The sequence below is a fragment of the Oncorhynchus nerka genome, unplaced genomic scaffold (assembly GCF_034236695.1).
Source record: "Oncorhynchus nerka isolate Pitt River unplaced genomic scaffold, Oner_Uvic_2.0 unplaced_scaffold_1649, whole genome shotgun sequence".
NCBI lineage: Eukaryota > Metazoa > Chordata > Actinopteri > Salmoniformes > Salmonidae > Oncorhynchus > Oncorhynchus nerka.
The window spans coordinates 11,181-83,269 of record NW_027039669.1 but is presented as its reverse complement, the minus strand read 5'-3'; the positions used below and the strand labels follow the sequence as shown (position 1 = coordinate 83,269).

Sequence of the window (72,089 nt, the reverse complement as noted above, 5' to 3'; positions counted from 1 at the left end):
TATTATATTATGACAGACCAGCTAGATCTACTGTCTCTATTATATTATGACAGACCAGCTAGATCTACTGTCTCTATTATATTATGACAGACCAGCTAGATCTACTGTCTCTATTATATTATGACAGACCAGCTAGATCTACAGCTATTATATCTGACAGACCAGCTAGTTCCACTGTCTCTATTATATTATGACAGACCAGCTAGATCTACTGTCTCTATTATATTATGACAGACCAGCTAGATCTACTGTCTCTATTATATTATGACAGACCAGCTAAATCTACTGTCTCTATTATATTATGACAGACCAGCTAGATCTACTGTCTCTATTATATTATGACAGACCAGCTAGATCTACTGTCTCTATTATATTATGACAGACCAGCTAGATCTACTTTCTCTATTATATTATGACAGACCAGCTAGATCTACTGTCTCTATTATATTATGACAGACCAGCTAGATCTACTGTCTCTATTATATTATGACAGACCAGCTAGATCTACTGTCTCTATTATATTATGACAGACCAGCTAGATCTACTGTCTCTATTGTATTATGACAGACCAGCTAGATCTACTGTCTCTATTATATTATGACAGACCAGCTAGATCTACTGGCTCTATTATATTATGACAGACCAGCTAAATCCACTGTCTCTATTATATTATGACAGACCAGCTAGATACACTGTCTCTTTATATTACGACAGACCAGCTAGATCTTCTGTCCCTACTATATTATGACATACCTGCAACATCTACTGTCTCTACTATATTATGACAGACCAGCTAGATCTACTTTCTCTATTATACTATGACAGACCAGCTAGATCCACTGTCTCTATTATATTATGACAGACCAGCTAGATCTACTGTCTCTATTATATTATGACAGACCAGATATATCTACTGTCTCTATTATATTATGACAGACCAGCTAGATCTACTGTCTCTATTGTATTATGACAGACCAGCTAGATCTACTGTCTCTATTATATTATGACAGACCAGCTAGATCTACTGTCTCTATTATATTATGACAGACCAGCTAGATCTACTGTCTCTATTATATTATGACAGACCAGCTAGATCTACTGTCTCTATTGTATTATGACAGACCAGCTAGTTCCACTGTCTCTATTATATTAAAACAGACCAGCTAAATCAACTGTCTCTATTATATTATGACAGACCAGCTAAATCTACTGTCTCTATTATATTATGACAGACCAGCTAGATCTACTGTCTCTATTATATTATGACAGACCAGCTAGATCTACTGTCTCTATTATATTATGACAGACCAGCTAGACCTACTACCTCTATTAAATTATGACAGACCAGCTAGACCTACTGCCTCTATTAAATTATGACAGACCAGCTAGATCTACTTTCTCTATTATATTATGACAGACCAGCTAGATCTACTGTCTCTATTATATTATGACAGACCAGCTGGATATACAGTCTCTATTATATTATGACAGAGAAGCTAGATCTACTTTCTCTATTATATTATGACTGACCACCTAGATCTACTGTTTCTATTATAATATGACAGACCAGCTAAATCTACTGTCTCTATTATATTATGACAGACCAGCTAGATCTACTGTCTCTATTGTATTATGACAGACCAGCTAGTTCTACTGCCTCTATTATATTATGACTGACCAGCTAGATCTACTGTCTATATTATAATTTGACAGACCACCTAGATCTACTGTTTCTATTATAATATGACAGACCAGCTAAATCTACTGTCTCTATTATATTATGACAGACCAGCTAGTTCTACTGCCTCTATTATATTATGACAGACCAGCTAGATCTACTATCTCTATTGTATTATGACAGATCAGCTAGTTCTACTGCCTCTATTATATTATTACAGACAAGCTAGATCTACTGTCTCTATTGTATTATGACAGACCAGCTAGACCTACTGTCTCTATTATATTATGACAGACCAGCTAGTTCTACTGTCTCTACTATATTATGACAGACCAGCTAGATCTACTGTCTCTATTATATTATGACAGACCAGCTAGATCTACTGTCTCTATTGTATTATGACAGACCAGCTAGTTCCACTGTCTCTATTATATTAAAACAGACCAGCTAAATCAACTGTCTCTATTATATTATGACAGACCAGCTAAATCTACTGTCTCTATTATATTATGACAGACCAGCTAGATCTACTGTCTCTATTATATTATGACAGACCAGCTAGATCTACTGTCTCTATTATATTATGACAGACCAGCTAGACCTACTACCTCTATTAAATTATGACAGACCAGCTAGACCTACTGCCTCTATTAAATTATGACAGACCAGCTAGATCTACTTTCTCTATTATATTATGACAGACCAGCTAGATCTACTGTCTCTATTATATTATGACAGACCAGCTGGATATACAGTCTCTATTATATTATGACAGACCAGCTAGATCTACTGTCTATATTATAATTTGACAGACCACCTAGATCTACTGTTTCTATTATAATATGACAGACCAGCTAAATCTACTGTCTCTATTATATTATGACAGACCAGCTAGATCTACTGTCTCTATTGTATTATGACAGACCAGCTAGTTCTACTGCCTCTATTATATTATGACTGACCAGCTAGATCTACTGTCTATATTATAATTTGACAGACCACCTAGATCTACTGTTTCTATTATAATATGACAGACCAGCTAAATCTACTGTCTCTATTATATTATGACAGACCAGCTAGATCGACTGTCTCTATTGTATTATGACAGACCAGCTAGTTCTACTGCCTCTATTATATTATGACAGACCAGCTAGATCTACTATCTCTATTGTATTATGACAGATCAGCTAGTTCTACTGCCTCTATTATATTATTACAGACAAGCTAGATCTACTGTCTCTATTATATTTTGACAGACCAGCTAGATCTACTGTCTCTATTATATTATGACAGACCAGCTAGATCAACTGGCTCTACTATACTATAACTGACCAGCTAAATCTGCTTTCTCTATTATACTATGACAGACCAGCAACATCTACTGACTCTATTATATTATGACAGACCAGCTAGATCTGCTGTCTCTATGGTTCTATCATATTATGACAGACCAGCTAGATCTACTGTCTCTATTATATTATGACAGAACAGCTGGATATACTGTCTCTATTATATTATGACAGAGAAGTTAGATCTACTTTCTCTATTATATTATGACTGACCAGCTAGATCTACTGTCTCTATTATATTATGACAGACTAGCTAGATCTACTTTCTCTATTATATTATGACAGACCAGCTAGATCTACTGTCTCTATGATTCTATCATATTATGACAGACCAGCTAGATCGACTGTCTCTAATATAATATGACAGACCAGCTACAACTATTGTCTCTATTATATTATGACAGACCAGCTAGATCTGCTGTCTCTATGGTTCTATCATATTATGACAGACCAGCTAGATCGACTGTCTCTAATATAATATGACAGACCAGCTACATCTATTGTCTGTATTATATTATGACAGAGAAGCTAGATCTACTTTCTCTATTATATTATGACTGACCAGCTAGATCTACTGTCTATGTTATAATATGAAAGACCAGCTAGATCTACTGTTTCTGTGTCTCTATTATAATATGAGATACCAGCTAGATCTACTGTCTCTAATATAATATGACAGACCAGCTACATCTACTGTCTCTATTATATTATGACAGACCAGCTAGATCTGCTGTCTCTACTATATTATGACAGACCAGATATATCTACTGACTCTACTATATTATGACAGACCAGCTAGATCTACTGTCTCTATTGTATTATGACAGACCAGCTAGATCTACTGTCTCTATGATATTATGACAGAGCAGCTAGATCTAGTGTCTCTATTATAATATGACAGACCAGCTAGAAAGAGAGGTTGAACAGACTAGTAATAGGGGTTGCAACAATGGCAGTGGATAATTTCGCGCAGCTGATTTGTAGGGATCCAGATTTTTTCAGCTCTTTCAGAACATCAGCTGACTTGATTTGGGTGAAGGAGAAGCGGGTGTGGGGGCTTGGGCCAGTTGCTGCGGGGGGTGCTGAGCTGTTGGCCGGGGTTGGGGTAGAAGGTCTGTAGGTCTGTTGGGGTGGAAAGCATCGCCAGCCGTAGAGAAATGTTTATTGAAATTCTCGATTATCGTGGATTTATCAGTGGTGACAGTGTTTCCTAGCCCCAGTGCAGTGGTCAGCTGGGAGGAGGTGCTCTTTTTCTCAATGGTCTTTAGTGTCCCAAAACTTTTGGGAATTATTGCTGCAGGATGCAAATTTCTGTTTGAAAAGCTATCCTTTGCTTTCCTAACTGACTAAATAAATAACACATATGGAATCATGTAGTAACCAAAAAAGTGATAAACAAATCAAAATATTTTGAGATTCTTCAAAGTAGCCACCTTGATGACAGCTTTGCACACTCTTGGCACACTCTTGGCATTCTCTCAACCAGCCTCATTCACAAGACAGCAGGGGTGCAGGGGTGGCAGGAAGGTGGTTAGAGCGTGGACTTGTAACTGGAAGGGTGCAAGATCAAATCCCCATGCTGACAAGGTAAAAATCTGTCATTCTACCTCTGAACAAGGAGGTTAACCCACTGTTCCTAGGCCATCATTGAACATAATAATTTGTTCTTAACTGACCTGCCTAGTAAAATAAAGGTTCCTGTCTCCTCGGAATAGTTGATGTTGAAAATACTCTTTGAATTTTTTGGGCTGCAATTTCTGAAGCAGTTAACTGTAAAGAACTGTAAAGAACTGTGGCCGCCCTCATCCAGTTTCACCATAGTGTTTAACCGTCAAAGTTCTTGAAATGTTCCGCATTGACTGACCTTCATGGCTTAAAGTAATGATGGACTGTCCTTTATCTTTGCTTATTTGAGCTGTTCTTGCCATAATATGGATTTTACTAAATATATTCTGTATACGACCCCTACCTTGTCACAACACAACTGATTGCCTCATTAAAAAGGAATGAACATTTTTACAAGACACTCCTGTTAATTGAAATCCATTACAGGTGACTACCTCAGGGTTGAGAGAATCCCAAAAGTGTTCAAAGCTGTCAAGGTAAAGGGTGGCTACTTTGAAGAATTTAAAATATAAAATACATTTTGATTTGATTTGTTATTTCATAGTTTTGATGTTTAAAATAGTATTAAAGTTAGTAGTAATAAATTAATTAAATTAATAATAAATTAAAACCCTTGAATGAGTTGGTGTGTCCAAACTTTTGACTGAAACAAAATTTTTAAAATCTGGTAGATCAGATAAATAAAAATAGATCTTAAGAGCAGTTTATTTTCAGAAGTGACCTGCCTGCCGTGCCATGCTATCAGAGAATTAGATCTGTAAATAATGTAAAGTGAAGTTATTGCTAGTTGAAACCAAATATTTCACAATGTGTATATTTAGATTTTTTTTCAGGTCGGACACTATTTTAGAATCTCCGCTTTGTAATCCAACCCTACTTCCGGGTTGGAGCGAGCGGTCGCATCCGCACTCGGTCCGCAGGTAGTATTATATTATATTTCATTACATTTCATTATAGTACAACGATCTCTGACCCCTGAACCTAACCCTAACTCTACACCTGGGGTTCCCCTGACACCTGGGGTTCTGACCCCTAACCCTAACTCTGACCCTACACCTGGGGTTCTGACCCTAACTAACCTGGGGTTCTAACCCTCTACACCTGGGGTTCTGACCCCTGACCCTAATCTCTACACCTGGGGTTCTGACCCCTAACCCTAATAACTCTACACCTGGGGTTCTGACCTACACCTGGGGTTCTGACCCTGACCCTAACCCTAACTCTACACCTCTGGGGTTCTGACCCTAACTGACCCTAACTCTACACCTGGGGTTCTGACCCCTGACCCTAACTCTACACCTGGGGTTCTGACCCCTGACCCTAACCCTAACTCTACACCTGGGGTCTGACCCCTGACCCCTAACCCTAACTCTACACCTGGGGTTCCGACCCCTGACCCCTGACCCTAACTCTACACCTGGGGTTCTGACCCCTGACCCTAACCCTAACCCTAACTACACCTGGGGTTCTGACCCCTGACCCTAACTCTACACCTGGGGTTCTGACCCTGACCCTAACTAACTCTACACCTGGGGTTCTGACCCCTGACCCCTAACCCACCTGGGGTTCCAAACCTCTACACCTGGGGTCTGACCCCTGACCCCTAACTAACCCTAACTCTACACCTGGGGTTCCCCTGACCCTAACCCCTGACCCCTGACCCTAACCCTAACTCTACACCTGGGGTTCCGACCCCTAACCCTAACTCTACACCTGGGGTTCTGACCCCTGACCCTAACCCTAACTCTACACCTGGGGTTCTGACCCCTGACCCTAACCCTAACTCTACACCTGGGGTTCCGACCCCTAACCCTAACTCAACGGTTTGATTTGTCTAATCTTAGCAATTTCTTCTTAGCTAGCTACATAGCCGTCTTTGTATCATAGATAATTGCGTAATTATCGTATTTCGTCGTCCTAACGCAGTCTACACTGCTATCTGCCCTGCAGCTAGCCAGCTAGCTAACGTCCACCGTCTACCGATTAGCAGCACAACTATTACACTCAACTGAACGACTTGATTAGTGTAGTGCTAGCTAGCTACATAGTTGTCTTTGCTGTCTTCGTATCCAAGATAATTGTGTAGTTTAGAGTGTGTAGTTTTAGAGTGATTATCTTAATTTACCGAGGTTAGCTAGCCAGCTATTTGTCGTCCTTAACGTAGGGGACACTGCTAGCTAGCCAACAGCTAGCCAACGTCTACCGAACTGAACTTCTGCACTCAACAACCCGGTCGCATTTCGCTTCGCTCCACAGGTAGTATCACATTTTTCATTTCATTTCATTACAGTACAACGGCTTGATTTGTTTGATCGTAGCTAGCTACATAGCTAGCTACATAGCCGTCTTTGTATCAAAGATAATTGTGTAGTCTAGAGCGATTTCCTAGGTTAGCTAGCCAGCTATTGTCGTTCTTTTAACGCAACGTAACGTAATCAACACTGCTAGCTAGCCAGCTAGCCCCGAATAGCAGCACAGTAGAAACTATTACACTCAACGGAACGACTTGATTAGTGTAGTGTCAACAACGCAGCCACTGCCAGCTAGCCTACATAGTCAACAACGCAGCCTCTGCCAGCTAGCCTACTTCAGCAGTACTGTATCATTTTAATCATTTTAGTCAATAAGATTCTTGCTACGTAAGCTTAACTTTCTGAACACTCGAGACGTGTAGTCCACTTGTCATTCCAATCTCCTTTGCATTAGCGTAGCCTCTTCTGTAGCCTGTCAACTATGTGTCTGTCTATCCCTGTTCTCTCCTCTCTGCACAGACCATACAAACGCTCCACACCGCGTGGCAGCGGCCACCCTAATCTGGTGGTCCCAGCGCGCACGACCCACATGGAGTTCCAGGTCTCCGGTAGCCTCTGGAACTGCCGATCTGCGGCCAACAAGGCAGAGTTCATCTCAGCCTATGCCTCCCTCCAGTCCCTCGACTTCTTGGCACTGACGGAAACATGGATCACCACAGACAACACTGCTACTCCTACTGCTCTCTCTTCGTCTGCCCACGTGTTCTCGCACACCCCGAGAGCTTCTGGTCAGCGGGGTGGTGGCACCAGGATCCTCATCTCTCCCAAGTGGTCATTCTCTTTTCTCCCTTACCCATCTGTCTATCGCCTCCTTTGAATTCCATGCTGTCACAGTTACCAGCCCTTTCAAGCTTAACATCCTTATCATTTATCGCCCTCCAGGTTCCCTCGGAGAGTTCATCAATGAGCTTGATGCCTTGATAAGCTCCTTTCCTGAGGACGGCTCACCTCTCACAGTTCTGGGCGACTTTAACCTCCCCACGTCTACCTTTGACTCATTCCTCTCTGCCTCCTTCTTTCCACTCCTCTCCTCTTTTGACCTCACCCTCTCACCTTCCCCCTACTCACAAGGCAGGCAATACGCTCGACCTCATCTTTACTAGATGCTGTTCTTCCACTAACCTCATTGCAACTCCCCTCCAAGTCTCCGACCACTACCTTGTATCCTTTGTCCCTCTCGCTCTCATCCAACACTTCCCACACTGCCCCTACTGGATGGTATCGCGCCGTCCCAACCTTCGCTCTCTCCCCCGCTACTCTCTCCTCTTCCATCCTATCATCTCTTCCCTCTGCTCAAACCTTCTCCAACCTATCTCCTGATTCTGCCTCCTCAACCCTCCTCTCCTCCCTTTCTGCATCCTTTGACTCTCTATGTCCCCTATCCTCCAGGCCGGCTCGGTCCTCCCTCCCGCTCCGTGGCTCGACGACTCATTGCGAGCTCACAGAACAGGGCTCCGGGCAGCCGAGCGGAAATGGAGGAAAACTCGCCTCCCTGCGGACCCATCCTTTCACTCCCTCCTCTCTACATTTTCCTCTTCTGTCTCTGCTGCTAAAGCCACTTTCTACCACTCTAAATTCCAAGGATCTGCCTCTAACCCTAGGAAGCTCTTTGCAACCTTCTCCTCCCTCCTGAATCCTCCTCCCCCTCCTCCTCCCTCTCTGCAGATGACTTCGTCAACCATTTTGAAAAGAAGGTCGATGACATCCGATCCTCGTTTGCTAAGTCAAACGACACCGCTGGTTCTGCTCACACTGCCCTACCCTGTGCTCTGACCTCTTTCTCCCCTCTCTCCCAGATGAAATCTCGCGTCTTGTGACGGCCGGCCGCCCAACAACCTGCCCGCTTGACCCTATCCCCTCCTCTCTCCTCCAGACCATTTCCGGAGACCTTCTCCCTTACCTCACCTCGCTCATCAACTCATCCCTGACCGCTGGCTACGTCCCTTCCGTCTTCAAGAGAGCGAGAGTTGCACCCCTTCTGAAAAAACCTACACTCGATCCCTCCGATGTCAACAACTACAGACCAGTATCCCTTCTTTCTTTTCTCTCCAAAACTCTTGAACGTGCCGTCCTTGGCCAGCTCTCCCGCTATCTCTCTCAGAATGACCTTCTTGATCCAAATCAGTCAGGTTTCAAGACTAGTCATTCAACTGAGACTGCTCTTCTCTGTATCACGGAGGCGCTCCGCACTGCTAAAGCTAACTCTCTCTCCTCTGCTCTCATCCTTCTAGACCTATCGGCTGCCTTCGATACTGTGAACCATCAGATCCTCCTCTCCACCCTCTCCGAGTTGGGCATCTCCGGCGCGGCCCACGCTTGGATTGCGTCCTACCTGACAGGTCGCTCCTACCAGGTGGCGTGGCGAGAATCCGTCTCCACACCACGTGTTCTCACCACTGGTGTCCCCAGGGCTCTGTTCTAGGCCCTCTCCTATTCTCGCTATACACCAAGTCACTTGGCTCTGTCATAACCTCACATGGTCTCTCCTATCATTGCTATGCAGACGACACACAATTAATCTTCTCCTTTCCCCCTTCTGATGACCAGGTGGCGAATCGCATCTCTGCATGTCTGGCAGACATATCAGTGTGGATGACGGATCACCACCTCAAGCTGAACCTCGGCAAGACGGAGCTGCTCTTCCTCCCGGGAAGGACTGCCCGTTCCATGATCTCGCCATCACGGTTGACAACTCCATTGTGTCCTCCTCCCAGAGCGCTAAGAACCTTGGCGTGATCCTGGACAACACCCTGTCGTTCTCAACTAACATCAAGGCGGTGGCCCGTTCCTGTAGGTTCATGCTCTACAACATCCGCAGAGTACGACCCTGCCTCACACAGGAAGCGGCGCAGGTCCTAATCCAGGCACTTGTCATCTCCCGTCTGGATTACTGCAACTCGCTGTTGGCTGGGCTCCCTGCCTGTGCCATTAAACCCCTTCAACTCATCCAGAACGCCGCAGCCCGTCTGGTGTTCAACCTTCCCATGTTCTCTCACGTCACCCCGCTCCTCCGCTCTCTCCACTGGCTTCCAGTTGAAGCTCGCATCCGCTACAAGACCATGGTGCTTGCCTACGGAGCTGTGAGGGGAACGGCACCTCAGTACCTCCAGGCTCTGATCAGGCCCTACACCCAAACAAGGGCACTGCGTTCATCCACCTCTGGCCTGCTCGCCTCCCTACCACTGAGGAAGTACAGTTCCCGCGCAGCCCAGTCAAAACTGTTCGCTGCTCTGGCCCCCCAATGGTGGAACAAACTCCCTCACGACGCCAGGACAGCGGAGTCAATCACCACCTTCCGGAGACACCTGAAACCCCACCTCTTTCAGGAATACCTAGGATAGGATAAAGTAATCCTTCTCACCCCCTCCCCTTAAAAGATTTAGATGCACTATTGTAAAGTGGCTGTTCCACTGGATGTCTTAAGGTGAACGCACCAATTTGTAAGTCGCTCTGGATAAGACCGTCTGCTAAATGACTTAAATGTAAAATGTAAATGAATAAATCTATTTTTCTCCCCCTGATTTCTGTGTTATTGAAGAATAACATCAACTCCTAACACAGACTTCTTCCATTTAAGAATGATGGAGGCCACTGTGTTCTTGGGGACCTTCAATGCTGCAGATATTTTGTGGTACCCTTCCCCAGATCTGTGCCTCGACACAATCCTGTCTCGGAGCTCAATGGACAATTCCTTCCACCTCATGGCTTGGTTTTTGCTCTGACATGCACTGTCAACTTTGGGACCTTTACATAGACAGGAGTTGTGACTTTCCAAATCATGTCCGATCAATTGAATTTACCACAGGGGGACTCCAATCAAGTTGTAGAAACATGTCAAGGATGATCAATGGAAACAGAATGCATGTGAGCTCGAGTCTCATAGCAAATAGTCTGAATACTTATGTAAATTAGGTATTTCTGTTTTATTTTTAATACGTTAGCAAACTTTTCTAAACCTATTTTCGCTTTGTCATTATGGGGTGTTGTGTCTAGATTGAGGATTATATATTTTTTTATCCGTTTCAGAATTAGGCTGTAAAATAGCAAAATGTGGAAAAGGGAAGGGGTCTGAATACTTTCCGAATGTACTGTATATAATATTTGTCTGATTGTTCCACAACAAAATGTGTTAACAGTTACGCCCCATATTACCAGATCTACCCTGTTCCCTGTCAAGAGTTACTCCCCATATTACCAGATCTACCTTGTTCCCTTTCTACTGCGAACTGGCGTACATTTGTATATTTTATAGACCATTTTACGAGCTGTTTTTAAACTACTCGCATGCAGTTAGTTTTTGGTTTAAATACAAACGACCCTGTTAGGTGATGGTACGTGGCTAGCTAGCTAACAATATGGTACCTTGGCTATGCACACATTTGGATGGCACAGGGAAAAGGGATAGATGGCCTAGAGATGCTTTAAACCTAAGATCAATGTAATTCTAAGTTAAATCTGAATGTTTTTAAATCCCCATTTTTCTGATATTCCTTATTCTGCCTAACTTTTGGCAGCAGTGTGCCTGTGAGCGAGAGAATGAGAGAATGTGTCGTCTTTTTCTCAATTGGATTTGCTCAAATTCTGCGTCTTCTTTGGCCTCCTTTTGAAAAAGGTCAAAGGTAATAGAGGCGATGGGAAAATGCACCTGTATGAAAACTCTCCAATCGCACGGCATCATGCAAATTACTTTTACATTGTGTAATCCCAGAATGAACATTTAAAGTGCTAAAACATTTAGCTAATTGTGCCAGACATTTATAGATAAAAGGAGCATAGCATTTTTTTTAACATTTCATGCTTTTCTCCTTTGAGAAAAAAATAGCTGATTGTAAAGGGGGTGTGGCAGAACTCTTCTGCAAAAGACTTCAGTATGACACACTGGTGCTTCCTTGCCAAGAGGAAGCTAATCGAGAGGAGGTCAGTCTTTCATTTACCTTCTAACAAATTGACACTCCTTAAGCACTGATCTGTTTCACACGGGACAGAGGACAGAGAGGACTTTTTCCCAAATTAGAAAAGGCCTACAGATGGTTCCATATAGGCCAGGTGGTGTTTTCTCCTTTACTGCCACAATGACAATGCAGACCGTTATGGATTTCATTCCTCCTGCTCAATCACAGGCATATGAGTAAATGAGCTGTTTTCTGCAGTAGCCTGTTCTATTGATTGGAGGTGTGACTTGGGGACAGGTTTTAGTGCAGCAATATGACTGGTGGCGGGACCAACCCTGTGGTGTCACCATACTGCCCCCTATCGTGGTGGTTGGCCTGGTATCACATTGTTAGTCAAATGTTCTGAAAATGGCCACGTTTTCTCGCAGTTTAAATAGATTGTTCATGTGTTCCTGTGAAAATAATTGCCACTTTTTTGGTCCCTCGCCAGTTTGCATCCCTGCTTCTAATGTTCTAAGGTGCAGACCAGCAGGGTTGATTAACCCATGACCATCTTGGTCTTCTGTAATGACTGTGGAAACAGATGGATGGTATGTTGCCCAATGTACACTCTAAACACACACACACTCTACACACACACACACACTCTATACACACAAACACACACACACTCTTCTGTAACACACTCTACACACACACACTCTATACAACAGATACACACACACACACTATACACACACACACTCTATGTATACACACAAACACATGTACACACACTCTATACACACACACACACACACACACACACACACTCTATACACACACACACTCTATACACACACACACTCTATACACACACACACACACACACACACACACACTCTATACACACACACACTCTATACACACACACACTCTATACACACACACACACACACACACACACACACACACTCTATACACACACACACTCTATACACACACAAACACTATACACCCACTCTAGAAAACACATTAAGTTACTGTTTCACTACAATCGTTTATCTGCATGCTTTACTTCTGTTTACAAGTAAATAAACACGAGTGTTGTTCCCACGGTAACCCATTGTTCAGTGTCTCAATGTAATGTTCTGTTCCCACAGTAACCCATTGTTCAGTGTCTCAATGTAATGTTCTGTTCCCACAGTAACCCATTGTTCAGTGTCTCAATGTAATATCCTGTTCCCACTGTAACCCATTGTTCAGTGTCTCAATGTAATATCCTGTTCCCACAGTAACCCATTGTTCAGTGTCTCAATGTAATATCCTGTTCCCACGGTAACCCATTGTTCAGTGTCTCAATGTAATGTTCTGTTCCCACAGTAACCCATTGTTCAGTGTCTCAATGTAATGTTCTGTTCCCACAGTAACCCATTGTTCAGTGTCTCAATGTAATATCCTGTTCCCACAGTAACCCATTGTTCAGTGTCTCAATGTAATGTAAACCCATTGTTCTGTCTCAATGTAATGTTCTGGTAACCCATTGTTCAGTGTCTCAATGTAATGTTCTGTTCCCACAGTAACCCATTGTTCAGTGTCTCAATGTAACCTGTTCCAACCCATTGTTCAGTGTCTCAATGTAATGTTCTGTTCAGTGTCTCAATGTAATATCCTGTTCCCACGGTAACCCATTGTAACCCATTTGTTCAGTGTCTCAATGTAATATCCTGTTCTGTAACCCATTGTTCAGTGTCTCAATGTAATATCCTGTTCCCACAGTAACCCATTGTTCAGTGTCTCAATGTAATATCCTGTTCCCACAGTAACCCATTGTTCAGTGTCTCAATGTAATATCCTGTTCTGTAACCCATTGTTCAGTGTCTCAATGTAATATCCTGTTCCCACAGTAACCCATTGTTCAGTGTCTCAATGTAATATCCTGTTCTGTAACCCATTGTTCAGTGTCTCAATGTAATATCCTGTTCCCACAGTAACCCATTGTTCAGTGTCTCAATGTAATGTTCTGTTCCCACAGTAACCATTGTTCAGTGTCTCAATGTAATATCCTGTTCCATTGTTCAGTGTCTCAATGTAATGTTCTGTTCCCACAGTAACCCATTGTTCAGTGTCTCAATGTAATATCCTGTTCCCACTGTAACCCATTGTTCAGTGTCTCAATGTAATATCCTGTTCCCACGGTAACCCATTGTTCAGTGTCTCAATGTAATGTTCTGTTCCCACGGTAACCCATTGTTCAGTGCCTCAATGTAATGTTCTGTTCCCACGGTAACCCATTGTTCAGTGTCTCAATGTAATGTTCTGTTCCCACGGTAACCCATTGTTCAGTGTCTCAATGTAATGTTCTGTTCCCACGGTAACCCATTGTTCAGTGTCTCAATGTAATGTTCTGTTCCCACGGTAACCCATTGTTCAGTGTCTCAATGTAATGTTCTGTTCCCACGGTAACCCATTGTTCAGTGTCTCAATGTAATGTTCTGTTCCCACGGTAACCCATTATTCAGTGCCTCAATGTAATGTTCTGTTCCCACGGTAACCCATTGTTCAGTGTCTCAATGTAATGTTCTGTTCCCACGGTAACCCATTGTTCAGTGTCTAAATGTAATGTTCTGTTCCCACGGTAACCCATTGTTCAGTGTCTCAATGTAATGTTCTGTTCCCACTGTAACCTTGTTCTTATTGGCTGCTTGCTTTTTAGAGAGCTTGTGGATTGAGATACTAGTGGACCTTGCAGACCAGGCTTCAAGTCAGGTTCAGGCTGCTACAGCACAGGATCTGACCCCTGGTACCTGCAGCACCACCTGACCTACTGCCACATACAGACACACGCACTGTTTCTATTGGAAGATATTGTCCATAGCCAAGCCTGTGTTTTAACCTGCCTTTCTTACTTTTAGCCACGCACACCCTCTGCTGTTCCGATGACGATCAATATCTCACTGTTTCTTCATTTACCCTCCATACATTTATATATGAAGTTTTAACATTTTGACAAACTTGGATCTACAAGTGTTTCTTCAACTCTCATGAAAATGTCTAATTCCCAGTAATATGATGTTTGATTAAATTACATTTTAAATTAAAAAGATCAATCCCTCTGGATTTGTTTACGTCTTCAACAAGTTCTGGTAAGAGAGGGGGTTTTTCACACCCCCCCCATAAAACCGGGGACCAACAAGGACCCCGGAACAACATACTGGCCTCTGCGTCCCAAATTGACACAGGCCTCTGCGTCCCAAATTTACGAGGGGTTATGTGTTCACACCTCCACCTGCACCAACCAACCTCCTCCTCCCCAGACCTCAGCAACCTTTGTGCATAGGAAGCAATATTTTAAGAGGAAAGAAGAACACAAGACCAGGAGGGAACAGACAGGAAAGATAGAACATGACAACCCGAAACAATGGTCAGTCATGTAAACATTCAGGAACATGGCACAAAAGACCAACAGCTACAAGCTCCAACGAAAAGAACATCAGGGTCCTTCTTAATTTTTACAACTCACAACGATTCATAGTCACTTCCAGCGATTCATAGTCACTTCCAGCGATTCATAGATTTCACGTGCCCTACTCGTCAGTGGCACCTGCCAATAGCCTTTTAACAGGTCAAATTTGCTCACAAACTTAGCTGCACCGACTTGATCAACACAGTCCTCCATCCGAGGAAGAGGAAATGAATCTGGCTTTGTGACACTGTTTATCTTACGGTAGTCCGTACAAAAACGGTTTGTTCCATCCGGTTTCCTGATCAAGATACAGGGAGAAGCCCAACTGGAGAAAGAAGGCTCTGCTATCTTACTCTCCAGCATGTACTTGACCTCAGCATCCAGACAACGTAGTTTCTCTGAAGAAACTCTATAGAACCGCTGACGAATGGGGTCAGCACCTCCAATGTCAATATCATGTTCTATTAAGTTTGTACGTGTAGGTGTATCAGAAAACAAACTTGGAAATCTCTGAATCAGACCAACCATCTCTTTCCGCCCATCAACAGGTAGGTGAGTGAGAAGACTGTCTAAAATATCCAGTGTTTCTGAATTTTTCAATCTACCCTGCAATATACAATCGTCAGGACCAGGAACATCTTCCTCCTCATGCACAGATCTAGCACGACAAGAACCAAAGGAAACAACGGTATCAGCCAAAAGAACAGGTTTTACCGTCCTCTGTAGAATCCCACTGTTCAGTCTCAGAGGAACGTGCATAATAGGGTTTTAACAGATTTACATGGCACAGCTGGTGTGCTTTCCTCCGTTCTGGAGTGGCAACTAGATAAATTTGCTCAGTGTACTGGCGCACCACTGTATATGGACCTTGAAACTTGGCTTGAAAAGGAGAACCAACAATTGGCAGCAGAGCAAGAACCTGGTCACCTGGACTAAAGTGACGAGGCTCAGTTCGGCGATCAAATATGCCCTTCATCCTCTCCTGTGAAGATGATAACTTCTCTTTAGCCATTTCACCAGCGGTGTACAGCCGTCGCCGGAAATCACACACATACGATAACAGGGACTGAGGAGGCTCGGGAGACTTCGTCATCCTGGAGAACAGATAAAAGTCCACGCACCCTATGTCCAAACACAAGGTCATTTGGACTGAAACCTGTGCTCTCCTGTGAAACTTCCCTAGCGGCTAACAGTAAACAAGGCAACCCTCCTCCCAATCCTTATCCATCTCAGTACAATAAGTTCTCAACAAAGACTTAAGTGTTTGATGGAAACGTTCCAGTGCTCCTTGACTTTGCGCGTGATAGGCGCTAGACAAATTGTGTTTAATATGGAGCTGTTGAAGAACCTGGGTGGTCTGACACATCACAGTGAACAGGTAACTGCTACCCTTTTTAGAACGAGGCAGAGGACCCACACAGTCAATAATCAGATACTCAAAAGGTTGGCTGAGTACAGGAATAGGAAATAATGGTACTGGTTTAATAGCTTGATTAGGCTTACCAGTTAATTGACAGGTGTGACAAGTTTTGATAAAATCAGAAACATCCTCTTTAATCTAGGCCAAAAGAAATGTCTTAATATGCGATTGTAGGTTTTCCTCACCCCCATATGTCCAGCCACGTCGCTGTGAGAAGTTTCCAACACCAACTCACGAAGCTTAACTGGTACAACAACCTGACTAATTGCCTCCCCAGAAAAACACTATCATGAGACACCCACTTTCTCATCAGGACATCCTCTTGGAGAAAATAGCCATGGGCGACATCTCCCAACTGTTCTATAGGCACAATTTGATCACGCAACTCTTCCAACGTGGGGTCATCCCGTTGCGCATTGATTAGATCTGAGCGGGTTATAGATAACGGGATTGCAGGGAAAACAGTGACATACTTTGTATTATTATCATTAGTCGGCGCAGTGACCAGTTCGCCACGGCTCATAGAACGTGTCACTGCACACGCAGAGAACACCTCTGGGAAACTCTGTACACTCTCATCAGGAATCCCAACAAATGACGGCTTAGTGGAAACCACTGGAGATGGAAACACGACAGGCCATACACGCTCACCAGCCAAGTTATTCCCAAGGATAACATCGATACCCTCAATAGGCAACGAAGGACGCACACCCACAACAACTTCACCCTTCACCAGCCCACAATCCAACATCAGTTTATGCAATGGAACTGACAGAGTGTTCAAACCTATTCCCCTAATTAGAACACTATTCCCCGAATCAGTCTCAGCAGAAAAGGGTAACACAGACTCCAACACAAATGATTCAGAGGCACCTGTGTCTCTCAGGATCTTCACTGGCACAAGGTCTTTACTTCCTAACATAGACACAAAACCTTCTGTAATGAAAGGTAAATAGTCTGGATCAATATGGACTTTCACATTCTCCTGGGCCTGAGGAAATGAGTCATGAATGAACTGATGTGGAACAGGTGCAGCTAACGCAGTAGGCTTAGATTTAGCGTAAGCACCCCTTGACCTGAGAAGTGGACATTCGTTTTTCCAATGACCTGAACCTTGACAGTAGTGACACCCCTGCCCAAAGTCAGCTTTACCATGGGAGTCAGGTTCAACCCTAGTTGAATAGAACTCTGCCCGAGAACCAAAGTATCTCGGTGAGCGAAGCCCAAATCTATCCGAACGCCCCACTCTTTCCGAATACGGGGTTCTGCAAAGACACTTTTGTGAGTCAACACATACTCGTCTGCCAAAACTGCAGCTTCAGCAACATTCTTTACTTTCTGTTCATTAATATACGTGGCAATACGATCAGGAATTGTGTCCTTAAATTGCTCTAACATAATCAGATCACACAGCCCTTGGAAAGTCACAACTGCAGAGGCGGAACACCAGCGATTAAACTGTAAAGACAACTGTCGCGCAAACTCAACATGAGTTTGGTTATCATCCCTTTTAAAGTTCTAAATCGTTGGCGGTAAGCCTCAGGGACCAATTCATAAATCTGTAACACAGCTGTTTTAACTTTATCATAACTGGCACTATCGTGTACACTAAGAGCTGAATATGCTTCCTGCGCTTTACCAGTCAGCACACACTGCAACATTAAAGTGCGGTCAGAATCAGGCCAACTCCTAGCGTCAGCAACCCGCTCAAACAACGAAAAGAATGTCTCGGGGTCCCTTTCATTAAACCGAGGCAATAACCGTAAGTTCCCAACAATATCAAATGTCTCTGGGGCACGACCAAAAGCAGAACTACCCCTAGGTAAATCTGGGTCACCTTCCCAAAACAAACTCTCCCCTGAGATCTTTCCTTCCCTAACCAACTCTATACGTTCTTGTTGCAATTTGATTTTAGCACGCTCCATCTCTTGTTTAAATGCCAATTCCTTTTCATATTTTACACGATCATGCTCTAGCTTCTCACGATCATGCTGCCGATCATGCTCTCTCTTCTCACGATCATGCTCCAGCTGTAACAAAAGCAGTTCTTTCTGCTGTTCAAAAAGAAGGCTACTAGGACTAACCAATGGAATGTCCATTGTAACGTTATGGGGAGACGACAAATCCTCAGCAGAGGCTGGCCCAGTGGTAACTTCAAGAATACCACTCTCATCAGATTGGCCTTCAATATCAACCCAATAGAATTCTTTAGACGTTTATCACTAATCTCAACCTTGTAGTGTTCCGCGACCTTCGACAGCTGTTCTTTAGTACCTAAATCTAACAATTCCTCTGATGGAGAGCGAATGAACTTATCTACATAAGACGCCATAATCACACAAAAAAAATATTCTGGCTCTTCCCTTCTGCTGAGCACACCAGACCACAACCCGAGAATTGACAATCACCCTGAGTACCACAGAAGAGAGATGAGATACGGAGCTTCCCCAAAACCTACAATAACTCAACCCTAGTCTTCGTGCAGATTTGCGGTGGGAATTTACGCACTGTAGCCCGCTGGCAAGGAAATAGAACTCCCCAGCATGCTGGCAAATTCCACCAAGCCACGGATGTGCCCCCCGAGACAACTGCTCAGTCCACAGACACCACACAAAAATAACAAACATTAACCATGCCCAACATATTCCAAAAAATGAAACACGTCGCTAAACCTATCAGGGGAAAAAGGCTATAGCTCCGGGTAGCAAGTTCCACTACCCTACCCAAATCTCCCACCGAGGTACACAGCCGATTTACTCACCTCAGACTGACTTCCCAACAGAAAGTAGAACAAGAGTTTACAGGCTAGGCAGGGCCTGGAAACTAACCATTATCTCTCTCCAACGCAGCACACAAACCAAACCACAAAGGCAACCAATACTGGGCCTATCAAACTCAACCACAATATGCAAACACGTACCTCCACGGTCTCCCAAACCAGTAGTTCAAAGATCCCGGATGAGCTCCCACTTGTCACGAACCGGCTCAAAGCCCGTAACAAAGGGAGACAACGTGGAGATAAGGAGTAGAAAAATATATATTTATTAACTAAAGCAAATAAATATAATATACAATGGTGTGTGTAATCAGTAATCAGTAGTGTAAGTGAGTGTTTTGCATGCATGAATGTGATAATGCAGGGTGATGAAAGGTGCCAAAGCAAACAAACAAACGGCCACCAAGAACCACAACACAATCTACAGAGGGTGTCTGCATGGAGAGAGTCTCCTCCATGAATGGGGAAGTGGTGTATTTATCCTGGGAGACACCTGGCCCAGGTGTTTCCCATGTAGCTGACGACCCTCCCAACTCCGCCCACCAGCATCCTAATAAGGAAATAACAGAGAGAATACGGCAGACAGAGTGGGAGGGTCGTCACACAGACCAATATCCAAGGTAGAGTCAGCGATGTACAAAGTAAACATCAATACTTTCACAACAACTAAGAACATGAAGCGCAATGCTTAACTTTTTTTGCAGAGCTATAATAGCTATCTTGTTGACGCAGAGTAAAGCATACCCGTGCACATACAGATTGACTTTGTGAGTGCAACGTCTTGCTTTCTACTCACCTGCAATATCCATGGTTCATCCTGCTGCTCTAGGCAATGTCATATCACTGATGAAGCCTGATACTCCGTTCTATATAATATGTGTTCCATTTGCCTCATGCAGCGCGACATCTCCTTCGCCTAGTTGATCAGGCTGTTGATTGTGTAATGTTGTTCCTGTGCGATATCGGCGGGAACTGGAACATGCTGTTTGTTTTACACGTCAATCCAGAGCCTTCCAAACCTGTTGTTTACATGTCGATCCAGAGCATCCCAAACATGCTGTTTTACACGTCGATCCAGAGCATCCCAAACATGGTCAATGGGTGACATGTCTGAGTATGCAGGCCATGGAAGAACTGGGACATTTTAATCTTCATACACATTGGCTGCCATCTGACCAGTACAGTTGAAACAGGGATTAATCTGTGAAGAGCCCACTTCTCCAATGTGCAAGTGGCCATCGAAGGTGAGCATTTGCCCACTGAAGTCGGTTACAACACTGAACTGCAGTCAGGTCAAGACCCTGGTGAGGATGACGAGCACGCAGATGAGCTTCACTGAGACAGTTTCTGACAGTTTGTGCAGAAATTCTTTGGTTGTTCAAACACACAGTTTCATCAGATGTCCAGGTGGCTGGTCTCAGACCATCCTGCAGGTGAAGAAGTCGGATGTGGAGGTCCTGGGCTGACGTGGTCTGCGGTTGTGAGGCCGGTTGGACATACTGCCAAATTCTCTATATTCAATTTGCTGGCAACAGTTCTTTTGGACTTTCCTGCAGTCAGCATGACAATTGCATGCTCCCTCAAAACATGAGACGTCTGGCATTGTGTTGTGACAAAACTGCACATTTTAAAGTGGCCTTTTATTGTCCCCAGCACAAGGTGCAGCTGTGTAATGATCATGCTGTTTAATCAGCTTCTTGATATGCCACCCCTGTCAGGGTTGGGTAGGTAGGTTACTTTCTAAATGTAATATGTTAGTTACTAGTTACCTGTCCAAAATTCTAATCAGTAACATAACTTTTGGATTACCCCAAACTCAGTAATGTAATCTGATTTCATTCCGTTACTTTTAGGTTACTTCTCCTTAAGAGGCATTAGAAGAAGACAAAAAGGTATGTTACCAATTGAACAACATCTATCGCAGGATGATTAAATGTTAAAGTTTACAAAGCTGGCCATAAATGGATGTTAAATTTTACTTTATGGGTTGGTTATGTAGGCTTCTTCTAAACCATCGCTTTCTACTACATATAATAACATGATTAAATCATATCTTTACATTAAAAACCAAAGTCTATCAGAATTCCAGTCATTCCAATAAATGTTATACCCCTTGAGCTTCAAGAATAGGACTTGGAAATATGGAAGTAGAGATTACCCAAATAGTTTTACCTGAGGAAGGACTTATCAGCCAGCCCTACTCTGTTGTTTATGATGTTGTTGTCATGGAGGACTGATTGGTCTCATTGATTGGAGGTGAAATGAATGCTGTGCTCATGGAATGGATTTGAGCACTACTGAAAAGGGCTGTTTACATGTGAAGAATGAATGCCATAAGCAAATGCAGCAATAGGCCTCTTGTTTACCTTTTTGTTGTTGACACAACCATGATAATATGCAGCTGTTTAAAGGGCAAATCCACAGATGAAACAATAACAAAACGGTTGCCCCGCCTCTGTTTTGGTACAAACCTGGAGAAATGTAACTTCTCTCAGACTAATAGTCAGAGCTGTGGATGCAAGAACTGACCATCCATAATATCAACATTATTTTAACCATGTTGTGAGGCTATACATTGTTTGTTTACATTTACAATGTTTACCAACATTGGAGAAAAACAAGGTTATATTTTGGGTTCTCATGGAGTTTGACAGTTGAACTAAGATCATGAGAAATTTCTAAGTTCTATTATTCAAGGAACAACACAGTACCAGTCAAAAGTTGGGGCACAACTACTCATTCAAGAATTGTCTTTATTTTATAAAACTATTTTCTACATTGTAGAATAATAGTGAAGACATCAAAACTATGAAATAACTTCAATGGAATCATGAAGTAACCAGAAAGTGTGAAACAAATCAAAAGATTTGCGTTGATTACAGCTTTGCACAATCTTGGCATTCTCTCAACCAGCTTCATGAGGTAGTCACCTGCATTTAAATTAACAGGTGTGCCTTGTTAAAAGTTTGTTTGTGGAATTTCTTTCCTTCATGCTCCAGAGTGGCGGTCTAAGGCACTGCACCTCAGTGCAAGAGGCATCATTATAGTCCCTGGTTCAAATCAAGGCTGTATCACATCAGCCGTGATTGGGAGTCCCATAGGGCGGCGCACAATTGGCTCAGCGCCGTCCGGGTTTGGCCAGGGTAGGTCGTCATTATAAGAATTTGTTCTTAACTGACTACCCTAGTTAAATATATAAATAAAATGCATTTGATCCAATCAGTTGTTGTGACAAGGTAGGGGTGGCACACAGAAGATTGGTAAAATAACAATCTTCTGTATACCACTGCTACCTTGTCACAACACAATTAATTGGATCAAACGCATTAAGAAGGAAAGAAATTCCACAAATCAACTTTTAACAAGGCACACCTGTTAATTGAAATGCATTCCAGGTGACTACCTCATGAAGCTGGTTGAGAGAATGCCAAGAGTGTGCAAAGCTGCCATCAAGACAAAGGGTGGCTACTTTGAAGAATCTCAAACCTCAAATATATTTTGGTTTGTTTAACACTTTTTTTGTTACTACATGATTCCATATTTGTTATTTCATAGTTGTGATGTCTTCACTATTCTAGAATGTAGAAAAAAGTAAAAATGTATAATAACCCTGGAATGAGTAGGTGTGTCCAAACTGTTGACTGGTAGTATGTATGTACAGCCATGGCCAAAAGTTTTGAGAATGACACAAATATTAATTTTCACAAAGTCTGCTGCCTCAGTCTGTACGATGGCAATTTGCATATACTCCAGAATGTTATGAAGAGTGATCAGATGAATTACAATTAATTGCAAAGTCCCTCTTTGCCATGCAAATGAACTGAATCCCAAAAAAACTTGTCCACTGCATTTCAGCCCTGCCACAAAAGGACCAGCTGACATCATGTCAGTGATTCTCTCTTTTAACACAGGTGTGAGTGTTGACGAGGACAAGGCTGGAGATCACTGTCATGCTGATTGAGTTTGAATAACAGACTGGAAGCTACAAAAAGAGAGGGGTGTTTGGAATTATTGTTCTTCCTCTGTCAACCATGGTTACACATAATTTCTTTGCACAAAAAGGGCTTCACAGGCAAGGATATTGCTGCCAGTAAGATTGCACCTAAATCAACCATTTATCGGATCATCAAGAACTTCAAGGAGAGCGGTTAAATGTTGTGAAGAAGGTTTCAGGTCGCCCAAGACAGTCCAGCAAGCGCCAGGACCGTCTCCTAAAGTTTATTCAGCTGTGGGATCGGGGCACGACCAGAACAGAGACGCACAGTCAGTTGAAGACTTTGGAGGATGGCTTGGTGTCAAGAAGGGCAGCAAAGAAGCCACTTCTCTTCAGGAAAAAACATCAGGGACAGACTGATATTCTGCAAAAGGTACAGGGATTGGACTGCTGAGGACTGGGGTAAAGTCATTTTCTCTGATGAATCCCCTTTCCGATTGTTTGGGGCATCCGGAAAAAAAGCTTGTCCGGAGAAGACAAGGTGAGCGCTACCATCAGTCCTTCTCCCAACCATCCAGGAACAGTTTGGTGATGAACAATGTATTTTCCAGCATGATGGAGCACCTTGCCATAAGGCAAAAGTGATAACTAAGTGGCTCGGGGAACAAAAATGTATATTTTGGGTCCATGGCCAGGAAACTCCCCAGACCTTAATCCCATTGAGAACTTGTGGTCAGTCCTCAAGAGGCAGGTAGACAAACAGAAACCCACAAATTCTGACAAACTCCAAGCACTGATTAAGCAAGAATTGGCTGCCATCAATCAGGATGTGGCCCAGAAGTTAATTGACAGCATGCCAGGGCGGATTGCAGTGGTCTTGAAAAAGACCCACACTATGCAGAGGTTATTCCCTAGGCTGGGATCCACACTATGCAGCTGTTATTCTATATGCTGGGATCCACACTGTTATTCTATAGGCTGGGATCCACACTATGCAGCTGTTATTCCATAGGCTGGGATCCACACTGTGCAGCTGTTATTCTATAGGCTGGGATCCACACCATGCAGTTGTTATTCCATAGGCTGGGATCCACACTATACAGCTGTTATTCTATAGGCTGGGATCCACACCATGCAGCTGTTATTCTATAGGCTGGGATCCACACTATGCAGCTGTTATTCTATAGGCTGGGATCCACACTATGCAGCTGTTATTCTATATGCTGGGATCCACACTATGCAGCTGTTATTCTATAGGCTGGGATCCACACTATGCAGCTGTTATTCTATAGGCTGGGATCCACACTATGCAGCTGTTATTCCATAGGCTGGGATCCACACTATGCAGCTGTTATTCTATAGGCTGGGATCCACACCATGCAGCTGTTATTCCATAGGCTGGGATCCACACTATGCAGCTGTTATTCTATAGGATGGGATCCACACTATGCAGCTGTTATTCTATAGGCTGGGATCCTCACTATGCAGCTGTTATTCTATAGGCTGGGATCCACACTGTTATTCTATATGCTGGGATCCACACTGTTATTCTATAGGCTGGGATCCACACTGTTATTCTATATGCTGGGATCCACACTATGCAGCTGTTATTCTATAGGCTGGGATCCACACTGTTTATTCTATAGGCTGGGATCCACACTGTTATTCTATAGGATGGGATCCACACTGTTATTCTATAGGCTGGGATCCACACTGTTATTCTATAGGCTGGGATCCACACTGTTATTCTATAGGCTGGGATCCACACTATACAGCTGTTATTCTATAGGATGGGATCCACACTATGCAGCTGTTATTCTATAGGCTGGGATCCACACTGTTATTCTATAGGCTGGGATCCTCACTGTTATTCTATAGGCTGGGATCCACACTGTTATTCTATATGCTGGGATCCACACTGTTATTCTATATGCTGGGATCCACACTGTTATTCTATATGCTGGGATCCACACTGTTATTCTATATGCTGGGATCCACACTATGCAGCTGTTATTCTATAGGCTGGGATCCACACTATGCAGCTGTTATTCTATATGCTGGGATCCACACTATGCAGCTGTTATTCTATATGCTGGGATCCACACTGTTATTCTATATGCTGGGATCCACACTGTTATTCTATATGCTGGGATCCACACTGTTATTCTATATGCTGGGATCCACACTGTTATTCTATAGGCTGGGATCCACACTGTTATTCTATATGCTGGGATCCACACTGTTATTCTATATGCTGGGATCCACACATTTATTCTATAGGCTGGGATCCACACCATGCAGCTGATCTCAATGTCATCATTGAAAAGTGTCAAAGATTTTTTCCCCGCAAAGCATCCTTTCTCAATTTAAAAGTCATCTAGTTTTTCAAAAGTATCAATTCTGATTACAATATGTTTGCTGACAATGTAACGGAATACAGTTACAGTTTTTTTCAGTAATCCCTTACATATTATCCGTTACTCCCCAACCCCTGACCTGACAGGTGGATGGATTATCTTGACCTGACAGGTGGATGGATTATCTTGACCTGACAGGTGGATGGATTATCTTGACCTGACAGGTGGATGGATTATCTTGACAAAGGAGAAATGCTCAAAAAACAGGGATGTAAACAAATTTGTGAACATTTGAGAGAAATAAGCTTTTTGTGCATATGTACAATTTCTGGGATCGTTTATTTCAACTCATGAAATATGGGACCAAGACTTTACATGTTGTGTTTATATTTTTGTTCAGTGTATATAATTTCTGTTCCCCTTCATTGATACTCTGTAATATATATATAGTCGATGTTCCTGTCCATTGATGTTGTGTCATTGAGTCTGGTCTGATGAATGTTAATATCCCCGCATATGGATGAGGCCAGATAACTGCTTGGAGGGCTGTGATTGGTTGAGCCAGTAGGACACAATAGAGCCTCTTCCTTTGTGGTGTCCAGGTGCAGACACTTCAAGGCATGAAGAGAGGTGGGGGCTCTGTCCTCTTCTACACACAACACTGCAACAAACACACCGGATCACCCACAGAAGAACAAACAGTCCAGGAAGGAGGCACTCTCCTCCAGCCTATTTTAAACAATACATTACCACCCAGTACAATGATTGTGCTTTATTTTATCTTTATTTTATCTCAAAGACTTTAAATGCCCACATCATTTTCTTGGAATAAAACAGAAAAAAACTAAACCATATATACTGTAAACATTCACATTTGATTAAAAGGTATCCCCTAGTTAGTAAACGTACCACAAAAGAGCACAGTTGATTATGAACAGAAAAAAAATGAACCTGTATAGCAGTGGCTCTCCAAACCTTAACCTTTGCATTTTGAAGTTGATCTATGTTCAATTAATCAGCTCGTCCCAAATGGCACCCTATTCCCAATAGTGCTCTACTTTTGACCAGGGCCTATAGGGCTCAGGTCAAAGGTAGTGCCATATATAGGGGCTAGAGAGTGCCATTCGGACACATGATTTCCCAACCCTCCTGGGGAAACACCAGGCTGCAAGTATTAGTTCTAGCTCTGCCCTATTTGACACCTAGGTCAGCTGACCAAGGGTTTGGCGGTGAGGTAATCAGGTGTGTTAGTATAGGGCTGGAACAAAGATGTGGACTGTCTGGTCTCCCAAGAAGAAGGTTGAGACGCTGTTGTAGGACAATTCGAAGTACTGTACCACCATGAAGCATGATAGCAGACCGAGGACTGCACACGGATACATCCCGATCCTCCAAGGATGCACTTGCACACTCCACATCGTGGGTTTAAAGGCTAGAGGGAGTTTCCACCATTGTGAAATCCATGACCGTTTGCACCTGTGCACTTCGGAAGAAGGGTAGAGAATCGGGACACAGTCAACCTCTCCATCCTTGCCTCATAAAGGTCTAGCTCATCAAAGAGAGTCAACCTGTCCTTCTCTGATTCATTAAGAAATGTGATTCCTTATCCCTCCATGATAGATGAACCTAACCTGAGGACTAGTGTTTTTCCTTCCCCACTCATGGTGATAGATGAACCTAACCTGAGGACTAGTGTTTTTCCTTCCCCGTCCATCGTGATGATAGATGAACCTAACCTGAGGACTAGTGTTTTTCCTCCCCCGTCCATCGTGATGATAGATGAACCTAACCTGAGGACTAGTGTTTTTCCTTCCCCACTCATGATGATAGATGAACCTAACCTGAGGACTAGTGTTTTTCCTTCCCCACTCGTGATGATAGATGAACCTAACCTGAGGACTAGTGTAAGATCCAAAGCTAGGGCCTATCAAGCCTTTAGCTCTGTGGACGAATGTGGTCTTGAGGCACTCAAATGACTCTGGTTCGATACCCGGTTTGTTTGGTCACGTCTAGAATGAATAAACACAAACCTCATGCAGTCCTTCAGCAAATTAGAAGGACTGGACTCCCCAGCACCCTGTTCCCTATATAGTGCACTACTTTAGATCAGGGCCCATTAGCACCTTGTTCCCTATATAGTACACTAGGGTACCATTCCCGATGCAGACGTGGTGAACACTATTGCCTGGTGGAGAGATGACGTCACAACAGGATCTGATGTCAAGGCACTTCCCCAGAGAGAGAGGATCTTGTCTTTTCAGTGTCTGTGAGGCACCAACATATTAAACTAGATAATAAAACAGAATAATGGCATTATTAAACACTTGGCTAGTTCAGAGAACCTGATTTCTAAATAATAATAATAACACTGTTTATTTGGTAGGTTGGTGTCACATTTAAGCTGGCGAGCCTGGTCTATTGCTGGGCTGTCTGCATCTGGTAGTCCCTTTTGATTAGAAACTCATCTGGCTTTTGAAACGCAGCACTAACTGTGAGATATACAGGAAGGTATCCTGGTACACAGATTAAGCCTAGTCCTCTATCAAACACCAATCTCATTTGAGAATCTTCATTGAAAGTGTTGTTTTTTTTCATCCAGGAAAATGGCTTAATTTCTGTTCGGAAAACTGGTCACAACTGTGGAGCCGTTGCAGTGTCACCCCGCTGTTCTACTGGCCATCAGGAGAAACTATTGTTAACAGGTCATTATCTAGCCCTAACTGGACTACTGTTAACATGTCATTATCTAGCCCTAACTGGACTACTGTTAACATGAGATCATTATCTAGCCCTAACTGGACTACTGTTAACATGTCATTATCTAGCACTAACTGATCATTATGTCATTATCTAGCCCTAACTGGACTACTGTTAACATGTCATTATCTAGCCCTAACTGGACTACTGTTAACAGAGATCATTATCTGTTAACAGTCATTATCTAAACTGGGCTACTGTTAACATGTCATTATCTAGCCCTAACTGGACTACTGTTAACATGTCATTATCTAGCCCTAACTGGACTACTGTTAACATGTCATTATCTAGCCCTAACTGGACTACTGTTAACAGAGATCATTATCTAGCCCTAACTGGACTACTGTTAACAGAGATCATTATCTAGCCCTAACTGGACTACTGTTAACATGTCATTATCTAGCCCTAACTGGACTACTGTTAACAGAGATCATTATCTAGCCCTAACTGGACTACTGTTAACATGTCATTATCTAGCCCTAACTGGACTACTGTTAACATGTCATTATCTAGCCCTGGAACTGTTAACAGACTACTGTTAACACTGTTAACAGATCATTATCTAGCCCTAACTGGACTACTGTTAACAGAGATCATTATCTAGCCCTAACTGGACTACTGTTAACAGAGATCATTATCTAGCCCTAACTGGACTACTGTTAACATGGTCATTATCTAGCCCTAACTGGACTACTGTTAACATGTCATTATCTAGCCCTAACTGGACTACTGTTAACATGATTATCTAGCCCTAACTGGACATTATCTTATCTAGCCCTAACTGGACTACTGTTAACATGTCAGATCAACAGAGATTATCTAGCCCTAACTGGACTACTACTGTTAACAACATGTCATTATCTAGCCCTAACTGGACTACTGTTAACATAGATCATTATCTAGCCCTAACTGGAGTACTGTTAACATGTCATTATCTAGCCCTAACTGGACTACTGTTAACATGTCATTATCTAGCCCTAACTGGACTACTGTTAACATGTCATTATCTAGCCCTAACTGAACTACTGTTAACAGGTCATTATCTAGCCCTAACTGGACTACTGTTAACATGTCATTATCTAGCCCTAACTGGACTACTGTTAACATGTCATTATCTAGCCCTAACTGGACTACTGTTAACAGAGATCATTATCTAGCCCTAACTGGACTACTGTTAACATGTCATTATCTAGCCCTAACTGGACTACTGTTAACATGTCATTATCTAGCCCTAACTGGACTACTGTTAACATGTCATTATCTAGCCCTAACTGGACTACTGTTAACATGTCATTATCTAACTGCCTGTTAACTAACTGGACTACTGTTAACATGTCATTATCTAGCCCTAACTGGACTACTGTTAACATGTCATTATCTAGCCCTATCTAGCCCTAACTGGACTACTGTTAACATGTCATTATCTAGCCCTAACTGGACTACTGTTAACATGTCATTATCTAGCCCTAACTGGACTACTGTTAACATGTCATTATCTAGCCCTAACTGGACTACTGTTAACATGTCATTATCTAGCCCTAACTGGACTACTGTTAACAGAGATCATTATCTAGCCCTAACTGGACTACTGTTAACAGAGATCATTATCTAGCCCTACACTGGCTAGATAATGAGACCAGATACTGCTGGATGTGGTGTTGCAGGGCCAGTGCTGTTCATTGACTACAGCTCAGCGTTCAACACCATAGTGCTCACGAAGCTAAGGACCCTGGGACTAAACGCCTCCCTCTGCAACTGGATCCTGGACTTCCTGACGGGCCTCCCACAGGTGGTGAGGGTTGGCAACAACATATCCACCACGCTGATGTTCAACACAGGTTCAGTCCCCTCCTGTACACCCTGTTCAGCCACGACTGCATGGCCAAACTACTCCAACAGTTTGCTGACGACACAACGGTGCTAGGCCTGATCACCCACAACGATGAGAAAGCCTATAGGGAGGAGGCCAGAGACCTGGCAGTGTGGTGCCAGGACAACAACCTCAACTTCACCAAGACAACGGAGCTGATTGTGGACTATGGGAAACTGAGCACACCCCCATTCACATCAACAGGGCTGTTGTGGAGCGGGTCGAGAGCTTCAAGTTGCTCGGTGTCCACATCACTGAAGATCTATCCTGGTCCACACACACCAACACAGTCGTGTAGGGGGCACGACAATGGCTCTTCACCCTCAGGAGGCTGAAAAGATTGGCATTGGCTTTCAGATCCTCAAAAAGCTCTACAGCTGCACCATCGAGAGCATCCTGACCGGTTGCATCACCCCCTGGTATGGCAGCTGCTTGATATCCGACCGTAAGGCGCTACAGAGGGTAGTGGGTACGGCCCAGTACATCACCGGGGCCAAGCTTCCTGTCATCCAGGGCCTCTATACCAGGCGGTGTCAGAAGAAGGCCCTACAAATTGTCAAACACTACAGCTACATAGACTGTTCTCTCTACTGCCGCATAGCAAGCGCTACCGATGCACCAAGTCTGGAACCAACAGGACCCTGAACAGCTTCTACCTTCAAGCCATAAGATAGTTAGTCTGGGTAGCTATTGGTTAACTATTTAACTATCTGCATTGACCCTTTTTGCAAACACTGTTTATTTACTCTTCATATTCGCTGCTGCTGTTTATTATCTATCCTGTTGCCTGGTCACTTTATCCCTACCTACATGTACATATCTACCTCGACTACCTCGTACCCCTGCACACTACCCCGTGTATATAGCCTCGTTACTCATTGACTTGGTACTTGTACCCTATGTATATAGCCAAGTTAACGTTACTTATTGTGTATTTATTATTACTTTTATTATTGTATGTTATTACTTTTCTATTATTTTTCTATTTTCTCTCTCTGCATTGTGGGGAAGCATTTCACTGTTAGTCTACACCTGTTTACGAAGCATGTGACGAATAGAATTGGATTTGATTATTCCCATAGATTATAATGTAGTAGTGCTCTATGTAGGGGATAGGGAGCCATTTTGGAGGAAATAAATGTATAACGTAGATTTGACTTGGGCAAAGTCTATATAGTTGCCTATATAGTTCACTACTTTAGACCAGGGCCCATTAGGTAGTGCACTAATATAGTTCACTATTTTAGACCAAGGCCCATTAGGTAGTGCACTATATAGTGAATAGGGTGTCAATTGGGACACCCACTTGATTCTCATATGCAGTTTACCCACAATTCCCTTTTGTCTATTTACAAACGCATAAATATATATAATATTGCCCACAAGTAGGCATCATTTGTCCATCCAAACAATTATACAAATAATAAACAATTAAAACACACAATAAAATAACTTGTACACAAATAAAATGTAGATGATTTTTTTCTAAAACTATATATTCCTTTGGAGTGTGTTGATCTGGAGCAGTAATGGTGGTGTGGAGTAGAGCCCTGGGGGGAATGGAGCCTTAAGGGAGTAGAGCCCTGGGGGGGAATGAAGCCTTAAGGGAGTAGAGCCCTGGGGGGAATGGAGCCTTAAGGGAGTAGAGCCCTGGGGGAATGGAATGGAGGGGAATGAAGCCTTAAGGGAGTAGAATGCCTTAAGGGAGTAGAGCCCTGGGGGAATGGAGCCTTAAGGGAGTAGAACCCTGGGGGAATGGAGCCTTAAGGGGGGGAGCCTTAATGGAGCCTAGAGCCCTGGGGGGAATGGAGCCTTAAGGGAGTAGAGCCCTGGGGGGAATGGAGCCTTAAGGGAGTAGAGCCCTGGGGGGAATGGAGCCTTAAGGGAGTAGAGCCCTGGGGGGAATGGAGCCTTAAGGGAGTAGAGCCCTGGGGGGAATGGAGCCTTAAGGCCCTGGGGGAATGTAGAGCCCTGGGGGGAATGGAGCCTTAAGGGAGTAGAGCCCTGGGGGGAATGGAGCCTTAAGGGAGTAGAGCCCTGGGGGGAATGGAGCCTTAAGGGAGTAGAGCCCTGGGGGGAATGGAGCCTTAAGGGAGTAGAGCCGCTGTGGAATAGAGAGCTGGGACAGTAGAGCCCTAGGTGGAGTAGAACCCTCACCCTCAGGGGAGTACAGCCTTCAGAAGAGTAGAACCCTCAGGACAGTAGAGCCCTAGGTGGAGTAGAACCCTTAGGACAGTAGAGCCCTAGGTGGAATAGAACCCTTAGGACAGTAGAGCCCTAGGTGGAGTAGAACCCTCAGGACAGTAGAGACCTAGGTGGAATAGAGCCCTTGGGGAGTAGAGCCCTCGGGAGAGTAGAGCCCTCACCCTCAGAGGAGCTGAGCCCAGTAGAATAGAGCCTTCAGAATAGTAGAGCCCTAGGCGAGTAGACTTCTCGGACAGTAGAACCCTGAGTGTCTTTAGTCAGGTGACGTCTCTGTAGCGCGGAGCCAGGTCATGGGGACAGGGCCAGGTCAGGTCAGAGGCCCGCTTCACATCCTCTACACTCCTAGAGAGCTACTGGGTGTGCAGACAGTTATAGCACACGTAATAGCTCTCCAGGAGGAAGGTTGGCCACCCCTTCTCTTCACTAACATTCAAACCAAATGGAAATGAGAAAAGAGAGACGATCCCAGGTTTGTTGTCACCTAAGACTCTAGAACAAAGAGTGTTGACTTAGGACTCGGAGACCTACTATGAGAGTGCTGAGTTAGGTCTCGGGGGCCTGCTCTGAGAGTGCTGAGTTAGGACTCAGGGGCCTCCTCTGAGAGTGCTGAGTTAGGACTCAGGGGCCTGCTCTGAGAGTGCTGAGTTAGGACTCAGGGGCCTGCTCTGAGAGTGCTGAGTTAGGACTCAGGGGCCTGCTCTTATAGTGCTGAGTTAGGACTCAGGGGCCTGCTCTGAGAGTGCTGAGTTAGGACTCAGGGGCCTGCTCTTATAGTGCTGAGTTAGGACTCACGGGCCTGCTCTGAGAGTGCTGAGTTAGGACTCAGGGGCCTCCTCTGAGAGTGCTGAGTTAGGACTCAGGGGCCTGCTCTTATAGTGCTGAGTTAGGACTCACGGGCCTGCTCTGAGAGTGCTGAGTTAGAACTCAGGGGCCTGCTCTGAGAGGGAGTTGAGCAGGTTCTTGTAGGCGGGGGAGTTCATGTATCGGGGGTAGGAGTCTCTTTGCATCAGCGTGTAGATCTGCACCTGAGCATCAACGAAGGTCTGGGACGACGGCTCCAACATGTTCTTGTTGATCACCTCCCGAACACGGGAGTCCAGACTCACCTGGGGAAACACAGCATGAAGAGACTAGATACATATAATATCACATGAAGAAGAAGGAGGAGAAGTCTTACTCACCTCTTTGGGTGAGAGGATGGAGATGTAGTCCTCGTAGATGATCCGTGCCTTCTCCTCAATGGAGGTCTTGTTGGTTTCCTTGGTGAACTCCTCACAAGCCAGCCAGAATAACATGTTCTCCTCACTGAACTCTGTACACAGGAACAACCTAAACGCCACTCGGCCAGCAGCGCACGACATCAGTCGGTCAAACGACTGGGCCCAGGAACGGACCTCCTCCAGAGTGGGAGGGGGGCTGCAGAGAACACATACCAATCAGAGAAGAACAGCAGGCACCAGGTAAGGCACTAACACACTGGACTTACATGTGCTGACACCGTTTTACCAACACCAGGCACTAACACACTGGACTTAAAGGGGCTGACACCGTTTCACCAACACCAGGTACTGACACACTGGATTGACAGGGGCTGACACCGTTTCACCAACACCAGGCACTAACACACTGGACTTACAGGGGCTGACACCGTTTCACCAACACCAGGCACTAACACACTAGACTTACAGGGGCTGACACCGTTTCACCAACACCAGGTACTAACACACTGGACTGACACCGTTTCACCAACACCAGGCACTAACACACTGGACTTACAGGGGCTGACACCGTTTCACCAACACCAGGCACTAACACACTGGACTGACACCGTTTCACCAACACCAGACACTAACACACTGGACTTACAGGGGCTGACACCGTTTCACCAACACCAGGTACTAACACACTGGACTTACAGGGGCTGAACACCAGGTACTTTCACCAACACCAGGTACTAACACACTGGACTGACACCGTTTCACCAACACCAGGTACTAACACACTGGACTGGGGCTGACACCGTTTCACCAACACCAGGTACTAACACACTGGACTTACAGGGGCTGACACCGTTTCACCAACACCAGGTACTAACACACTGGACTTAAAGGGGCTGACACAGTTTCACCAACACCAGGCACTAACACACTGGACTTACAGGGGCTGACACCGTTTCACCAACACCAGGTACTAACACACTGGACTTACAGGGGCTGACACAGTTTCACCAACACCAGGTACTAACACACTGGACTTACAGGGGCTGACACAGTTTCACCAACACCAGGTACTAACACACTGGACTTAAAGGGGCTGACACCGTTTCACCAACACCAGACACTAACACACTGGACTTACAGGGGCTGACACCGTTTCACCAACACCAGACACTAACACACTGGACTTACAGGGGCTGACACCGTTTCACCAACACCAGGCACTAACACACTGGACTGACAGGGGCTGACACCGTTTCACCAACACCAGGTACTAACACACTGGACTGACACCGTTTCACCAACACCAGGCACTAACACACTGGACTTACAGGGGCTGACACCGTTTCACCAACACCAGGCACTAACACACTGGACTGACACCGTTTCACCAACACCAGACACTAACACACTGGACTTACAGGGGCTGACACCATTTCACCAACACCAGGCACTAACACACTGGACTTACAGGGGCTGACACCGTTTCACCAACACCAGGTACTAACACACTGGACTGACACCGTTTCTCCAACACCAGGTACTAACACACTGGACTGACACCGTTTCACCAACACCAGGTACTAACACACTGGACTTACAGGGGCTGACACCGTTTCACCAACACCAGGTACTAACACACTGGACTTAAAGGGGCTGACACCGTTTCACCAACACCAGGCACTAACACACTGGACTTACAGGGGCTGACACCGTTTCACCAACACCAGGTACTAACACACTGGACTTACAGGGGCTGACACAGTTTCACCAACACCAGGTACTAACACACTGGACTTAAAGGGGCTGACACAGTTTCACCAACACCAGGCACTAACACACTGGACTTACAGGGGCTGACACCGTTTCACCAACACCAGGCACTAACACACTGGACTTACAGGGGCTGACACCGTTTCACCAACACCAGGTACTAACACACTGGACTGACACTGTTTCACCAACACCAGGCACTAACACACTGGACTTACAGGGGCTGACACCGTTTCACCAACACCCGACACTAACACACTGGACAGACACCGTTTCACCAACACCAGGTACTAACACACTGGACATACAGGGGCTGACACCGTTTCACCAACACCAGGTACTAACACACTGGACTGACATGGGCTGACACCGTTTCACCAACACCAGGCACTAACACACTGGACTTAAAGGGGCTGACACCGTTTCACCAACACCAGACACTAACACACTGGACTTAAAGGGGCTGACACTGTTTCACCAACACCAGACACTAACACACTGGACTGACACCGTTTCACCGACAACCAGGTACTAACACACTGGACTGACAGTGGCTGACACCGTTTCACCAACACCAGGCACTAACACACTGGACTGACACCGTTTCACCAACACCAGGCACTAACACACTGGACTTAAAGGGGCTGACACCGTTTCACCAACACCAGACACTAACACACTGGACTTACAGGGGCTGACACCGTTTCACCAACACCAGACACTAACACACTGGACTTACAGGGGCTGACACCGTTTCACCAACACCAGGTACTAACACACTGGACTTACATGGGCTGACACCGTTTCACCAACACCAGGCACTAACACAATGGACTGACACCGTTTCACCAACACCAGGCACTAACACACTGGACTTACAGGGGCTGACACCGTTTCACCAACACCAGGCACTAACACACTGGACTGACACCGTTTCACCAACACCAGGTACTAACACACTGGACTTAAAGGGGCTGACACCGTTTCACCAACACCAGGCACTAACACACTGGACTTACAGGGACTGACACCGTTTCACCAACACCAGGCACTAACACACTGGACTTACAGGTGCTGACACCGTTTCACCAACACCAGGTACTAACACACTGGACTTAAAGGGGCTGACACCGTTTCACCAACACCAGGCACTAACACACTGGACTTACAGGGGCTGACACCGTTTCACCAACACCAGGCACTAACACACTGGACTTACAGGGGCTGACACCGTTTCACCAACACCAGGCACTAACACACTGGACTTACAGGGGCTGACACCGTTTCACCAACACCAGGTACTAACACACTGGACTTACAGGGGCTGACACAGTTTCACCAACACCAGGTACTAACACACTGGACTTAAAGGGGCTGACACAGTTTCACCAACACCAGGCACTAACACACTGGACTTACAGGGGCTGACACCGTTTCACCAACACCAGGCACTAACACACTGGACTTACAGGGGCTGACACCGTTTCACCAACACCAGGTACTAACACACTGGACTTACAGGGGCTGTTTCACCAACACCAGGCACTAACACACTGGACTTACAGGGGCTGACACACCAGGCACTCACACACTGGACTTACAGGGGCTGACACCGTTTCACCAACACCCGACACTAACACACTGGACAGACACCGTTTCACCAACACCAGGTACTAACACACTGGACTTACAGGGGCTGACACCGTTTCACCAACACCAGGTACTAACACACTGGACTGACAGGGGCTGACACCGTTTCACCAACACCAGGCACTAACACACTGGACTTAAAGGGGCTGACACCGTTTCACCAACACCAGGCTACTAACACACTGTACTTAAAGGGGCTGACACCGTTTCACCAACACCAGACACTAACACACTGGACTTAAAGGGGCTGACACTGTTTCACCAACACCAGGCACTAACACACTGGACTGACACCGTTTCACCGACAACCAGGTACTAACACACTGGACTGACAGTGGCTGACACCGTTTCACCAACACCAGGCACTAACACACTGGACTGACACCGTTTCACCAACACCAGGCACTAACACACTGGACTTAAAGGGGCTGACACCGTTTCACCAACACCAGACACTAACACACTGGACTTACAGGGGCTGACACCGTTTCACCAACACCAGACACTAACACACTGGACTTACAGGGGCTGACACCGTTTCACCAACACCAGGTACTAACACACTGGACGTACAGGGGCTGACACCGTTTCACCAACACCAGGTACTAACACACTGGACTGACACCGTTTCACCAACACCAGGCACTAACACACTGGACTTACATGGGCTGACACCGTTTCACCAACACCAGGCACTAACACACTGGACTGACACCGTTTCACCAACACCAGGCACTAACACACTGGACTTACAGGGGCTGACACCGTTTCACCAACACCAGGCACTAACACACTGGACTGACACCGTTTCACCAACACCAGGTACTAACACACTGGACTTAAAGGGGCTGACACCGTTTCACCAACACCAGGCACTAACACACTGGACTTACAGGGACTGACACCGTTTCACCAACACCATGCACTAACACACTGGACTTACAGGGGCTGACACCGTTTCACCAACACCAGGTACTAACACACTGGACTTAAAGGGGCTGACACCGTTTCACCAACACCAGGCACTAACACACTGGACTTACAGGGGCTGACACCGTTTCACCAACACCAGGCACTAACACACTGGACTTACAGGGGCTGACACCGTTTCACCAACACCAGGTACTAACACACTGGACTGACACCGTTTCACCAACACCAGGCACTAACACACTGGACTTAAAGGGGCTGACACCGTTTCACCAACACCAGGCACTAACACACTGGACTTACAGGGGCTGACACCGTTTCACCAACACCAGGCACTAACACACTGGACTTACAGGGGCTGACACCGTTTCACCAACACCAGGCACTAACACACTGGACTTACAGGGGCTGACACCGTTTCACCAACACCAGGCACTAACACACTGGACTTACAGGGGCTGACACCGTTTCACCAACACCAGGCACTAACACACTGGACTGACACCGTTTCACCAACACCAGGCACTAACACACTGCTAGCCATTAAGCCCTTGATCAGTTATCCAATGCACTAATGCAGGGCTACAAACTTGGACTGGAGGTGAGCAACTCAACAGAACTCATCTTTCACATTCTCTACACAGGAATACTGCTGTGACTAACCTGTCCTCGCAGTCGGCCGTTCCCTCAGCCTTGAGGTCGTAGGACGCCCGGCGGTTCCTCTCCTCACGCTCCTCGTTCCTATAGGAGAGAACGGTGGGCAACAGGACAGAGATCAGACGACATCTAGTACTGAATATATATGATGTACCAGGTTACACATGTCTTCACTGACCCTATCAGCCTCATAATGATGCACATCCAGTCAACTGTGTGGTGATGTACTGTAGGGTGATGTACTGTAGGGTGATGTACTGTAGGGTGATGTACTGTAGTGTACTGTAGGGTGATGTACTGTAGTGTACTGTAGGGTGATGTAGTGTACTGTAGGGTGATGTACTGTAGGGTGACTGTAGTGTACTGTAGGGTGATGTACTGTAGTGTACTGTAGGGTGATGTACTGTAGGGTGATGTACTGTAGGGTGATGTACTGTAGTGTACTGTAGGGTGATGTACTGTAGTGTATTGTAGGGTGATGTACTGTAGGGTGATGTACTGTAGGGTGATGTACTGTAGTGTACTGTAGGGTGATGTACTGTAGTGTACTGTAGGGTGATGTACTGTAGTGTACTGTAGGGTGATGTACTGTAGGGTGATGTACTGTAGGGTGATGTGTAGATGAAGGGTGATGTGTAGATGAAGGGTGCTGTGTGGATGAAGGGTGCTGTGTGGATGAAGGGTGCTGTGTGGATGAAGGGTGCTGTGTGGATGAAGGGTGCTGTGTGGATGAAGGGTGCTGTGTAGATTAACTTGTATTGTAGGATGATGTACTGTAGTGTATTGTAGGGGGATGTACTGTAGGATGATGTACTGTAGTGTACTGTAGGGTGATGTACTGTAGTGTATTGTAGGGGGATGTACTGTAGGGTGATGTACTGTAGTGTACTGTAGGGGGATGTACTGTAGGGTGATGTACTGTAGTGTACTGTAGGGTGATGTATTGTAGGGGGATGTACTGTAGGGTGATGTACTGTAGTGTATTGTAGGGGGATGTACTGTAGGGTGATGTACTGTAGTGTACTGTAGGCTGATGTACTGTAGTGTACTGTAGGGTGATGTACTGTAGTGTACTGTAGGGTGATGTACTGTAGTGTACTGTAGGGTGATGTACTGTAGTGTACTGTAGGGTGATGTACTGTAGGATGATGTACTGTAGTGTACTGTAGGATGATGTACTGTAGGGTGATGTAGTGTAGGATGATGTACTGTAGTGTATTGTAGGGGGATGTACTGTAGTGTATTGTAGGATGATGTACTGTAGTGTATTGTAGGGGAATGTACTGTAGGATGATGTACTGTAGTGTATTGTAGGGGGATGTACTGTAGTGTATTGTAGGGGGATGTACTGTAGGATGATGTACTGTAGTGTACTGTAGGATGATGTACTGTAGTGTATTGTAGGGGGATGTACTGTAGTGTACTGTAGGGTGATGTACTGTAGGATGATGTACTGTAGTGTATTGTAGGGGGATGTACTGTAGTGTATTGTAGGGGGATGTACTGTAGGATGATGTACTGTAGTGTATTGTAGGGGGATGTACTGTAGGGTGATGTACTGTAGGGTGATGTACTGTAGGGTGATGTACTGTAGGGTGATGTGGTATGGGGGCTGTGCTTTGGCAAAGTGGGTGGGGTTCTATCCTTCCTGTTTGGCCCTGTCCGGGGGTGTCCTCGGATGGGGCCACAGTGTCTCCTGACCCCTCCTGTCTCAGCCTCCAGTATTTATGCTGCAGTAGTTTATGTGTCGGGGGGCTGGGGTCAGTTTGTTATATCTGGAGTACTTCTCCTGTCTTATTCGGTGTCCTGTGTGAATCTAAGTGTGCGTTCTCTAATTCTCTCCTTCTCTCTTTCCTTCTCTCTCTCGGAGGACCTGAGCCCTAGGACCATGCCCCAGGACTACCTGACATGATGACTCCTTGCTGTCCCCAGTCCACCTGGCCATGCTGCTGTTCCAGTTTCAACTTCCACCTGACTGTGCTGCTGCTCCATTTTCAACTGTTCTGCCTTATTATTATTCGACCATGCTGGTCATTTATGAACATTTGAACATCTTGGTCATGTTCTGTTATAATCTCCACCCGGCACAGCCAGAAGAGGACTGGCCACCCCACATAGCCTGGTTCCTCTCTAGGTTTCTTCCTAGGTTTTGGCCTTTCTAGGGAGTTTTTCCTAGCCACCGTGCTTCTACACCTGCATTGCTTGCTGTTTGGGGTTTTAGGCTGGGTTTCTGTACAGCACTTTGAGATATCAGCTGATGTACGAAGGGCTATATAAATACATTTGATTTGATTTGATTTGATGTACTGTAGTGTATTGTAGGATTATGTACTGTAGGGTGATGTACTGTAGGGTGATGTACTGTAGGGTGATGTACTGTAGGGTGATGTACTGTAGGGTGATGTGTAGATGTAGGGTGATGTACTGTAGGGTGATGTACTGTAGGGTGATGTACTGTAGGGTGATGTACTGTAGGGTGCTGTGTAGATGTAGGGTGATGTACTGTAGGGTGATGTACTGTAGGGTGATGTACTGTAGGGTGATGTACTGTAGGGTGATGTACTGTAGGTGATGTGTAGGGTGATGTACTGTAGGGTGATGTACTGTAGGGTGATGTACTGTAGGGTGATGTACTGTAGGGTGATGTACTGTAGGATGATGTCTGCTAAATGACTTAAATGTTAATGTTAAATGTTACTGTAGGGTGATGTACTGTAGGGTGATGTACTGTAGGGTGATGTACTGTAGGGTGATGTACTGTAGGGTGATGTACTGTAGGGTGATGTACTGTAGGGTGATGTACTGTAGGGTGATGTACTGTAGGGTGATGTACTGTAGGGTGATGTACTGTAGGGTGCTGTGTAGATGTAGGGTGATGTACTGTAGGGTGATGTACTGTAGGGTGATGTACTGTAGGGTGATGTACTGTAGGACGATGTACTGTAGGGTGATGTACTGTAGGATGATGTACTGTAGGGTGCTGTAGATGTATGTACTGTAGGGTGATGTACTGTAGGGTGATGTACTGTAGGGTGATGTACTGTAGGGTGATGTACTGTAGGGTGATGTACTGTAGGGTGATGTACTGTAGGGTGATGTACTGTAGGGTGATGTACTGTAGGGTGATGTACTGTAGGATGATGTACTGTAGGGTGATGTACTGTAGGGTGATGTACTGTAGGGTGATGTACTGTAGGGTGATGTACTGTAGGGTGCTGTGTAGATGTAGGGTGATGTACTGTAGGGTGATGTACTGTAGGGTGATGTACTGTAGGATGATGTACTGTAGGTCGATGTACTGTAGGATTATGTACTGTAGGATGATGTACTGTAGGGTGCTGTGTAGATGTAGGGTGATGTACTGTAGGGTGATGTACTGTAGGGTGATGTACTGTAGGGTGCTGTGTAGATGTAGGGTGATGTACTGTAGGGTGATGTACTGTAGGATGATGTACTGTAGGGTGATGTACTGTAGGACGATGTACTGTAGGGTGCTGTGTAGATGTAGGGTGATGTACTGTAGGGTGATGTACTGTAGGGTGATGTACTGTAGGATGATGTACTGTAGGATGATGTACTGTAGGGTGATGTACTGTAGGGTGATGTACTGTAGGATGATGTACTGTAGGGTGATGTACTGTAGGGTGATGTACTGTAGGGTGATGTACTGTAGGATGATGTACTGTAGGGTGATGTGTAGATGTAGGATGATGTACTGTAGGATGATGTACTGTAGGGTGCTGTGTAGAGGAAGGGTGCTGTGTGATGTAGGGTTATGTACTGTAGGGTGCTGTGTGATGTAGGATGATGTACTGTAGGATGATGTACTGTAGGGTGCTGTGTAGATGTAGGATGATGTACTGTAGGATGATGTACTGTAGGGTGATGTACTGTAGGGTGCTGTGCAGATGTAGGATGATGTACTGTAGGATGATGTACTGTAGGGTGCTGTGTAGATGTAGGATGATGTACTGTAGGATGATGTACTGTAGGGTGCTGTGTAGAGTACTGAAGGGTGCTGTGTGATGATGTTATGTACTGTAGGGTGCTGTGTGATGTAGGATGACGTACTGTAGGATGATGTACTGTAGGGTGCTGTGTAGATGTAGGATGATGTACTGTAGGATGATGTACTGTAGGGAGCTGTGCAGATGTAGGATGATGTACTGTAGGATGATGTACTGTAGGGTGCTGTGTAGATGTAGGATGATGTACTGTAGGATGATGTACTGTAGGGTGCTGTGTAGAGGAAGGGTGCTGTGTGATGTAGGGTTATGTACTGTAGGGTGCTGTGTGATGTAGGGTGCTGTACTGTAGGGTGCTGTACTGTAGGGTGCTGTGTAGAGGAAGGGTGCTGTGTGATGAAGTGTGATATGAAGGATGCTGTGTGATGAAGTGTGATATGAAGGGTGCTGTGTGACGTAGTGTGCTGTGTAGGTGTAGGGTGCTGTACTGTAGGGTGCTGTGTAGGTGTAGAGTGCTGTGCTGTAGGGTGATGTACTGTAGGGTGCTGTACTGTAGGGGGATGTGCTGTAGGGTGCTGTGTAGATGTAGGATGATGTACTGTAGGATGATGTACTGTAGGATGATGTACTGTAGGGTGCTGTGTAGATGTAGGGTGACGTACTGTAGGATGATGTACTGTAGGGTGCTGTGTAGATGTAGGGTGATGTACTGTAGGGTGATGTACTGTAGGGTGCTGTGTAGATGTAGGATGATGTACTGTAGGATGATGTACTGTAGGGAGCTGTGCAGATGTAGGATGATGTACTGTAGGATGATGTACTGTAGGGTGCTGTGTAGATGTAGGATGATGTACTGTAGGATGATGTACTGTAGGGTGCTGTGTAGAGGAAGGGTGCTGTGTGATGTAGGGTTATGTACTGTAGGGTGCTGTGTGATGTAGGGTGCTGTACTGTAGGGTGCTGTACTGTAGGGTGCTGTGTAGAGGAAGGGTGCTGTGTGATGAAGTGTGATATGAAGGATGCTGTGTGATGAAGTGTGATATGAAGGGTGCTGTGTGACGTAGTGTGCTGTGTAGGTGTAGGGTGCTGTACTGTAGGGTGCTGTGTAGGTGTAGAGTGCTGTGCTGTAGGGTGATGTACTGTAGGGTGCTGTACTGTAGGGGATGTGCTGGGTGCTGTGTAGATGTAGGATGATGTACTGTAGGATGATGTACTGTAGGATGATGTACTGTAGGGTGCTGTGTAGATGTAGGGTGACGTACTGTAGGATGATGTACTGTAGGGTGCTGTGTAGATGTAGGGTGATGTACTGTAGGGTGATGTACTGTAGGGTGCTGTGTAGATGTAGGATGATGTACTGTAGGATGATGTACTGTAGGATGATGTACTGTAGGGTGCTGTGTAGATGTAGGGTGACGTACTGTAGGATGATGTACTGTAGGGTGCTGTGTAGATGTAGGGTGATGTACTGTAGGGTGATGTACTGTAGGGTGACGTACTGTAGGATGATGTACTGTAGGATGATGTACTGTAGGGTGCTGTGTAGATGTAGGGTGACGTACTGTAGGATGATGTACTGTAGGGTGCTGTGTAGATGTAGGATGATGTACTGTAGGATGATGTACTGTAGGATGATGTACTGGAGGGTGCTGTGTAGATGTAGGGTGCTGTGTAATGTAGGGTGCTGTGTTATGTAGGGTGTTGTGTGATGTAGGGTGCTGTGTGATGTAGGGTGCTGTGTGATGGATGGTGCTGTGTGATGTAGGGTGCTGTGTGATGGATGGTGCTGTGTGATGTAGGGTGTTGTGTGATGGATGGTGCTGTGTGATGTAGGGTGCTGTGTGATGTAGGGTGCTGTGTGATGTAGGGTGTTGTGTGATGGATGGTGCTGTGTGATGTAGGGTGCTGTGTGATGGATGGTGCTGTGTGATGGATGGTGCTGTGTGATGTAGGGTGCTGTGTGATGTAGGGTGTTGTGTGATGGATGGTGCTGTGTGATGGATGGTGCTGTGTGATGGATGGTGCTGTGATGTAGGGTGCTGTGTGATGTAGGGTGCTGTGTGATGGATGGTGCTGTGTGATGTAGGGTGCTGTGTGATGTAGGGTGCTGTGTGATGGATGGTGCTGTGTGATGTATGTAGGGTGCTGACAGTGATGTAGGGTGCTGTGTGATGTAGGGTGCTGTGTGATGTAGGTGCTGTGTGATGGATGGTGCTGTGTGATGTAGGGTGCTGTGTGATGTAGGGTGCTGTGTGATGTAGGGTGTTGTGTGATGTAGGGTGCTGTGTGATGTAGGGTGCTGTGTGATGGATGGTGCTGTGTGATGTAGGGTGCTGTGTGATGGATGGTGCTGTGTGATGGATGGTGCTGTGTGATGTAGGGTGTTGTGTGATGGATGGTGCTGTGTGATGTAGGGTGCTGTGTGATGTAGGGTGCTGTGTGATGGATGGTGCTGTGTGATGGATGGTGTTGTGTGATGGATGGTGCTGTGTGATGTAGGGTGCTGTGTGATGGATGGTGCTGTGTGATGGATGGTGCTGTGTGATGTAGGGTGTTGTGTGATGGATGGTGTTGTGTGATGGATGGTGCTGTGTGATGGATGGTGCTGTGTGATGTAGGGTGTTGTGTGATGGATGGTGTTGTGTGATGGATGGTGCTGTGTGATGTAGGGTGCTGTGTGATGGATGGTGCTGTGTGATGGATGGTGCTGTGTGATGTAGGGTGCTGTGTGATGTAGGGTGCTGTGTGATGTAGGGTGCTGTGTGATGTAGGGTGCTGTGTGATGTAGGGTGTTGTGTGATGTAGGGTGCTGTGTGATGGATGGTGCTGTGTGATGGATGGTGCTGTGTGATGTAGGGTGCTGTGTGATGTAGTGTGCTGTGTGATGTAGGGTGCTGTGTGATGTAGGGTGCTGTGTGATGGATGGTGCTGTGTGATGTAGGGTGTTGTGTGATGGATGGTGCTGTGTGATGTAGGGTGCTGTGTGATGAATGGTGCTGTGTGATGGATGGTGCTGTGTGATGTAGGGTGCTGTGTGATGTAGGGTGCTGTGTGATGTAGGGTGCTGTGTGATGTAGGGTGCTGTGTGATGGATGGCGCTGTGTGATGTAGGGTGCTGTGACAGATGATGGTGCTGTGTGATGTAGGGTGCTGTGTGATGTAGGGTGCTGTGTGATGTAGGGTGCTGTGTGATGGATGGTGCTGTGTGATGTAGGGTGCTGTGTGATGTAGGGTGCTGTGTGATGTAGGGTGCTGTGTGATGTAGGGTGTTGTGTGATGTAGGGTGCTGTGTGATGTAGGGTGCTGTGTGATGTAGGGTGTTGTGTGATGGATGGTGCTGTGTGATGGATGGTGCTGTGTGATGTAGGGTGTTGTGTGATGTAGGGTGCTGTGTGATGTAGGGTACTAGAAGTGCATGACAGAGTGTGCATCCCAAATGGCACCCTATTCCACATAGGATTTTAATCAAAAGTAGTGCACTATAAAGGGAATCGGGTGCTGTCTGGGATGAATCCATACTGTTCGCACCAGGAACAGCTACAGCAGCAGCACCAGCAGAAGCAACAGGCGTTGTTCCCTCTCTGGTTCCCCTGGTTCTGATTCCCCTGGTTCTGGTTCCCCTGGTTCTGGCTCTGGTTAGGGTCCTGCTGGGTCGGTGCCGTGCCACCCGCCATCGACTCCTGCTGCACCGACATCTGACGCTTTCGCATCTCCATACGCTCTGATCCCATGGGCTGGAGGGACACAGAGACACAGAGGGTTAGAGCCCATGGGCTGGAGGGACACAGAGACACAGAGGGTTAGAGCCCATGGGCTGGAGGGACACAGAGACACAGAGGGTTAGAGCCCATGGGCTGGAGGAACACAGAGATACAGAGGGTTAGAGCCCATGGGCTGGAGGGACACAGAGACACAGAGGGTTAGAGCCCATGGGCTGGAGGGACACAGAGACACAGAGGGTTAGAGCCCATGGGCTGGAGGGACACAGAGATACAGAGAGTTAGAGCCCATGGGCTGGAAAGACACAGAGATACAGAGGGTTAGAGCCCATGGGCGGGAGGGACACAGAGATACAGAGGGTTAGAGCCCATGGGCTGGAGGGACACAGAGACACAGAGGGTTAGAGCCCATGGGCTGGAGGGACACAGAGACACAGAGGGTTAGAGCCCATGGGCTGGAGGGACACAGAGATACAGAGGGTTAGAACCCATGGGCTGGAGGGACACAGAGATACAGAGGGTTAGAACCCATGGGCTGGAGGGACACAGAGATACAGAGGGTTAGATCCCATTAGCTGGAGGACAAAGAGACAGAGGGTTAGATCCCATTGGCTAGAGGGACACACAGAGGAGTGGGACAGACAGAGCTGATTCCATGGGGCTAAGGACAGACAGACAGACAGACAGACAGACAGATAGACAGACAGACAGACAGACAGACAGACAGACAGACAGACAGACAGACAGACAGACAGACAGACAGACAGACAGACAGACAGACAGACAGACAAGGCTGATCCCATGGGGCTGAGGACAGACAGACAAGGCTGATCCCATGGGGCTGAGGACAGACAGACAGACAGACAGACAGACAGACAGACAGACAGACAGACAGACAGACAGACAGACAGACAGACAGACAGACAGACAAGGCTGATCCCATGGGGCTGATGACAGACAGACAGACAGACAGACAGACAGACAGACAGACAAGACCCAGGGGCAGACAGACAGACAGACAGACCCATGGGGCTGACAGACAGACAGACAGACAGACAGACAGACAGACAAGGCTGATCCCATGGGGCTGATGACAGACAGACAGACAGACAGACAGACAGACAGACAGACAGACAGACAGACAGACAGACAGACAGACAGACAGACAAGGCTGATCCCATGGGGCTGATGACAGACAGACAGACAGACAGACAGACAGACAGACAGACAGACAGACAGACAGACAGACAGACAGACAGACAGACAGACAGACAGACAGACAAGGCTGATCCCATGGGGCTGATGACAGACAGACAGACAGACAGACAGACAGACAGACAGACAGACAGACAGACAGACAGACAGACAGACAGACAGACAAGGCTGATCCCATGGGGCTGATGACAGACAGACAGACAGACAGACAGACAGACAGACAGACAGACAGACAGACAGACAGACAGATAGACAGACAGACAGACAGACAAGGCTGATCCCATGGGGCTGAGGACAGACAGACAGACAGACAGACAGACAGACAGACAGACAGACAGACAGACAGACAGACAGACAAGGCTGATCCCATGGGGCTGAGGACAGACAGACAGACAGACAGACAGACAGACAGACAGACAGACAGACAGACAGACAGACAGACAGATAGACAGACAGACAGACAGACAGACAGACAGACAGACAAGGCTGATCCCATGGGGCTGAGGACAGACAGACAGACAGACAGACAGGGGCTGAGACAGACAGACAGACAGACAGACAAGGCTGATCCCATGGGGCTGAGACAGACAGACAGACAGACAGACAGACAGACAGACAGACAAGGCTGATCCCATGGGGCTGATGACAGACAGACAGACAGACAGACAGACAGACAGACAGACAGACAGACAGACAGACAGACAGACAGACAAGGCTGATCCCATGGGGCTGATGACAGACAGACAGACAGACAGACAGACAGACAGACAGACAGACAGACAGACAGACAGACAGACAGACAGACAGACAGACAAGGCTGATCCCATGGGGCTGATGACAGACAGACAGACAAGGCTGATCCCATGGGGCTGATGACAGACAGACAGACAAGGCTGATCCCATGGGGCTGATGACAGACAGACAGACAGACAAGGCTGATCCCATGGGGCTGATGACAGACAGACAGACAAGGCTGATCCCATGGGGCTGATGACAGACAGACAGACAAGGCTGATCCCATGGGGCTGATGACAGACAGACAGACAGACAAGGCTGATCCCATGGGGCTGATGACAGACAGACAGACAAGGCTGATCCCATGGGGCTGATGACAGACAGACAGACAAGGCTGATCCCATGGGGCTGATGACAGACAGACAGACAGACAAGGCTGATCCCATGGGGCTGATGACAGACAGACAGACAGACAGACAGACAGACAGACAGACAGACAGACAGACAGACAAGGCTGATCCCATGGGGCTGATGACAGACAGACAGACAGACAGACAGACAGACAGACAAGGCTGATCCCATGGGGCTGATGACAGACAGACAGACAGACAGACAGACAGGCTGACAGACAGACAGACAGACAGACAGACAAGGCTGATCCCATGGGGCTGATGACAGACAGACAGACAAGGCTGATCCCATGGGGCTGAGGACAGACAGACAGACAGACAAGGCTGATCCCATGGGGCTGATGACAGACAGACAGACAGACAAGGCTGATCCCATGGGGCTGATGACAGACAGACAGACAGACAAGGCTGATCCCATGGGGCTGATGACAGACAGACAGACAAGGCTGATCCCATGGGGCTGATGACAGACAGACAGACAAGGCTGATCCCATGGGGCTGATGACAGACAGACAGACAAGGCTGATCCCATGGGGCTGAGGACAGACAGACAGACAAGGCTGATCCCATGGGGCTGATGACAGACAGACAGACAGACAAGGCTGATCCCATGGGGCTGAGGACAGACAGACAGACAGACAAGGCTGATCCCATGGGGCTGATGACAGACAGACAGACAGACAAGGCTGATCCCATGGGGCTGATGACAGACAGACAGACAGACAGACAAGGCTGATCCCATGGGGCTGATGACAGACAGACAGACAGACAAGGCTGATCCCATGGGGCTGATGACAGACAGACAGACAGATCAAGGCTGATCCCAGACAGGGCTGATCCCAGACAGACAGACAGACAAGGCTGATCCCATGGGGCTGATGACAGACAGACAGACAGACAAGGCTGATCCCATGGGGCTGATGACAGACAGACAGACAAGGCTGATCCCATGGGGCTGATGACAGACAGACAGACAGACAAGGCTGATCCCATGGGGCTGATGACAGACAGACAGACAGACAAGGCTGATCCCATGGGGCTGAGGACAGACAGACAGACAGACAACAAGGCTGATCCCATGGGGCTGATGACAGACAGACAGACAAGATCCCAAGGCTGATCCCATGGGGCTGATGACAGACAGACAGACAGACAGACAAGGCTGATCCCATGGGGCTGATGACAGACAGACAGACAGACAAGGCTGATCCCATGGGGCTGATGACAGACAGACAGACAAGGCTGATCCCATGGGGCTGATGAGACAGACAGACAGACAAGGCTGATCCCATGGGGCTGATGACAGACAGACAGACAAGGGGCTGATCCAGACATGGGGCTGATGACAGACAGACAGACAGACAAGGCTGATCCCATGGGGCTGAGGACAGACAGACAGACAGACAAGGCTGATCCCATGGGGCTGATGACAGACAGACAGACAAGGCTGATCCCATGGGGCTGATGACAGACAGACAGACAAGGCTGATCCCATGGGGCTGATGACAGACAGACAAGGCTGATCCCATGGGGCTGATGACAGACAGACAGACAGACAAGGCTGATCCCATGGGGCTGATGACAGACAGACAGACAAGGCTGATCCCATGGGGCTGATGACAGACAGACAGACAGACAGACAAGGCTGATCCCATGGGGCTGATGACAGACAGACAGACAGACAAGGCTGATCCCATGGGGCTGATGACAGACAGACAGACAAGGCTGATCCCATGGGGCTGATGACAGACAGACAGACAAGGCTGATCCCATGGGGCTGATGACAGACAGACAGACAAGGCTGATCCCATGGGGCTGAGGACAGACAGACAGACAAGGCTGATCCCATGGGGCTGAGGACAGACAGACAGACAGACAAGGCTGATCCCATGGGGCTGAGGACAGACAGACAGACAAGGCTGATCCCATGGGGCTGATGACAGACAGACAGACAAGGCTGATCCCATGGGGCTGATGACAGACAGACAGACAAGGCTGATCCCATGGGGCTGATGACAGACAGACAGACAAGGCTGATCCCATGGGGCTGATGACAGACAGACAGACAAGGCTGATCCCATGGGGCTGATGACAGACAGACAGACAAGGCTGATCCCATGGGGCTGATGACAGACAGACAGACAGACAGACAGACAGACAGACAGACAAGGCTGATCCCATGGGGCTGATGACAGACAGACAGACAAGGCTGATCCCATGGGGCTGATGACAGACAGACAGACAAGGCTGATCCCATGGGGCTGATGACAGACAGACAGACAGACAGACAGACAGACAAGGCTGATCCCATGGGGCTGAGGACAGACAGACAAGGCTGATCCCATGGGGCTGATGACAGACAGACAGACAGACAAGGCTGATCCCATGGGGCTGATGACAGACAGACAGACAGACAAGGCTGATCCCATGGGGCTGAGGACAGACAGACAGAGGAGGATAATGTGCTGCATTATATTGTAATAACAGTGATGTGATGACATGCAAATGAACTTAGACTAGATTTCTATTATACAGTCTTTGAAACAGCATCTGTAATACTACAACCAATCTGGCCTTGCAATATGTGTAAAACAAAGCTAGAGCTCCATCAGTGCTCTACTGTATGGTCCTGATGATGTCGCTACAACACCTACTGACAGTTCCTTCATGGTATAGTTTCTGCTATGACACGCTCTGTTGGGACAGTGGACTCCAACAGTATTGGGACAGTGGACTCCAACAGTATTGGGACAGTGGACTCCAACAGTATTGGGACAGTGGACTCCAACAGTATTGGGACAGTGCACTCCAACAGTATTGGGACAGTGGACTCCAACAGTATTGGGACAGTGGACTCCAACAGTATTGGGACAGTGGACTCCAACAGTATTGGGACAGTGGACTCCAACAGTATTGGGACAGTGGACTCCAACAGTATTGGGACAGTGGACTCCAACAGTATTGGGACAGTGGACTCCAACAGTATTGGGACAGTGGACTCCAACAGTATTGGGACAGTGGACTCCAACAGTATTGGGACAGTGGACTCCAACAGTATTGGGACAGTGGACTCCAACAGTATTGGGACAGTGGACTCCAACAGTATTGGGACAGTGGACTCCAACAGTATTGGGACAGTGGACTCCAACAGTATTGGGACAGTGGACTCCAACAGTATTGGGACAGTGGACTCCAACAGTATTGGGACAGTGGACTCCAACAGTATTGGGACAGTGGACTCCAACAGTATTGGGACAGTGAGACGTGTTGTTCTGTACTCCAGCACTTTGAATGTGAAATGATACAATGATTATGAGGATAAAGGGCAGACTGTCAACTATAATATTGAGGATATTGTCATCCATATTGGGTTTCGAAATTACACGACGTTTAGTACATATTGGCTCCCTTTTAGGGGACCAAAAGTACTGGGACAAATTCACTTATGTGTATTAAAAGTAGTAAAAAGTGAAGTATTTGGTCCCATGTTCATAGCAAATGGTGACGACGTCAAGCTTGTGACTCTACACATGTGTTAGATGTATTTGTTGTTAGTTTTGGTTGTGTTTGTGTTTATTTTGTGCCCAATAGAAATTAATGGGAAATACACTGAACTAAAATATAAACGCAACATGTAAAGTATTGGTCCCCAGCTCGCAGAAATGTTCCATACGCACAAAGATTATTTATCTCAAATGTTATGCACAAACTTGTTAACATCCCTGTTAGTGAGCATTTCTCCTCGGCCAAGATAATCCATCCACCTGACAGGTGTGACATATCAAGAAGATGATTAAGTTGTGTCAAGTTGAGGGAGCGTGCGATTGGCATGCTGACTGCAGGAATGTCCACCAGAGTTGCAGACAACGAACCCAACTGACCTCACAACTGCAGACCACGTGTATGGCGTTGTGTGGAACAGCAGTTTCCTGATGTCAATGTTGTGAACAGAGTGGCGGTTGGGTTATGGTATGGGCAGGCATAACCTACAGACAACGAACCCAATTGCATTTTATCGATGGCAATTTGAATGCACAAAAATACAGTGACAAAATCCAGAGGCCCATTGTGAAATCCATAGATGGTTTTATTTAACCTTAATTTCACTTGGCAAGTCTGTAAATACGAAATTGTTCTTAACTATGATGGCCTACCCCAGCCAAACCCCTAACCTGGACGACGCCCTATGGGACTCCCGATCACGGTCGGTTGTGATACAGCCTGGGATCAAACCAGGGTCTGTAGTGACACCTATAGCACTGAGATGCAGGGCCTCAGACTGCTGCGCCACTCGGGAGCTAAATTACAACCTCAATAAATGAATTTATGTCAATTGACTGATTTCCTCATTTGAACTGTAAAATCAATTAAATTGTTGCATGTTGCATTATATTTTAGTTCAGTATAATATATTGTAATTCTTTTGTAATTTTTATTGTAAATAAGAGTATAATGTTTCTAAACACTTCTACGTACATTAATGTGGATGCTACCATGGTTACAGGTAATCCTGAATGAATCGTGAATAATGACGAGTGAGGAAGTTACAGATGCACAAATATCATACCCCCAAGACATGCTAACCTCTCACCATTACAATAACAGGGGAGGTTAGCATTTTATATCATACCCCCAAGACATGCTAACCTCTCACCATTACAATAACAGGGGAGGTTAGCATTTTATATCATACCTCCAAGACATGCTAACCTCTCACCATTACAATAACAGGGGAGGTTAGCATTTTATATCATACCTCCAAGACATGCTAACCTCTCACCATTACAATAACAGGGGAGGTTAGCATTTTATATCATATCATACCTCCAACCTCCTCCCACATGCTAACAGGGAGGTTAGCTCTCCCATGCATTACTTACAATAACAGGGAGGTTTGCATGCTAACCTCTCACCATTACTATAAGAGGGGAGGTTTGCATTTTTTGGGGGGGTATGATATTTGTGTGTCTAACTTTCTCACTATCCGTTATCATGGTAGTATTCACATTAATGTAGAAGTGTATAGAAACATATTCTATTCTTATTTACAATAAAAGTGAATCCAAAATGACACAACACATTATTTACCATTCATTTCTATAATCTAAACAACCTAAACAAACAGCAAATGTGTAGAGTCACAAGCTTGATGTCGTCATTGCGTGCTGGGAATAACGGACCAAATACTCAACTTGAGTCATTGTATCATTGCAAAGCGCTGGAGTACAGAGCCAAAAGAACTAAACATGTGTCCCTGTCTCAACCCTGTTGGAGCTCACTGTATATAGACGTGTGTTTCTTTCTAAATCATGTATTGGCCAAAGGTGGCCTCCAATCACGTTGTAGTGATGTGGCCTCCAATCACGTTGTAGTGATGTGGCCTCCAATCACGTTTTAGTGATGTGGCCTCCAATCACGTTTTAGTGAGGTGGCCTCCAATCACGTTTTAGTGATGTGGCCTCCAATCACGTTGTAGTGATGTGGCCTCCAATCACGTTTTAGTGATGTGGCCTCCAATCACGTTTTAGTGATGTGGCCTCCAATCACGTTTTAGTGAGGTGGCCTCCAATCACGTTTTAGTGATGTGGCCTCCAATCACGTTTTAGTGAGGTGGCCTCCAATCACGTTTTAGTGAGGTGGCCTCCAATCACGTTTTAGTGATGTGGCCTCCAATCACGTTTTAGTGAGGTGGCCTCCAATCACGTTTTAGTGATGTGGCCTCCAATCACGTTTTAGTGATGTGGCTCCAATCACGTTTTAGTGATGTGGCCTCCAATCACGTTTTAGTGAGGTGGCCTCCAATCACGTTTTAGTGATGTGGCTCCAATCACGTTTTAGTGATGTGGCCTCCAATCACGTTTTAGTGATGTGGCCTCCAATCACGTTTTAGTGATGTGGCCTCCAATCACGTTGTAGTGATGTGGCCTCCAATCACGTTTTAGTGATGTGGCCTCCAATCACGTTTTAGTGATGTGGCCTCCAATCACGTTTTAGTGAGGTGGCCTCCAATCACGTTTTAGTGAGGTGGCCTCCAATCACGTTTTAGTGATGTGGCCTCCAATCACGTTTTAGTGATGTGGCTCCAATCACGTTTTAGTGATGTGGCCTCCAATCACGTTTTAGTGATGTAGCCTCCAATCACGTTTTAGTGATGTGGCCTCCAATCACGTTTTAGTGAGGTGGCCTCCAATCACGTTTTAGTGAGGTGGCCTCCAATCACGTTTTAGTGATGTGGCCTCCAATCACGTTTTAGTGAGGTGGCCTCCAATCACGTTTTAGTGATGTGGCCTCCAATCACGTTTTAGTGATGTGGCTCCAATCACGTTTTAGTGAGGTGGCCTCCAATCACGTTTTAGTGATGTGGCCTCCAATCACGTTTTAGTGATGTGGCCTCCAATCACGTTGTAGTGATGTGGCCTCCAATCACGTTTTAGTGATGTGGCCTCCAATCACGTTTTAGTGATGTGGCTCCAATCACGTTTTAGTGATGTGGCCTCCAATCACGTTTTAGTGATGTGGCCTCCAATCACGTTGTAGTGATGTGGCCTCCAATCACGTTTTAGTGATGTGGCCTCCAATCACGTTTTAGTGATGTGGCCTCCAATCACGTTTTAGTGAGGTGGCCTCCAATCACGTTTTAGTGATGTCTCAAGGATGATCAAAGAAAATTGGTGTTAATGACTCCAACCTAAGTGTATGTAAACTAGTTTTAATGACTCCAACCTAAGTGTATGTAAACTAGTTTTAATGACTCCAACCTGAGTGTATGTAAACTAGTGTTAATGACTCCAACCTAAGTGTATGTCAACTAGTGTTAATAACTCCAACCTAAGTGTATTTCAACTAGTGTTAATGACTCCAACCTAAGTGTATGTCAACTAGTGTTAATGACTCCAACCTAAGTGTATGTCAACTAGTGTTAATGACTCCAACCTAAGTGTATGTAAACTAGTGTTAATGACTCCAACCTAAGTGTATGTAAACTAGTGTTAATGAATCCAACCTAAGTGTATGTAAACTAGTGTTAATGAATCCAACCTAAGTGTATGTAAACTAGTGTTAATGACTCCAACCTAAGTGTATGTCAACTAGTGTTAATGACTCCAACCTAAGTGTATGTCAACTAGTGTTAATGACTCCAACCTAAGTGTATGTAAACTAGTGTTAATGACTCCAACCTAAGTGTATGTAAACTAGTGTTAATGAATCCAACCTAAGTGTATGTAAACTAGTGTTAATGAATCCAACCTAAGTGTATGTAAACTAGTGTTAATGACTCCAACCTAAGTGTATGTAAACTAGTGTTAATGAATCCAACCTAAGTGTATGTAAACTAGTGTTAATGAATCCAACCTAAGTGTATGTAAACTAGTGTTAATGAATCCAACCTAAGTGTATGTAAACTAGTTTTAATGAATCCAACCTAAGTGTATGTAAACTAGTGTTAATGACTCCAACCTAAGTGTATGTCAACTAGTGTTAATGAATCCAACCTGAGTGTATGTAAACTAGTGTTAATGACTCCAACCTAAGTGTATGTAAACTAGTGTTAATGAATCCAACCTAAGTGTATGTAAACTAGTGTTAATGACTCCAACCTAAGTGTATGTAAACTTCCGACTTCAACTCTCTACGTTGAAAATTCCACATGGAAACATTACACTTCTTTTTCATCCTATCTTCAACATACTGTATATTGGGTTGTTGAAATTGTTGAATTTTATATTTGATTAGATCTTGTTTCAATGTCATGCCATCAACCTAAATAAAGAGCTATATTGAAATAAAGTAAGAAGCCATAGTATTTTCTGAACAGAGACTCCTAATAGTATATGAGGGGTAATGCACTTCACTGAGTCTGGCATCCAGATGCCTACCTCTACAGACCCTGCTTGACTTTGTAAACAAGTGTGTACATTTCAGCTGAGCTATCATGCCAACACATTTAGACATTGGTCAGACTCCAACCTCATTTTCTACCTAAATAACATTGAATATTGGAAAGGAACTCCTTTAACTTCTCTTACACAGGCTGTATGAGGTTGGGTTTATGTAGGCTACATTGCCATGTGATTTGCCCAATAACATAATTTCAACGTGACGCTAGATATACTAGCATTCTTCCATGGTTTATTCAATCTTTGGAAGCTTATAAGTAGTTATCATTCGCCCTATAAATAGGATGCCAAAGATATTAATAATACAATTTCCTTTGGATATGGTCTTGTATATTAAGGATGGTTGGTTGATTTCAAATGTAATCTACAAGTTTTTAATATGTTGGGTTCACGTCTCCATCTCAACCAAAAATCCAAGTTAATTAAAGAATAGGACTACATCAAATCAAACTTTATGCATTTAAAGTTTTATTTGCGCAACATGATGTTGTTGGGCAAATCAGATGTCAACGTAGCCTACATAAATACAACCCCAGCTAACAACGAACATTCCCCCAACTTTAGAGTTCCCTTAAGAATCTCTTAAGAGGTTTTCATATGAATTGTTCCCGTGATGTGCATGGAATGTTTTCAAGAGACCATTCCCTTAATATGAAGTAGAACTTAGCCAGAACATAGTTACCAGGTTCTCAGAACCTATATTAATGTTCTAGACATGTTTCATTGGAACGTTGCAAGAACATTTGTGTCCGAAGAAAAAATCTTTACACATCACATTACCGAGCCAATCAAGGCCCTGATTGGTTAACCACTGATCCATTCATAGCTCTCTGTCTGTTGGCAAGGTTAGGGATACACACACAGTGTTTTAACATAGTGTTTTTAACATGGTGTTTTTAACATTTAGTTTTTAACATATAGTGCTTTTAACATAGTTTTCTAAACATAGCGGTTTTAACATATAGTGTTTTTAACTTACATATTTGGCCACGCACGCCTCCAACTCAATCATCAAGTTTGCGGACGACACAACAGTGGTAGGCTTGATTACCAACAACGACGAGACGGCCTACAGGGAGGAGGTGAGAGCCCTCGGAGTGTGGTGTCAGGAAAATAACCTCACACTCAATGTCAACAAAACTAAGGAGATGATTGTGGACTTCATGAAACAGCAGAGGGAACACCCCCCTATCCACATCGATGGAACAGTAGTGGAGAGGGTAGTAAGATTTAAGTTCCTCGGCGTACACATCACAGACAAACTGAATTGGTCCACCCACACAGACAGCATCGTGAAGAAGGCGCAGCAGCGCCTCTTCAACCTCAGGAGGCTGAAGAAATTTGGCTTGTCACCAAAAGCACTCACAAACTTCTACAGATGCACAATCGAGAGCATCCTGTCGGGCTGTATCACCGCCTGGTACGACAACTGCTCCGCCCACAACCGTAAGACTCTCCAGAGGGTAGTGAGGTCTGCACAACGCATCACTGGGGGCAAACTACCTGCCCTCCAGGACACCTACACCACCCGATGTCACAGGAAGGCCATAAAGATCATCAAGGACAACAACCACCCGAGCCACTGCCTGTTCACCCCGCTATCATCCAGAAGGCGAGGTCAGTACAGGTGCATCAAAGCTGGGACCGAGAGACTGAAAAACAGCTTCTATCTCAAGGCCATCAGACTGTTAAACAGCCACCACTAACATTGAGTGGCTGCTGCCAACACACTGTCATTGACACTGACCCAACTCCAGCCACTTTAATAATGGGAATTGATGGGAAATGATGTAAATATATCACTAGCCACTTTAAACAATGCATCACTAGCCACTTTAACTATGCCACTTTGTTTACTTTGTCTACATACTCATCTCATATGTATATACTGTACTCGATACCATCTACTGTATGCTGCTCTGTACCATCACTCATTCATATATCCTTATGTACATATTCCTTATCCCCTTACACTGGGTATAAGACAGTAGTTTTGGAATTGTTAGTTAGATTACTTGTTGGTTATCACTGCATTGTCGGAACTAGAAGCACAAGCATTTCGCTACACTCGCATTAACATCTGCTAACCATGTGTATGTGACAAATATACAATATCAAATTTGATTTGATTTGACCCTTGCCTGAATTGATAAGGTAAATAGAATGCTTTAGAACACCCTGGACCCTTGCCTGAATTGATAAGGTAAATAGAATGCTTTAGAACACCCTGGACCCTTGCCTGAATTGATAAGGTAAATAGAATGCTTTAGAACACCCTGGACCCTTGCCTGAATTGATAAGGTAAATAGAATGCTTTAGAACACCCTGGACCCTGTTTCTGCCCTTGAAACTACTGCTGTGGTGGTTGTAGCCATTCATTGTTCCATTAACAATCACCCATATTAGCAAACTTATTTCATTTTAAACTTCGCATTTCTCTAGTATAGGCTTCTTATCATAATGAACAATATCAGCAAAATGTCTGCGATAAGTGGTCAGTGTGGTCGGTGTTGAAAATGCTTTGTTTATCATCCCGGCTCTAATCTGGATGGTACATTCGTTCTTAACGAAGTACATTACCCTTCATATACCAGTAGAAGTCACTGTTCAGACAGGAAATGTAGGACTGTGGCTCCACATTTTATTTCAATATACCACTGCTGTTTACTGTGTTTAGGTTCATTGAAACAATCTTTTTTACATTTCTGTGTGAAATTGTCAATGCAATTTTCAATGTATACATAGTTCTGATGATTATGTTGATATTAGATTGACTTAATCGGGTTGTTACATCAATGTTAATTAAATTGAAGTTTTGCCCCAATTTACAACGCTGGTTGAAATGAGATGAAAATAGCACTGGTTGATGACTTTTTAAAACGTCACAATACGTTGGCAAAGTACATTGAAACAACGTTGATTCAGCCAGTATGTGCCCAGTGGGTGGTGTCTGCATGTTCGCTAGCAAAATGGACCCATACCAGGGAAAATAGGGAGATGTGGGATGATATTTGGATATTTGTAGCATTACCAAACAGCCTCTTTACGATTGGAATGTTGGTTCATTAAGAACTGACATACGAGGAATATCGGTAGGCTGACTTCACCATCACCAGCTGGATGGGGGTGGAGGAGGAGGAAGAGGAGGAGGAGGGGGGATTCCGTACAGGAAAAAAATCCTGATGTCACTCAATCACAACTCGTATTACAGAATAAAACCAATAGATATTTACACGGCATAGGCTGTTGTGCGAGACGAACACAGAGAACCCGTTGAATAACCATCAGCCCAAAACACAACATCACATCAATAGAAAGTGCCATGATGAAGAGTGAACAGAAAAAGACGCAGTCGCTACGAAGCTTACAGCTCCATCCATCGCCCTCTACCACCACTCGGTACAACCACCGTGACAGGCCGTTTTAACCCGCCTAGCCCTCTCTTCTCCCGACCAGACCAGGACCCATCGTGAAACCAAATACTCACAGTTTCACCATGTATGCCCAGGGAGAAGAGGGAATTCTCTGCCAAGATTACATCCGTCGGCATACGACTTCTTCCACCCGACCGGCTGGGTGCTGTCAGTGCGCATGCGCATGCTGTAGTAGTAGTAGTAGCGGGAGCATAGCTCGGACGGTGGATGTCACAGATTGATCTCACAGCTCTACAGATGGAGACTGCTGCTGTGCAGTATTTTAGATACCGAGGCGGTGCTACCGAGAGAGGTGGAGGGGGGATTGGGCTAGGGTACTTCTGCTGTCATCTCGAGTCATAGCCAATATGATGGACATAGGCCTTCCTTCATGTGTTTAGTAGAGGGACAATCAAGCATAAATCTGTTCAAGCCAGAAACATAGGCTAGGACCCGACATGATCAGAAAGAAACCACAGTGTTCTCAGTAGATTAAATAGTTTCCGATGAGAAGATACATGATTAAAGTCATGTCGCTGTCTATGGTGCTGAAACAGCAAGGCTTGAACAGACAACTGGAGTAACCAGTTAAAAGGTTCCCAGTTGCAGTCAGACTGGTTAGAAGGGTTACTATAGTTCCTAACTCTAGGAGTCTGAAACAGGTTCCCAGTAGCAGTCAGACTGGTTAGAAGGGTTACTATAGTTCCTAACTCTAGGAGTCTGAAACAGGTTCCCAGTAGCAGTCAGACTGGTTAGAAGGGTTACTATAGTTCCTAACTCTAGGAGTCTGAAACAGGTTCACAGTAGCAGTCACACTGGTTAGAAGGGTTACTATAGTTCCTAACTCTAGGAGTCTGAAACAGGTTCCCAGTAGCAGTCAGACTGGTTAGAAGGGTTACTATAGTTCCTAACTCTAGGAGTCTGAAACAGGTTCCCAGTAGCAGTCAGACTGGTTAGAAGGGTTACTATAGTTCCTAACTCTAGGAGTCTGAAACAGGTTCCCAGTAGCAGTCAGACTGGTTAGAAGGGTTACTATAGTTCCTAACTCTAGGAGTCTGAAACAGGTTCCCAGTAGCAGTCAGACTGGTTAGAAGGGTTACTATAGTTCCTAACTCTAGGAGTCTGAAACAGACTGTATCTTGCCTATGCCGCTCTGTACCATCACTCATTCATATATCTTTATGTACATATTCTTTATCCCCCTACACTTGTGTGTATAAGACAGTAGTTTTGGAATTGTTAGTTTGATTACTTGTTGGTTATTACTGCATTGTCGGAACTAGAAGCACAAGCATTTCGCTACACTCGCATTAACATCTGCTATGTGACAAATAAAATTGGATTTGATTTGATTTGGAATGAGCTGATCACTCTCCTTCAGTGACATCTTCTGTCCTCAATAGGTCTACAGTCTGTCACTGAGGTGAAAGACAACAGTGATCTCTACAGGATAACTGGCATACTGGAGCAAACTCAAACCTTGCTTATATTTTTGTTTAAAAAAAATATGTATATACCTTTATTTAACTAGGCAAGTCAGTTAAGAACAAATTATTATTTAGAATGACAGCCTACCCCAGCTGGGAGCCACCCTATGGTTCTCCCAATCACAGCTGGTTGTGATACTGCCTGGTTTTGAACCAGGGTGTCTGTAGTGACACCTCAAGTGCTGAGATGCAGTGCCTTAGACTGCTACGCCACTCAGGAGCTGCCTGAGTTTCAGTGGAATAATTTGCTGGAATAATGTTTGAAACATGTTTGTGTCTTCATGTTTTCCAGATGTCTCAGTAGAGTTGTGTGAAAACAGGTAGCCTGTTGGTATGTTGCATTTATGTGAATGCGTGAGTAAAAAATAAATAATAATCACACAGTGCTGAGGATGTTATCTTTTTAACAAGCTGAATGACACATTGTTGAGCTTAATCTCAATCACTAGATGGCCACTAGATGGCCCTGTGTGCTCACCAACACACTGTCAGACACTACATATACTAATACTAGATGGCCCTGTGTGCTCACCAACACACTGTCAGACACTACATATACTAATACTAGATGGCCCTGTGTGCTCACCAACACACTGTCAGACACTACATATACTAATACTAGATGGCCCTGTGTGCTCACCAACACACTGTCAGACACTACATATACTAATACTAGATGGCCCTGTGTGCTCACCAACACACTGTCAGACACTACATATACTAATACTAGATGGCCCTGTGTGCTCACCAACACACTGTCAGACACTACATATACTAATACTAGATGGCCCTGTGTGCTCACCAACACACTGTCAGACACTACATATACTAATACTAGATGGCCCTGTGTGCTCACCAACACACTGTCAGACACTACATATACTAATACTAAATGCCCTGTGTGCTCACCAACACACTGTCAGACACTACATATACTAATACTAGATGGCCCTGTGTGCTCACCAACACACTGTCAGACACTACATATACTAATACTAAATGGCCCTGTGTGCTCACCAACACACTGTCAGACACTACATATACTAATACTAGATGGCCCTGTGTGCTCACCAACACACTGTCAGACACTACATATACTAATACTAGATGGCCCTGTGTGCTCACCAACACACTGTCAGACACTACATATACTAATACTAAATGCCCTGTGTGCTCACCAACACACTGTCAGACACTACATATACTAATACTAGATGGCCCTGTGTGCTCACCAACACACTGTCAGACACTACATATACTAATACTAAATGCCCTGTGTGCTCACCAACACACTGTCAGACACTACATATACTAATACTAAATGCCCTGTGTGCTCACCAACACACTGTCAGACACTACATATACTAATACTAAATGCCCTGTGTGCTCACCAACACACTGTATATAGTGTACCTACAGTATAGTATACCTACAGTATACTGTCTATTATCTATCCTTTACCCCTACCTACAGTATACTGTCTATTATCTATCCTTTACCCCTACCTACAGTATACTGCTGTTACTGTTTATTATCTATCCTTTACCCCTACCTACAGTATACTGCTGTTACTGTCTATTATCTATCCTTTACCCCTACCTACAGTAAACTGCTGTTACTGTCTATTATCTATCCTTTACCCCTACCCACAGTATACTGCTGTTACTGTCTATTATCTATCCTTTACCCCTACAGTATACTGCTGTTACTGTCTATTATCTATCCTTTACCCCTACAGTATACTGCTGTTACTGTCTATTATCTATCCTTTACCCCTACAGTATACTGCTGTTACTGTCTATTATCTATCCTTTACCCCTACAGTATACTGCTGTTACTGTCTATTATCTATCCTTTACCCCTACCTACAGTATACTGCTGTTACTGTCTATTATCTATCCTTTACCCCTACCTACAGTATACTGCTGTTACTGTCTATTATCTATCCTTTACCCCTACCTACAGTATACTGCTGTTACTGTCTATTATCTATCCTTTACCCCTACCTACAGTATACTCCTGTTACTGTCTATTATCTATCCTTTACCCTACCTACAGTATACTGCTGTTACTGTCTATTATCTATCCTTTACCCCTACCTACAGTATACTGCTGTTACTGTCTATTATCTATCTGCTTACCCCTTTACTACAGTATACTGCTGTTACTGTCTATTATCTATCCTTTACCCCTACCTACAGTATACTGCTGTTACTGTCTATTATCTATCCTTTACCCCTACCTACAGTATACTGCTGTTACTGTCTATTATCTATCCTTTACCCCTACCTACAGTATACTGCTGTTACTGTCTATTATCTATCCTTTACCCCTACCTACAGTATACTGCTGTTACTGTCTATTATCTATCCTTTACCCCTACCTACAGTATACTGCTGTTACTGTCTATTATCTATCCTTTACCCCTACCTACAGTATACTGCTGTTACTGTCTATTATCTATCCTTTAATTCCTACCTACAGTATACTGCTGTTACTGTCTATTATCTATCCTTTACCCTACCTACAGTATACTGCTGTTACTGTCTATTATCTATCCTTTACCCCTACCTACAGTATACTGCTGTTACTGTCTATTATCTATCCTTTACCCCTACCCACAGTATACTGCTGTTACTGTCTATTATCTATCCTTTTACCCCTACAGTATACTGCTGTTACTGTCTATTATCTATCCTTTACCTTTACTACCTACAGTATACTGCTGTTACTGTCTATTATCTATCCTTTACCCCTACCTACAGTATACTGCTGTTACTGTCTATTATCTATCCTTTACCCCTACCTACAGTATACTGCTGTTACTGTCTATTATCTATCCTTTACCCCTACCTACAGTATACTGCTGTTACTGTCTATTATCTATCCTTTACCCCTACCTACAGTATACTGCTGTTACTGTCTATTATCTATCCTTTACTCCCTACCTACAGTATACTGCTGTTACTGTCTATTATCTATCCTTTACCCTCCTACAGTATACTGCTTACTGTCTATTATCTATCCTTTACCCCTACCTACAGTATACTGCTGTTACTGTCTATTATCTATCCTTTACCCTACCTACAGTATACTGCTGTTACTGTCTATTATCTATCCTTTACCCCTACCTACAGTATACTGCTGTTACTGTCTATTATCTATCCTTTACCCCTACCTACAGTATACTGCTGTTACTGTCTATTATCTATCCTTTACCCCTACCTACAGTATACTGCTGTTACTGTCTATTATCTATCCTTTACTCCCTACCTACAGTATACTGCTGTTACTGTCTATTATCTATCCTTTACCCCTACCTACAGTATACTGCTGTTACTGTCTATTATCTATCCTTTACCCCTACCTACAGTATACTGCTGTTACTGTCTATTATCTATCCTTTACCCCCTACCTACAGTATACTGCTGTTACTGTCTATTATCTATCCTTTACCCCCTACAGTATACTGCTGTTACTGTCTATTATCTATCCTTTACCCCTACCTACAGTATACTGCTGTTACTGTCTATTATCTATCCTTTACCTATCCTACCTACAGTATACTGCTGTTACTGTCTATTATCTATCCTTTACCCCTACCTACAGTATACTGCTGTTACTGTCTATTATCTATCCTTTACCCCTACCTACAGTATACTGCTGTTACTGTCTATTATCTATCCTTTACCCCTACCTACAGTATACTGCTGTTACTGTCTATTATCTATCCTTTACTTACCTACAGTATACTGCTGTTACTGTCTATTATCTATCCTTTACCCCTACCTACAGTATACTGCTGTTACTGTCTATTATCTATCCTTTACCCCTACCTACAGTATACTGCTGTTACTGTCTATTATCTATCCTTTACCCCTACCTACAGTATACTGCTGTTACTGTCTATTATCTATCCTTTACCCCTACCTACAGTATACTGCTGTTACTGTCTATTATCTATCCTTTACCCCTACCTACAGTATACTGCTGTTACTGTCTATTATCTATCCTTTACCCCTACCTACAGTATACTGCTGTTACTGTCTATTATCTATCCTTTACCCCTACCTACAGTATACTGCTGTTACTGTCTATTATCTATCCTTTACCCCTACCTACAGTATACTGCTGTTACTGTCTATTATCTATCCTTTACCCCTACCTACAGTATACTGCTGTTACTGTCTATTATCTATCCTTTACCCCTACCTACAGTATACTGCTGTTACTGTCTATTATCTATCCTTTACCCCTACCTACAGTATACTGCTGTTACTGTCTATTATCTATCCTTTACTCCCTACCTACAGTATACTGCTGTTACTGTCTATTATCTATCCTTTACCCCTACCTACAGTATACTGCTGTTACTGTCTATTATCTATCCTTTACCCCTACCTACAGTATACTGCTGTTACTGTCTATTATCTATCCTTTACCCCTACCTACAGTATACTGCTGTTACTGTCTATTATCTATCCTTTACCCTACCTACAGTATACTGCTGTTACTGTCTATTATCTATCCTTTACCCCTACCTACAGTATACTGCTGTTACTGTCTATTATCTATCCTTTACCCCTACCTACAGTATACTGCTGTTACTGTCTATTATCTATCCTTTACCCCTACCTACAGTATACTGCTGTTACTGTCTATTATCTATCCTTTACCCCTACCTACAGTATACTGCTGTTACTGTCTATTATCTATCCTTTACCCCTACCTACAGTATACTGCTGTTACTGTCTATTATCTATCCTTTACTACCTACAGTTGCTGTTACTGTCTATTATCTATCCTTTACCTACCTAGTATACTGCTGTTACTGTCTATTATCTATCCTTTACCCCTACCTACAGTATACTGCTGTTACTGTCTATTATCTATCCTTTACCCCTACCTACAGTATACTGCTGTTACTGTCTATTATCTATCCTTTACCCCTACCTACAGTATACTGCTGTTACTGTCTATTATCTATCCTTTACCCCTACCTACAGTATACTGCTGTTACTGTCTATTATCTATCCTTTACCCCTACCTACAGTATACTGCTGTTACTGTCTATTATCTATCCTTTACCCTACCTACAGTATACTGCTGTTACTGTCTATTATCTATCCTTTACCCCTACCTACAGTATACTGCTGTTACTGTCTATTATCTATCCTTTACCCCTACCTAGTATACTGCTGTTACTGTCTATTATCTATCCTTTACCCCTACCTACAGTATACTGCTGTTACTGTCTATTATCTATCCTTTACCCCTACCTACAGTATACTGCTGTTACTGTCTATTATCTATCCTTTACCCCTACCTACAGTATACTGCTGTTACTGTCTATTATCTATCCTTTACCCCTACCTACAGTATACTGCTGTTACTGTCTATTATCTATCCTTTACCCCTACCTACAGTATACTGCTGTTACTGTCTATTATCTATCCTTTACCCTCCTACAGTATACTGCTGTTACTGTCTATTATCTATCCTTTACCCCTACCTACAGTATACTGCTGTTACTGTCTATTATCTATCCTTTACCCCTACCTACAGTATACTGCTGTTACTGTCTATTATCTATCCTTTACCCCTACCTACAGTATACTGCTGTTACTGTCTATTATCTATCCTTTACCCCTACCTACAGTATACTGCTGTTACTGTCTATTATCTATCCTTTACCCCTACCTACAGTATACTGCTGTTACTGTCTATTATCTATCCTTTACCCCTACCTACAGTATACTGCTGTTACTGTCTATTATCTATCCTTTACCCCTACCTACAGTATACTGCTGTTACTGTCTATTATCTATCCTTTACCCCTACCTACAGTATACTGCTGTTACTGTCTATTATCTATCCTTTACCCCTACCTACAGTATACTGCTGTTACTGTCTATTATCTATCCTTTACCCCTACCTACAGTATACTGCTGTTACTGTCTATTATCTATCCTTTACTACAGTATACTGCTGTTACTGTCTATTATCTATCCTTTACCCCTACCTACAGTAAACTGCTGTTACTGTCTATTATCTATCCTTTACCCCTACCTACAGTATACTGCTGTTACTGTCTATTATCTATCCTTTACCTATACAGTATACTGCTGTTACTGTCTATTATCTATCCTTTACCCCTACCCACAGTATACTGCTGTTACTGTCTATTATCTATCCTTTACCCCTACCTACAGTATACTGCTGTTACTGTCTATTATCTATCCTTTACCCCTACCTACAGTATACTGCTGTTACTGTCTATTATCTATCCTTTACCCCTACCTACAGTATACTGCTGTTACTGTCTATTATCTATCCTTTACCCCTACCTACAGTATACTGCTGTTACTGTCTATTATCTATCCTTTACTCCCTACCTACAGTATACTGCTGTTACTGTCTATTATCTATCCTTTACCCTACCTACAGTATACTGCTGTTACTGTCTATTATCTATCCTTTACCCCTACCTACAGTATACTGCCTGTCCTATTATCATCCTATACTGTATACTGCTGTTACTGTCTATTATCTATCCTTTACCCCTACCTACAGTATACTGCTGTTACTGTCTATTATCTATCCTTTACCCCTACCTACAGTATACTGCTGTTACTGTCTATTATCTATCCTTTACCCCTACCTACAGTATACTGCTGTTACTGTCTATTATCTATCCTTTACTCCCTACCTACAGTATACTGCTGTTACTGTCTATTATCTATCCTTTACCCCTACCTACAGTATACTGCTGTTACTGTCTATTATCAGTATCCTGCTGTTACTGTCTATTATCTATTATCTACCTACAGTATACTGCTGTTACTGTCTATTATCTATCCTTTACCCCTACCTACAGTATACTGCTGTTACTGTCTATTATCTATCCTTTACCCCTACCTACAGTATACTGCTGTTACTGTCTATTATCTATCCTTTACCCCTACCTACAGTATACTGCTGTTACTGTCTATTATCTATCCTTTACCCCTACCTACAGTATACTGCTGTTACTGTCTATTATCTATCCTTTACCCCTACCTACAGTATACTGCTGTTACTGTCTATTATCTATCCTTTACCCCTACCTACAGTATACTGCTGTTACTGTCTATTATCTATCCTTTACCCTACCTACAGTATACTGCTGTTACTGTCTATTATCTATCCTTTACCCCTACCTACAGTATACTGCTGTTACTGTCTATTATCTATCCTTTACCCCTACCTACAGTATACTGCTGTTACTGTCTATTATCTATCCTTTACCCCTACCTACAGTATACTGCTGTTACTGTCTATTATCTATCCTTTACCCCTACCTACAGTATACTGCTGTTACTGTCTATTATCTATCCTTTACCCCTACCTACAGTATACTGCTGTTACTGTCTATTATCTATCCTTTACCCCTACCTACAGTATACTGCTGTTACTGTCTATTATCTATCCTTTACCCCTACCTACAGTATACTGCTGTTACTGTCTATTATCTATCCTTTACCCCTACCTACAGTATACTGCTGTTACTGTCTATTATCTATCCTTTACCCCTACCTACAGTATACTGCTGTTACTGTCTATTATCTATCCTTTACCCCTACCTACAGTATACTGCTGTTACTGTCTATTATCTATCCTTTACCCCTACCTACAGTATACTGCTGTTACTGTCTATTATCTATCCTTTACCCCTACCTACAGTATACTGCTGTTACTGTCTATTATCTATCCTTTACCCCTACCTACAGTATACTGCTGTTACTGTCTATTATCTATCCTTTACCCCTACCTACAGTATACTGCTGTTACTGTCTATTATCTATCCTTTACCCCTACCTACAGTATACTGCTGTTACTGTCTATTATCTATCCTTTACCCCTACCTACAGTATACTGCTGTTACTGTCTATTATCTATCCTTTACCCCTACCTACAGTATACTGCTGTTACTGTCTATTATCTATCCTTTACCCCTACCTACAGTATACTGCTGTTACTGTCTATTATCTATCCTTTACCCCTACCTACAGTATACTGCTGTTACTGTCTATTATCTATCCTTTACCCCTACCTACAGTATACTGCTGTTACTGTCTATTATCTATCCTTTACCCCTACCTACAGTATACTGCTGTTACTGTCTATTATCTATCCTTTACCCCTACCTACAGTATACTGCTGTTACTGTCTATTATCTATCCTTTACCCCTACCTACAGTATACTGCTGTTACTGTCTATTATCTATCCTTTACCCCTACCTACAGTATACTGCTGTTACTGTCTATTATCTATCCTTTACCCCTACCTACAGTATACTGCTGTTACTGTCTATTATCTATCCTTTACCCCTACCTACAGTATACTGCTGTTACTGTCTATTATCTATCCTTTACCCCTACCTACAGTATACTGCTGTTACTGTCTATTATCTATCCTTTACCCCCTACCTACAGTATACTGCTGTTACTGTCTATTATCTATCCTTTACTCCTATCCTACCTACAGTATACTGCTGTTACTGTCTATTATCTATCCTTTACCCCTACCTACAGTATACTGCTGTTACTGTCTATTATCTATCCTTTACCCCTACCTACAGTATACTGCTGTTACTGTCTATTATCTATCCTTTACCCCTACCTACAGTATACTGCTGTTACTGTCTATTATCTATCCTTTACCCCTACCTACAGTATACTGCTGTTACTGTCTATTATCTATCCTTTACCCCTACCTACAGTATACTGCTGTTACTGTCTATTATCTATCCTTTACCCCTACCTACAGTATACTGCTGTTACTGTCTATTATCTATCCTTTACCCCTACCTACAGTATACTGCTGTTACTGTCTATTATCTATCCTTTACCCCTACCTACAGTATACTGCTGTTACTGTCTATTATCTATCCTTTACCCCTACCTACAGTATACTGCTGTTACTGTCTATTATCTATCCTTTACCCCTACCTACAGTATACTGCTGTTACTGTCTATTATCTATCCTTTACCCCTACCTACAGTATACTGCTGTTACTGTCTATTATCTATCCTTTACCCCTACCTACAGTATACTGCTGTTACTGTCTATTATCTATCCTTTACCCCTACCTACAGTATACTGCTGTTACTGTCTATTATCTATCCTTTACCCCTACCTACAGTATACTGCTGTTACTGTCTATTATCTATCCTTTACCCCTACCTACAGTATACTGCTGTTACTGTCTATTATCTATCCTTTACCCCTACCTACAGTATACTGCTGTTACTGTCTATTATCTATCCTTTACCCCTACCTACAGTATACTGCTGTTACTGTCTATTATCTATCCTTTACTCCCTACCTACAGTATACTGCTGTTACTGTCTATTATCTATCCTTTACCCCTACCTACAGTATACTGCTGTTACTGTCTATTATCTATCCTTTACCCCTACCTACAGTATACTGCTGTTACTGTCTATTATCTATCCTTTACCCCTACCTACAGTATACTGCTGTTACTGTCTATTATCTATCCTTTACCCCTACCTACAGTATACTGCTGTTACTGTCTATTATCTATCCTTTACCCCTACCTACAGTATACTGCTGTTACTGTCTATTATCTATCCTTTACCCCTACCTACAGTATACTGCTGTTACTGTCTATTATCTATCCTTTACCCCTACCTACAGTATACTGCTGTTACTGTCTATTATCTATCCTTTACCCCTACCTACAGTATACTGCTGTTACTGTCTATTATCTATCCTTTACCCCTACCTACAGTATACTGCTGTTACTGTCTATTATCTATCCTTTACCCCTACCTACAGTATACTGCTGTTACTGTCTATTATCTATCCTTTACCCCTACCTACAGTATACTGCTGTTACTGTCTATTATCTATCCTTTACCCCTACCTACAGTATACTGCTGTTACTGTCTATTATCTATCCTTTACCCCTACCTACAGTATACTGCTGTTACTGTCTATTATCTATCCTTTACCCCTACCTACAGTATACTGCTGTTACTGTCTATTATCTATCCTTTACCCCTACCTACAGTATACTGCTGTTACTGTCTATTATCTATCCTTTACCCCTACCTACAGTATACTGCTGTTACTGTCTATTATCTATCCTTTACCCCTACCTACAGTATACTGCTGTTACTGTCTATTATCTATCCTTTACCCCTACCTACAGTATACTGCTGTTACTGTCTATTATCTATCCTTTACTCCCTACCTACAGTATACTGCTGTTACTGTCTATTATCTATCCTTTACCCCTACCTACAGTATACTGCTGTTACTGTCTATTATCTATCCTTTACCCCTACCTACAGTATACTGCTGTTACTGTCTATTATCTATCCTTTACCC

General features: G+C 44.4%; 1 protein-coding gene across 1 annotated transcript; it reads right to left on the bottom strand.

The window, feature by feature from the left end:
* Nucleotides 1-32,392: 32,392 nt before the first annotated feature.
* On the bottom strand, nucleotides 32,393-46,556 carry LOC115125994 (regulator of G-protein signaling 20-like). Its single transcript, XM_065015161.1, has 4 exons — nucleotides 46,342-46,556; nucleotides 38,855-38,932; nucleotides 33,803-34,037; nucleotides 32,393-33,727 (listed from the first exon to the last, which is right to left on the bottom strand). Exons 1-4 carry the CDS (start codon nucleotides 46,542-46,544, stop codon nucleotides 33,539-33,541), a joined length of 705 nt encoding a protein of 234 aa, XP_064871233.1. The 5' UTR covers nucleotides 46,545-46,556; the 3' UTR covers nucleotides 32,393-33,538.
* Nucleotides 46,557-72,089: the final 25,533 nt, after the last annotated feature.

Excerpts from the sequence above, each read along its gene's own strand:
- LOC115125994 (XM_065015161.1), bottom strand. The coding sequence starts at position 46,544 with ATGGGATCAGAGCGTATGGAGATGCGAAAGCGTCAGATGTCGGTGCAG. Across the intron at positions 38,933-46,341 it reads TGCTGCTGTAGCTGTTCCTG|GAACGAGGAGCGTGAGGAGA; the intron begins GTGCGAACAGTA and ends TCTCTCCTATAG. Across the intron at positions 34,038-38,854 it reads ACGGCCGACTGCGAGGACAG|CCCCCCTCCCACTCTGGAGG; the intron begins GTTAGTCACAGC and ends TGTTCTCTGCAG.